Source organism: Eumetopias jubatus, unplaced genomic scaffold, assembly GCF_037043125.1.
Source record: "Eumetopias jubatus isolate StellerSeaLion01/CBP00866 unplaced genomic scaffold, mEumJub1_p1.0 scaffold_6, whole genome shotgun sequence".
Lineage (NCBI taxonomy): Eukaryota > Metazoa > Chordata > Mammalia > Carnivora > Otariidae > Eumetopias > Eumetopias jubatus.
The window spans coordinates 148,458,580-148,527,859 of NW_028274812.1; the positions used below are offsets into that span (position 1 = coordinate 148,458,580).

The 69,280-nt window shown below is 51.9% G+C and overlaps 3 protein-coding genes across 7 annotated transcripts in view; 2 read left to right on the plus strand and 1 right to left on the minus strand.

Moving 5' to 3' along the window:
- The first annotated feature begins 5,101 nt into the window (after nucleotides 1-5,101).
- On the plus strand, nucleotides 5,102-39,634 carry LOC114199725 (tripartite motif-containing protein 26). Of its 4 annotated transcripts, none has more exons than XM_028091725.2 (8): nucleotides 5,102-5,322; nucleotides 30,603-31,070; nucleotides 31,182-31,277; nucleotides 33,084-33,314; nucleotides 36,548-36,570; nucleotides 37,035-37,150; nucleotides 37,387-37,419; nucleotides 37,819-39,634. In XM_028091725.2, exons 2-8 carry the CDS (start codon nucleotides 30,633-30,635, stop codon nucleotides 38,499-38,501), a joined length of 1,620 nt encoding a protein of 539 aa, XP_027947526.1. In that variant the 5' UTR covers nucleotides 5,102-5,322; nucleotides 30,603-30,632; the 3' UTR covers nucleotides 38,502-39,634. The 4 variants fall into 4 exon arrangements, with proteins under 4 accessions (XP_027947526.1, XP_027947523.1, XP_027947525.1 ...); XM_028091722.2 differs by lacking the exon at nucleotides 5,102-5,322 and adding an exon at nucleotides 5,414-5,633; XM_028091724.2 differs by lacking the exon at nucleotides 5,102-5,322 and adding an exon at nucleotides 6,436-6,526.
- Nucleotides 39,635-55,227: 15,593 nt separating this feature from the next.
- On the minus strand, nucleotides 55,228-63,440 carry TRIM15 (tripartite motif containing 15). Its single transcript, XM_028091741.2, is given in 9 exon segments — nucleotides 55,228-55,601; nucleotides 56,374-56,406; nucleotides 56,771-56,886; nucleotides 58,062-58,084; nucleotides 58,794-59,024; nucleotides 60,183-60,278; nucleotides 61,460-61,723; nucleotides 61,725-61,847; nucleotides 63,258-63,440. Coding segments are annotated over 9 exon segments (1,443 nt in total).
- A 184-nt stretch (nucleotides 63,441-63,624) lies between these two features.
- TRIM10 (tripartite motif containing 10) overlaps nucleotides 63,625-69,280 on the plus strand; it is a 7,157-nt gene continuing 1,501 nt past the window's right edge. Inside the window, exons 1-8 of one of the 2 annotated variants that reach the window (XM_028091721.2) lie at nucleotides 63,625-63,793; nucleotides 63,939-64,429; nucleotides 65,437-65,532; nucleotides 65,909-66,139; nucleotides 66,780-66,802; nucleotides 67,048-67,163; nucleotides 67,952-67,984; nucleotides 68,956-69,280. The exon at nucleotides 68,956-69,280 is cut by the window's right edge and continues 1,501 nt beyond it. In XM_028091721.2, coding sequence (XP_027947522.2) covers nucleotides 64,001-64,429; nucleotides 65,437-65,532; nucleotides 65,909-66,139; nucleotides 66,780-66,802; nucleotides 67,048-67,163; nucleotides 67,952-67,984; nucleotides 68,956-69,280 — 1,253 coding nt within the window. In that variant the 5' untranslated portion in view covers nucleotides 63,625-63,793; nucleotides 63,939-64,000. Of the gene's footprint in view, nucleotides 64,430-65,436; nucleotides 65,533-65,908; nucleotides 66,140-66,779; nucleotides 66,803-67,047; nucleotides 67,164-67,951; nucleotides 67,985-68,955 lie in introns of both variants that reach the window. The other variant, XM_028091720.2, reaches the window with a different exon arrangement.

Here is a 69,280-nt window from a genome sequence, read left to right on the forward strand (position 1 = left end):
AAAGGCATCCGAATCAGCAAAGAAGAAGTCAAAGTTTCACTATTTGCAGATGACATGATCCTTTATGTGGAAAACCTGAAAGAGCCCATCAAAAAATTGCTGGAACTGATACACAAATTCAATAAAGTCACAGGATACAAAATCAATATACAGAAATCTGTTGCATTTCTATACACCAATAACAAAGCAGCAGAAAGAGAAATCAAGGAATTGATCCCATTTACAATTGCACTGAAAACCATAAGATACCTAGGAATAAACCTCACCAAAGAGGTAAAGAGTCTGTACTCTGAAAACTACGGAACTCTTCTGAAAAAAATTGAAGATGACAAAAAGAAATGGAAAAACATTCCATGCTCATGGACTGGAAGAACAAACACTGTTAAAATGTCTATACCACCCAACGCAATCTACACATTCAATGCAATCAAAATACCATCAACATTTTTCACTGAGTTAGAACAATCCTAAAATTTGTATGGAACCACAGAAGACCCCAAATTGCCAAAGCAATCCTGAAAAAGAGAGCAAAGCAGAAGACATCATAATTCCAGACATCAAGCTCTATTACAAAGCTGTGATCACCAAGACAGCATGGTACTGGCACAAAAACAGACACATAGAGAGCCCAGAAATGGACCCTCAACTCTATGGTCTACTAATCTTTGACAAAGCAGGAAAGAATATCCACTGGAAAAAGGACAGTCTCTTCAATAAACGGTGCTGGGAAAATTGGGCAGCCACATGCAGAAGAATGAAACTGGACCACTTTTTTACACCACACACAAAAATAAGCTTTAAAATGGATGAAAGACCTCAATGTGATACAGGAATCCATCAAAATCCTTGAGGAGAACACAGGCAGCAACCTCTCTGACCTTGACCTTAGCAACTTCTTTCAAGACACATCTCCAAAGGAAAGGGAAACAAAAGCAAAAATGAACTACTGGGACTTCATCAAGATAAAAAGCTTCTGCACAGCAAAGGAAACAGTCAACAAAACCAAAAGACAACCAACAGAATGGGAGAAGCTATTCACAAATGACATATCAGGTAAAGGGCTAGTATCCAAAATCTATAAAGAACTCATCAAACTCAACACCTCAAAAATACAAAGAATCCAATCAAGAAATGAGCAAAGACATGAACAGACATTCCTCCGAAGAAGACATACAAATGGTCAACAGACACATGAAAAAATGCTCCACATCGCTCGGCATCAGGGAAATACAAATCAAAACCACAATGAGATACCACCTCACACCAGTCAGAATGGCTAAAATTAATAGGTCAGGAAACGTCAGGTGTTGGCGAGGATGCGGAGAAAGGGGAACCCTCCTACATTGTTGATGGGAATGCAAGCTGGTGCAGCCACTCCGGAAAACAGTATGGAGGTTCCTCAAGATGTTAAAAATAGAGCTACCTTATGACCCAGCAATTGCACCTGCACCCCAATGTTCATAGCAGCAATGTCCACAATAGCCAAACCGTGGAAGGAGCCGAGATGCCCTTCAACAGATGAATGGATAAAGAAGTTAAAGAAAATTTGCCCAGAGCCTTGCACATACAGCCTTGGTACAGGACTCTGGGCAAATTTTTTTAAATATATAAAATGGAATTACTCAACCATAAAAAGGAATGAAATCTTGCCATTTGCATCAACATGGATGGAGCTAGAGGGTATTATGCTGAGTTAAATAAGTCAGTCAGAGAAAGACAATTATCATATGGTTTCACTAATATGTGGAACTTAAAAAAACAGATGAACATATGGGGGGGGGGAAAGAAAAATGGAAAGAGGGAAGCGAGCCATAAGTGACTCTTAACAATGGAGAACAAACTGAGGGTTGCTGGAGGGGAGATGGGTGGGGGGATGGGGTAACAGGGTGACGGGCATTAAGGAGGGCAGGTGATGTGATGAGCACTGGGTGTTATATGCACTAAATTCTACTCCTGAAACCAATATTACACTATATGTTAACTAACTAGAACTTAAATAAAAACTTGAAACAAAGAAACCAATTGGCAAACCTGAAGGTGAAAAGGGAATTATCCTTTCCACTCTATTAGAATCAAAGAGATACCTCAAAACCCAGCCCTCGCCTGTGGAGCTCACACAAGCTGAGGACAACGTTATTCCTGCAGATCATACTATCATTGCTGTGTGTAGAAAACCTACTTCCTTGGGCGCCTGGGTGGCTCAGTTGGTTAAGCGACTGCCTTCGGCTCAGGTCATGATCCTGGAGTCCCGGGATCGAGTCCCGCATCAGGCTCCCTGCTCAACAGGGAGTCTGCTTCTCCCTCTGACCCTCCCTTCTCTCATGTTCTCTCTCTCTCTCTCATTCTCTCTCTCAAATAAATAAATAAAATCTTTAAAAAAAAAAAAAAAGAAAACCTACTGCCTTACTGGTACTTGGGATGCAGCCTGGGACATTGCTAACACCTGCTTTTCTACAGACTACCAAACAGGGTTAATGCTTCTTTAGTTACCAGTCATGCAAAGTACTCTTGCTATACTTCCACAGAGGTTTCAAAGCAATCTGTAACATGCCGAGCATGGATTAAATAAACTTCAGCACAGTGTAAGTTCCTGGTAGGGCACTGATAGTAGCCCCCAGTGCAGAAACTGCTTAGATCATGTCGCATCCCTGTTTAAGGCTGTGTGGTCCTTGAGGGAAGATAAAATCCAGAGCCCTATGTCTTTCTCAGGAAGGACTAGATGTTGCACAAGCTAGAATGGATGGACAGGTAATCTTATATCCTCCAATTACAAAGAAAAAGTGCCGCCACCCTCCTGCCAGTATCTGATTAACCTCTTTGGGTACTGGAGCTAAGACATCCCATGACTTTGTACCAGATTCCCAGACAAGCAATGAAGTTTGAACAGGACCCTGGTAACAAGAAGCTTGGAAGGCACCTAAGCAGCGGTAACACGAGCCGTGCCGCTGGGTGGCTGCCTCCTTCAGCACTAGAGCTGTGATCACTCTCACTGCGGTCTCTGGCGAGGAGATTTTGCCAGCTCCGCCAGCCCCGGTCTTGTGAGCCCAAGTCGGCCTCCCTACAGACAAGTACAGCCTCTGCCAGTGGGTCCTGAGCCAGAGGGTCATCTTGCCAGTGGGAAGACGACCAGTCTCCAACCAGGCATCCTCATCTGCCCTGGGTTCTGTTGTGGGGCAAGTATAGGTAACTTTTCTTTTCTTTTTTTTTTTTTTTTAAGATTTTATTTATTTGTTTGACAGAGAGAGAGCCCAAGCACAGGGAGTGGCAGGCAGAGGGAGACGCAGGCTCCCCGCCGAGCAAGGAGCCCGATGCAGGACTCGATCCCAGCACCCTGAGATCGCGACCTGAGCCAAAGGCAGACGCCTAACTGACTGAGCCACCCAGACGTCCCTATAGGTAACTTTTCTATTTTCTTTTTTTCTTTTTTTTATTATGTTATGTTACTCAACATTCATTACATCATTAGTTTTTTGTTGTTGTTGTTGTTGTTTTAAGATTTTATTTATTTGACAGAGAGAGACACAGTGAGAGAGGGAACACAAGCAGGGGGAGCGGGAGAGGGAGAAGCAGCCTTCCCGCGGAGCAGGGAGCCCGATGCGGGGCTTGATCCCAGGACCCCAGGATCATGACCTGAGTCAAAGGCAGATGCATAACGACTGAGCCACCCAGGCGCCCCTACGTCATTAGTTTTTGATGTAGTGATCCATGATTCATTGTTTGCATATAACACCCAGTGGTCCATGCAGAAGGTGCCCTCCTTAATACCCATCACCGGGCTAGCCAATCCCCCCTCCCCTCTAGAACCCTGTTTGTTTTTCAGAGTCCATAGTCTCTCATGGTTCGTCTCCCCCTCTGATTTCCCCCTTTAATCTCCATATGCTTTGCTAATTTTCTCTGTTTAAAAAATTTTTAATAGCAAGGCATTCACATGATTCTACAATCAAACAGTGAGATGTTTTACAGATATTTCTGCCCTAACATTATGTGTGCATTCCTGAAAAAAAAAATTCACAAACTGCAAAATGTCCACAAAAATAATAGGGCTTATAGGGGAAATAGTGTTTTGGCAGCCAACTCAAAATCTACACATCTCTGTGATCATAATACCAACACAATGGTAACAACTGCAGTAAAAATACCAGCATAGTTTGGAAAAGACACATTAAACACCTAATAGATAAAGATTATACAAGAAATAAAGGACTTTGCTGATATAAAAGGAAAACATAAAGACACCTTGACACTGTGAGGAAAGATGGAAGCTGGTGGTTCATGCAGACAACGCAGAGTGACATCCCCATCAGAAGTTCCAGGATGAGCAGTTGAGGTTTTGCACAAAATGAAGGTGCCAATGAGACTCTGGCTCACCATTTTGTGTTTGTGATCTGAAGGGGCACCTGCACCCCAATGTTTATAGCAGCAATGTCTACAATAGCCAAACTGTGGAAAGAGCCCAGATGTCCATCAACAGATGAATGGATAAAGAAGATGTAGTGTATATATATAATGGAATATTACTCAGCCATCAGAGAGGATGAATACCTACCATTTATATCAACATGGATGGAACTAGAGGGTATTATGCTAAGTGAAATGTCAATCAGAGAAAGACATTTATCATATGAGCTCACTGATATGTGGAATTTAAGAAACAAGGCAGAGGATCATAGGGGAAGAGAGGGGAAAATAAGAGAAACCAGAGAGGGAGACAAACAATAAGAGACTCTCAATCATAGGAAACAAAATGAGGGTCGCTGGAGGGGAGGGTGTGGGGGATGGGGTAACTGGGTGATGGACATTGAGGAGGGCACGTGATGTAATGAGCACTGAGTGTTATATAAGACTGATGAATCACTGACTTCTACCTCTGAAACGAATAATACACTATATGTTAATTAATCGAATTTAAATAAAATAAAATAAAAATTTTTAAAAACTGATGACACATGCATGCAGAAAGTGAAACAGAATGCTGCCTGATGGGGAACTGATCTAGATGGTGGAGGAAGGCCGTCGGAGATGGTAGTAGAACCGACTGACAAGAAGGGGGCAGCCGTGCAAGGAGCTGGGACAGAGAGATGAGCAGGGCCTTCCTGTGTCTAACTGCGCTGGGACGATAGCAGACTGTTTGGAGCCGGGGCAAGGGACCTCTCCGGCTGGACGATGCACAGAATGGCCTCTGAGTGGGGCTAGTACGTCCCAGGCACGCGAGAGAAGAGATCCGTGGCCCGAAACCACACGCTTTCTTCCACAACACCATCTAGAAGAGCAGGTGCTGAGACCACACCCAGAGCCCAGGCCTGCCCGAGTCCTGTCCAATAGGTGAGGTCCACACCCCCTCCCTCTCGCCCCAGAGGAGACCGAAACCGGGAGAAGACGGCCCTGCGTGGGGGGGGTGGGGGTGGAGACTGAGGTGTACGAATGAAGGCGTGTAGGTCTAACTCCCCACCCTCGACACCGCCACACTTTAAACCCAGCGCTTTCACTTCAAATTCCTGCCCCACCCCGCGAGAGGGGCGGAGGCCGGCCAGGTTCTAGGGTTCAGGACCCCGAAACCCACCCTCTTACCCCGCCGAGGCGGCCGACCCGCGCCCACTCCGGGACCTCCCGACCACCCTTCCGGGCAGGAGCAGGTAGGTGGCTGGCGCGGAGGCCCCTTCCCGCCCCTTCCGGACCCCGCGCAGCCTGGGGAGCCGTGACTGGGGGTGGCGGCTGGGATGCGCCGGAGCCCCAGGAGACCTCCCCAGCGAGGGCTCAGGGACCCGAGTGCCCCACATCCAGCCGGCAGGAGGGAGACAGCTGCACGGAGCGGGGCCTGGGCCCCCACGCTCCTGGAACCTCGCTTTTCCCTTCTGTGGAATGGGGACAATTATGCTGCCCTGTTTAAGGGTATTTTAGGTAAAGCTCCGCTCTCATCGCAGACGCTTCGAAAAGGGTAGTTAATTTTTGTAAATAACCGCCTTGAAGTACGTGCTTGCTAAAGGCCTTCCGGGTTCAGGAAGCAAAATTAGGCCAGGTTGGGGGCAGGGAGTCCTATTTAATGCTGAGCATCTGGCGAGCCCCAATCCGCCGCAGAGCCGCCCTCCGACGCGGATCCAGCGCAGGGGGAGGGCAGGGGGTCGGCAGGGGGTCCTGGCCTCCGAGTCCCGCGAAGAGGCCCAGCTAGGCCTCGGACTGCGCTCCCCTCCACCTCCCCGGGAGCGCGCCATGCCCGCCCCACCCGGGCTGCAGCTCCCGCGCACCCTGGCTCCGCCCGGTCTCAGGTCCGTGCGCTCTGGCCCTGGTCGCCCCGCCCCCTGCAGAGGCCCACGGATTTGCCCAGTGATCGGTGACGTCGGGGAGGCTCGCGCTCCCATTGGGAGGCGGCGATTGGCAGGGGCCAATCTGGGCGCTGATCCGGGGAGAAATCTCGGAGCCGCGCTTGGCTGAGCCGGGAGGCCGCGGGGCGGGGACGCGACCCGGAACCGGCCGCTGCGGGAGAGAGGGTCCCCCGTCCGGCGCTCGCGGCCCGGAGCTCGGCAGCGCGGTGAGTCGAGGGCGTCGGACGCGGGAGGGGTGAGGCGGAGGGCAAGGGGCGACTCGCCGCGGCGCGCGCGCTGGGCCCCGGCCGGCCTCCCGCCCGGAGCGCCAGCAGGTGCCCGGGGCCGCGAGGGGAGCTGCAGGGGGCTGTGCAGCAAAGCAGGTCGGCCACCTGTCCTCGGAGCCGTGCACTGACTCCCTCCGCCAGCCCGGGAGCGCTCTCCCTGATTATCTGCCCCCACTTGGCCTTCGAGAAAGGACCGGATTCCCGCTGCACTCCGGATCCTGACCCCACCATGAGGATGGGGGAATGACATCCGGTCATGCATGCCACAGATAGTGCGGGGACCCTGCCCGAGCCGCCCCCAAGTTTAGAAGAAGCAGGTCTTTTAAAAAATAGGCTTTATAGGTTTTCTTCCCCAGATTGCAATTTTTTTTTTCTGAATAGATTTGTTTTAGAACAACTTTAGGTTTATAGAGAAATTGCAAAGATAGTAGAGTTCCACGTCTCCCAAACCTTTTGCCCCTTTATTAACATCTTACGTTCCTATGGTGCATTTGTTACAATTAATGAACCTATATTGATGTGTTATTATTGGCCCAAGTCCGTCCTTACTCCTGTTGACTGAGTTTTCACCTAAGAACCTGTTCTGTGTGGTGATCCCGTCCAGGTTACCAGGCTCCATTTGGTCGGCATATCTCGTGAGGCTCCTCTTGGCTGTGGCCGCTCAGACTTGTTTGGGGTGCTCCTGACAGTTTTGAGGAATGCTGGTCGAGTGTATTGTGGGGTGCCCCTCTGCTGGAATTTGATGTCTTTTTCCTAAGAGCAGACTTCAGCTTATTGGGAGGAAGACTACTGCGGTAGGTTGCCCTGTTGATGGCATGGCATCAAGGGTACATACTGTGAACATGATTTAGGACTTGGTGTTGATCGTGATCACCTGAGAAAGTGTTTGCCAGGGTTCTCAGCTGTACATTTACTGTATTTACCCCTGTTTCATATCATCTCTTTGGAAAGAAGTGACTGTGCAGTCCATACTGAAGGCGGGGGCAGTATGCTCCCTCTCCTTGAGGACAAGCTGCTACACCTAGTGTTTGGAATTCTTTGCATAGGAGATTAGTCTCTCTTGTCCTTTTTTAAAATTTTTTTATTGTTATGTGAATCACCATACATTACATTATTAGTTCTTGACGTAGTGTTCCATGATTCATTGTTTGTGCATAACACCCACTGCTCCACGCAGAACGTGCCCTCTTTAATACCCATCACCAGGCTAACCCATCCTCCCACCCCCCCTCCCCTCTGGAACCCTCAGTTTGTTTTTCAGAGTCCATCATCTCTCATGGTTCGTCTCCCCCTCCGACTTACTCCCCTTCATTCTTCCCCTCCTGCTATCTTCTTTTTCTTTTTTCTTAACATATATTGCATTATTTGTTTCAGAAGTACAGATCTGTGATTCAACAGTCTTGCACAATTCACAGTGCTCACCATAGCACATACCCTCCCCAATGTCTATCACCCAGCCACCCCGTCCCTCCCACCCCCCACCACTCCAGCAACCCTCAGTTTGTTTCCTGAGATTAAGAATTCCTCATATCAGTGAGGTCATATGATACATGATTTTCTCTGATTGACTTACTTCACTCAGCATAACACCCTCCAGTTCCATCCACGTCGTTGCAAATGGCAAGATCTCATTGCTTTTGATGGCTGCATAATATTCCATTGTGTATATATACCACCTCTTCTTTATCCATTCATCTGTCGATGGACATCTTGGCTCTTTCCACAGTTTGGTTATTGTGGACATTGCTGCTATAAACATTGGGGTGCACGTACCCATTCGGATCCCTACATTTGTATATTTGTGGTAAATACCCAGTAGTACAATTGCTGGATCGAACGGTAGCTCTACTTTCAACTGTGTGAGGAACCTCCATACTGTTTTCCACAGTGGCTGCACCAGCTTGCATTCCCACCAACAGTGTAGGAGGGTTCCCCTTTCTCCGCATCCCCGCCAACATCTGTCATTCCCTGACTTGTTAATTTTAGCCATTCTGGCGGGTGTGAGGTGGTATCTCATTGAGGTTTTGATTTGGATTTCCCTGAGCCAAGCAACATTGAGCACTTTTTCATGTGTCTGTTGGCCATTTGGATGTCTTCTTTGGAAAAATGTCTGTTCATGTCTTCTGCCCATTTCTTGATTGGATTATTTGTTCTTTGGGTGTTGGGTTTGATAAGTTCTTTATAGATTTTGGATACTAACCCTTTATCTGATATGTCATTTGCAAGTATTTTCTCCCATTCTGTCGGTTGTCTTTTGGTTTTGTGGACTGTTTCTTTTGCTGTGCAAAAGCTTTTTATCTTGATGAAATCCCAATAGTTCATTTTTGCCCTGGCTTCCCTTGCCTTTGGCGATGTTTCTAGGAAGAAGTTGCTGCGGCTGAGGTCAAAGAGGTTGCTGCCTGTGTTCTCCTTTAGGATTTGGATGGACTCCTGTCTCACGTTTAGGTCTTTCAACCATTCGGAGTCTATTTTTGTGTGTGGTGTAAGGAAATGGTCCAGTTTCATTCTTCTGCATGTGGCTGTCCAATTTTCCCAACACCATTGGTTGAAGAGACTGTCTTTTTTCCATTGGACATTCTTTCCTGCTTTGTCAAAGATGAGTTGACCATAGAGTTGAGGGTCCATGTCTGGGCTCTCGATTCTGTTCCATTGATCTATGGGTCTGTTTTTGTGCCAGTACCATAGTGTCTTGATGATGACAGCTTTGTAATAGAGCTGGAAGTCCGGAATTGTGATGCTGCCAGCTTTGCTTTACTTTTTCAATATTCCTCTGGCTATTCGGGGTCTCTTCTGGTTCCATACAAATTTTAGGATTATTTGTTCCATTTCTTTGAAAAAAGTGGATGGTATTTTGATGGGGATTGCATTGAATGTGTAGATTGCTCTAGGTAGCATTGACATCTTCACCATGTTGGTTCTCCCAATCCATGAGCATGGAACGTTTTTCCATTTCTTTCTGTCTTCTTCAGTTTCTTTCCTGAGTATTTTATAGTTTTCTGAGTACAGATCCTTTGCCTCTTTGGTGAAATTTATTCCTAGGTATCTTATGGTTTTGGGTGCAATTGTGAATGGGATCGACTCCTTGATTTGTCTCTCTTCTGTCTTGTTGGTGGTGTATAGGAATGCCACTGATTTCTGTGCACTGATTTTATATCCTGCTACTTGACTGAATTCCTGTATGAGTTCTAGCAGTTTTGGGGTGGAGTCTTTTGGGTTTTCCACATACAGTATCATATCATCTGCAAAGAGTGAGAGTTTGACTTCCTCTTTGCCGATTTGGATGCCTTTGATTTCTTTTTGTTGTCTGATTGCTGTGGCTAGGACTTCTAATACTATGTTGAATAGCAGTGGTGAGAGTGGACATCCCTGCCGCGTTCCTGACCTTAGGGGAAAAGCTGTCCCCATTGAGAATGATATTTGCTGTAGGTTTTTCGTAGATGGCTTTTATGATATTGAGGTATGTACCCTCTATCCCTATACTCTGAAGAGTTTTGATCAAGAAAGGATGCTGTACTTTGTCAAATACTTTTTCTGCATCTATTGAGAGGATCATATGATTCTTGTTCTTTCTTTTGTTAATGTATTGTATCACGTTGATTGATTTGCGGATGTTGAACCAGCCTTGCAGCCCAGGGATAAATCCCACTTGGTCGTGGTGAATAATCCTTTTAATGTACTGTTGGATCCTATTGGCTAGTATTTTGGTGAGAATTTTTGCATCCCCCCCATGTTCATCAAGGATATTGGTCTGTAATTCTCCTTTTTGATGGGGTCTTTGTCTGGTTTGGGGATCAAGGTAATGGTGGCCTCATAAAATGAGTTTGGAAGTTTTCCTTCCATTTCTATTTTTTGGAAAAGTTTCAGGAGAATAGGTATTAATTCTTCTTGAAATGTTTGGTAGAATTCCCCTGGGAAGCCATCTGGGGTTTTGTTTGTGGGGAGATTTTTGATGACTGCTTCAATTTCCTTAGTGGTTATAGGTCTGTTCAGGTTTTCTATTTCTTCCTGGTTCAATTTTGGTAGTTGATACATCTCTAGGAATGCACCCATTTCTTCCAGGTTATCTAATTGGCTGGCAGAGAGTTGCTCATAATATGTTCTTATAATTGTATTTCTTTGGTGTTGGTTGTGATCTCTCCTCTTTCATTCATGATTTTGTTGATTTGGGTCATTTCTCTTTTCCTTTTTGATGAGTCTGGCCAGGAGTTTATCAATCTTTTTAATTCTTTCAAAGAACCAGCTCCTAGTTTCCTTGGTCTGTTCTACTGTTCTTTTGGTTTCTATTTCATTGATTTCTGCTCTGGTCTTTATTATTTCTCTTCTCCTGCTGGGTATAGGCTTTATTTGCTGTTCTTTCTCCAGCTCCTTTAGGTGTAGGGTTAGGTTGTGTATTTGAGACCTTTCTTGTTTCTTGAGAAAGATTTGTATTGGTATATACTTTCCTCTCAGGACTACCTTTGTTGTATCCCAAAGATTTTGAACAGTTGTGTTTTCATTTTCATTGGTTTCCATGAATTTTTTTAATTCTTCTTTAATTTCCTGGTTGACCCATTCATTCTTTAGTAGGATGCTCTTTAGCCTCCATGTATTTGAGTTCCTTCCGACTTTCCTCTTGTGATTGAGTTCTAGTTTCAAAGCATTGTGATCTGAAAACATGCAGGGAATAATCCCAATCTTTTGGTACCGGTTGAGACCTGATTTGTGACCTAGGATGTGATCAATTCTGGAGAATGTTCCATGGGCACTAGAGAAGAATGTGTATTCCGTTACTTTGGGATGGAATGTTCTGAATATGTCTGTGAAGTCCATTTGGTCCAGTGTTTCATTTAAAGTCTTTATTTCCTTGTTGATCTTTTGCTTAGATGATCTGTCCATTTCAGTGAAGGGGGTGTTAAAGTCCCCCACTATTGTTGTATTGTTGTCAATGTGTTTCTTTGCTTTTGTTATTAATTGCCTTATATAATTGGCTGCTCCCATGTTTGGGGCATAGATATTTACAATTGTTAGATCTTCTTGTTGGATAGACCCTTTAAGTAGGATATAGTGTCCTTCCTCATCTCTTATTACAGTCTTTGGTTTAAAATCTAATTTGTCTGATATAAGGATTGCCACCCCAGCTTTCTTTTGGTGTCCATTAGCATGGTAAATGGTTTTCCACCCCCTCACTTTCAATCTGGGGATGTCTTTGGGTCTAAAATGAGTCTCTTGCAGACATCATATTGTTGGGTCTTGTTTTTTAATCCAGTCTGATAGCCTGTGTCTTTTGATTGGGGCATTTAGCCCATTTACATTCAGGGTAACTATTGAAAGGTATGAATTTAGTGCCATTGTATTGCCTGTAAGGTGACTGTTACTGTATATTGTCTCTGTTCCTTTCTGATCTATGCTGCTTTTAGGCTCTCTCTTTGCTTAGAGGACTCCTTTCAATATTTCTTGTAGGGCTGGTTTCATTTTTGCAAATTCCTTTAGTTTTTGTTTGTTCTGGAAGCTTTTTATCTCTCCTTCAATTTTCAATGAGAGCCTGGCTGGATATAGTATTCTTGGCTGCATATTTTTCTCGTTTAGTGCTCTGAAGATCTCATGCCAGTCCTTTCTGGCCTGCCAGGTCTCTGTGGATAGGTCTGTTGCCAATCTAATGTTTCTACCATTGTAGGTTACATATCTCTTCTCCCGAGCTGCTTTCAGGATTTTCTCTTTGTGTCTGAGACTCATAAGTTTTACTATTAGATGTCGGGGTGTTGACCTATTTTTATTGATTTTGAGAGGGGTTCTCTGTGCCTCCTGGATTTTGATGCCTGTTTCCTTCCTCACATTAGGGAAGTTCTCTGCTATTATTTGCTCCAATATACCTTCTGCCCCTCTCTCTCTTTCTTCTTCTTCTTCTGGGATCCCAATTATTCTAATGCTGTTTCATCTTATCGTATCGCTTATCTCTCGAATTCTGCCCTCGTGATCCTGTAGTTGTTTCTCCCTCTTTTTCTCAGCCTCTTTATTTTCCATCATTTGGTCTTCTATATCGCTGATTCTCTCTTCTGCCTCATTTATCCTAGCAGTTAGTGCCCCCATTTTTGATTGCACCTCATCAATAGCCTTTTTGATTTCGACTTGGTTAGATTTTAGTTCTTTTATTTCTCCAGAAAGGGTTTCTCTAATAACTTCCACGCTTTTTTCAAGCCCAGCTAGTGTCTTTAAAGTCATGATTCTGAACTCTAGGTCCGACATCGTACTAATGTCCATATTGAGTAGGTCCCTGGCTGACGGTACTACCTCTTGTTCTTTTTGCTGAGGTGATTTTTTTCGTCTTGTCATTTTGTCCAGAGGAGAATAGATGAATGAGAGAACAGAATGCTACCAGGTTAACAACGTCTCCAGCAAATATACTGTATACAAATCAGAAAAGACCTGAAACCAGGGGAAAAGAAAGGGAAAGAAAGAAAAAAGAAAGAGAAAAGGAAGAAAAAAAAAGAGAAAAAGATAAAAACAAAAACAGAACAATACAAAAAAGGCAGAATATGATCAAATATGATCAGGCTAGTGCATAGATCAGTGCCACACACTAGATTTTGGGCGTATTTTGGTCTGTTAGAAGAAAATGCCTGCTAAAATTTTAAAGGAAGAAAGACATATATGTACAAAATAAGGGTTGATACAATGAAGGGATGGAAGATGACTGTAAAGATGAAAATTATAAAAGATTTTATAAAAGGAATTGATAAGATAAGAAGTTGTTTGAAAAAAGAAAGAAGAAGAAGATTTAAAAAAAAGATAAAAAAAGGGAGAGAATGTGATCAGGCAGGAGACTAGAACAGAGCCATACACTAGTGATTTAGGGTATATTTTGATCTGTTAGAAGAAACTATCTCAAAATTTTAAAGAGAGAACAACATATATATATGCCAAAAATAAGGGTAACTTCTATGAAGGGATAAAATATGATTCTAAAAATGAAAAATAAAAAAATGTTTTTTTTTAAAAAGGTATTGATAAGATGTTGGTTGAAAAAGGGAAAAAGAAAATTAAAAAAAAGTTAAAAAATTAACTTTGAAAAACTAATGAATCATGGTAAAAAAGCCATGAATTCTATGTGCAGTATTCCCCTAGCGCTGGAGTTCTCCCGTTCTCCTTGATCGGTAAACTTGGTCTTGGCTTGCTGGCTGTTTGTGCTGATCTTCTGGGGGAGGGGCCTGTTGCCTTGGTTCCCAAATGTCTTTGCCGGAGTCGGAATTGCCCCGCCCTTGTCCGTCCAGTCTAAGTGAGCTGATCGGGTTTGCTCTCAGGAGCTTTTGTTCCCTGCAAGCTCTCGGTACAGCCTTGGAGGACCAGGGCGAAAATGGTGGCCTCCCAATCTCTGCCCGGAGGAGCTGAGAACTCGGGGCCCCGCTCGTCAGTGCGCCCCCAGAGAAAAGCAGTCACTCCCGTGTCCCCAGTCTCCGGCCGCACTCCGCGCTCACCCGGCCTGTGACCGAGCGTTTCTATCTCTGGCTCCCGACCCCGTGTGGAGTCTCCAAACCCAGCAGATCCCTGCGGTGCGCTCCCGCGCCGCTCCTCCCGGGGGAGGAAGGGGAGTCTCCCCGGCTCTGCTGCTTGTTGGGTCCCTGCTGGAGGAGCAGTGGCCCGACTGGGCCGCGGATCACAGTTTATGGCCACCCCGAGCTGAGAGCCCACGCCTCAGCTCCGTCTCTGCAGCCGGCTTCCCCGCTCCGATCCCTGGGAGCTCGGCCGCACTCAGGCACCCCCGGTCTTTCTGTGACCCCGAGGGTCCTGAGACCACACTGTCCCGCGAGGCTTCCACCCCCCGCTTAGCCACTGCAGCGACGTCCCTCCGTGGAGCCGACTTCTGAAAGGTCCGATTTTGTGCTCCGCGGCTCTAGCACTTGCCAGAAGCGGCCCACGGAGACCCCCTCCCCCGCCGTCTATCTTCCCGAATATGGCCTCGGATTCACTTCTCTGCACGTCCTACCTTCCAGTAAGTGGTCGCTTCTCTGTTCAGAGAGTTGTTGCTACTCTCCTCTTCGATCTCCTGTTGAGTTCGTAGGTGTTCAGAATGGTTTGATCCCTCTTCAGCTGAATTCCTGAGACCAGACGAAACCCAGGTCTCCTACTCCTCCGCCATCTTGCTCCGCCCTAATCTCTCTTGTCCTTATTTATTAACTTATTCAATCCTTTATCATCAGCACAGACTCATGGATATTTATTTTATACTTTGGGTTATAATCTAATCCTACTTTATTGTGTTGCTCAAATTGTTGTAGCTTTGGTCTGGGGGCTCTTTCAAGTTGGGTCCTGTGGCCTCCCAGTGAGTATTTTTATAGAGCTTTTTGCTGTTGAAAGCACTTTGACTGGGGGACTTCCCCTGAACATCAAACAGTGTGATGAACTTGATAAGACATGATTATTTCCCTCCTTGAGAGCTAAGGAAACGGAGGCCCAGGAGAAAGTGACGTTAGCCGTCCCTTTCCTACCAGGGGGTGACAGGCAGGTGTCAGACTCCCCCCAGAAAGCATTGCAAGCCACAGAAGGAAGTCCATGGTCCGAACTGAAGTTTCTTGGGGTGACTTCAGACTTACGCCCTGGGATCAGAATGGGAAGACAGTGGTTTTGGAAAACAAAGGCTTAATTTGACTTATCCAGGAGAAGGTACAGCCAGATAAGTAGACATGAAATGTTGACCTTCTCCCCAAAACGGTTTGTGTGGAGGGAGGCAGGGGAAGATCTGGGAAATGTTTGTGGTCAAGAACGTCAAATCGGAGGGGGCCTTCTGCAGAAGCAAGATTGTGAAGTGGGCAAAGGAAGCCTGTGGGGGTGGGGGGGATGAAGAAGAGGGTGGAGGCATGGAGTAACTCTGTGCCAGGTCCCGGAGATGGAGGACCCCTGAGGAATGCGCCTGGGTTCGCCTTCTGGTGGGGGGTGGGTGGGTAACCGTGTCAGCTGTTGGTAGTACTGTAACGACCCGCATCGAGTGCAGAGTGTGGGCGCCTCCCCAGGGGAGAGCAACTCAGCTGGAAGGTGGGGTGGACACGGGGCGGGGGGGCACCTCACGCAGCGTGTCTGATCAAGCTGTCCAGGATGCGCTGGAACAAAGACCGTGTGCAAGCACAGGGGTGGGGCTGGGGGCCCCGGAGAAGGAGCTGGTGTTAGGCTGAGGCGGCAGTGCTGGCCAGATCGTGGGGACTGTGGGCCCTGCGGAGTCCTGACCACAGCTAAGGCTGAAGCAGGAGAGGGGCAGGACGAGAGCTGTGTGTTCGAAAGACCACCGCAGTGGTGCCTTGTAGGAGGTGAGGCTACATCCCACCAAATCTAAGATGCGGCAGTTTATATATGTTCGTATAGAAAGCATGTCTTTCTAGGTCAGTATGCTACGGATCACATTTCAGAGAGGCTGAAATGCAGTGACATGGTATCTTACATTTAAGGAAAAGTTGTACCCCCCTTTGCCAGTTCTTAGATCCCTCCTTGCTCTGGGAAATGAATGGTCAGAATAGCTCCGTCTCACTAACCCGTAGGTGGTAAGGTCCAGGCTCCATCTATGATCTTGAAAGAGCTGGCTCTGATAAGCAGGCTTTGTCCTGCCTGGTAGCCAAATTGTCGAAAACCAGCACGGAGGATGCCTGACCTAAAGATTTCATCTGTGTTTATTGGTTGCCCTCGATAACAGCCATGACTTTAGGTTGCACACTGAATACGCTCGTGTGTTCGCCCCACATTTATTTCAGTTTGCCTGCGAAGGGTCTAGATGCCCCCCTCCACCCCCATCTCTTCGTGGTGATCCTGAGCTGGTCAAAGGTCAAGAATGTATCCCCCAAGCTGCACAGCTGAGTCACTGCAGCGGGGTGAAAATCTGGGTTTCGGTGCTAACCCAGGAGTCTTCGTTGTCAGCTTTGGTTGGGGTAGCAGCCAGGGGTGGGGGATGGTTCTGATTGTGTCTCTCGAGCTGTGGGAAGGGGCCGTGATGGCTGAGAGCGGCTTGGAGGTCTGGCAGGTCCTGGCAGGCTGCATTCCACCTCTGGGGCCAGAGAGGGAGCCGCCACTGGGTGTCTACCTTTGTCTAGATAAATAGGTGGATTTTTTTTTTTTGCACAAATTCTTTGTATATTTCAGCCTTCAATAATGTCCTGTGCTGTTATCGGTCAGGATTCCTTTTTTTCTGGGTGACACACAGGTGCAAGCCAGCTGAACATAAAGGGCATTTATTGCCTTGTACGAAGGCACAGTTCAGGGGTCAGTCTAGCTTCCGGCACAGGGTTTTACAAGGTGCCATGAGGATCCAGTTTCTTCTGCTTCATCTTTGGGTTGGCTTCATTCTCAAACAGGCTAGCCCTCTGCTTAGTAATATCGCTCTTGTATCTCCAAACCATATTGACGTCACCTCTTGCAAATTCTTGAGAAACCACAGAATCTTTCCCCCCTGTCTCAACCAGGTCTCCTTGTGACTAGCAGACTTGAGTCATATCCTAACCTCTGAAGCAAGCACAGAGGTCAGGGAGCCATCCGACTCATTCTCTTGCTCCATCCTTGAGCTGAGGGAGAGCTATGGCCTAAGTACCTGATCAAAGTTAGCAAAGTTAGTAAGGGAAGGAAGAATGGAAGCTGGGCGGACCCCTACCCAAAGATAAAGCCTTTACAGCACTCCTGCTTGAAGCAGGGAGCCCAGTGCCGTCCTGCTGTCATCTCCTGTAGGGCTCTGTCCCCCCGCTCCCCTTCCTTTCCCGCTTCCTCCCCCTCCCTTCCATTCAGCATTAAACACATATATGCACACATCGTGGGATTCTTTTTCCCTCCCCCAGACTGGCACACATGTCTACGCTGACATTGCAGGTTGGCAGCCCATGGCCAGCTGCCTGGAACGTGCACTGCTACAGTCAGTGTGGGAACAGGGTGGCCTGATCTGGTCAAGGACACATCTGCTTGCTTGTATGAACCAGGACACGTGCACAAACCTTCACAGAACAGTGTTTGTCATTGTCCCAAACAGGAAATAGTCAGGGGGCTGTGAGATGTAGCCTGCAGGCACACCTTGTCTTCCTGTGCTCTGGAGAAACCGTGTGTGTTATGAAGGGGGGGTTCGTGGCGACCCTGCCACAGCAAGTCTGTTGGACCCACTTTACAGGAGCTGTTTCTGGCTTCATGTCTCTGTGTGTCTCACGATATTTCAAACCTGTGTGTTGTTATTATAGTTGTTACGGTGATGTGTGATCAGGGATTCCAGTGCACTGAATGCCCAGATTACAGTTAGCAGTTTTTAGCAATAAGGTATTTCTTTTTTTTTTAATTTTTTATTGTTATGTTAATCACCATATATTACATCATTTGTTTTGGTGTAGTGTTCCATGATTCATTGTTTGTTCATAACACCCAGTGCTCCATGCAGAATGTGCCCTCTTTAATACCCATCACCAGGCTAACCCATCCCCCCACCCTCTTCCCCTCCAGAAACCTCAGTTTGTTTTTCAGAGTCCATCATCTCTCCTGGTTCGTCTCCCCCTCTGACTTACTCCCCTTCATTCTTCCTCTCCTGCTATCTTCTTCTTTTTCTTTTTTCTTAAAATATGTTGCGTTATTTGTTTCAGAGGTACATATCTGTGATTCAACAGTCTTACACAATTCACAGCGCTCACCGTAGCACATATCTTCCCCAATGTCTATCACCCAGCCACCCCCTCCCTCCCACCCCCGACCACTCCAGCAACCCTCAGTTTGTTCCTGAGATTAAGAATTCCTCATATCAGTGAGGTCATGTGATACATGTCTTTCTCTGATTGACTTATTTCACTCAGCATAACACCCTCCACTTCCATCCACGTCGTTGCAAATGGCAAGAGGTCATTCCTTTTGATGGCTGCATAATATTCCATTGTGTACATATACCACATCTTCTTTATCCATTCATCTGTCGATGGACACCTTGGCTCTTTCCACAGTTTGGCTATTGTGGACATTGCTGCTATAAACATTGGGGTGCACGTACCCCTTCGGGTCCCTACATTTGTATCTTTGTGGTAAATACCCAGTAGTGCAATTGCTGGATCGAACGGTAGCTCTAATTTCAACTGTTTGAAGAACCTCCATACTGTTTTCCAGAGTGGTTGCACCAGCTTGCATTCCCACCAACAGTGTAGGAGGGTTCCCCTTTCTCCACATCCCCGCCAACATCTGTCGTTCCCTGACTTGTTAATTTTAGCCATTCTTACTGGTGTGAGGTGGTATCTCATTGAGGTTTTGATTTGGATTTCCCTGATGCCGAGCGATGTTGAGCACTTTTTCATGTGCCTGTTGGCCATTTGGATGTCTTCTTTGGAAAAATGTCTATTCATGTCTTCTGCCCATTTCTTGATTGGATTATTTGTTCTTTGGGTGTTGAGTTTGATAAGTTCTTTATAGATTTTGGATACTAGCCCTTTATCTGATATGTCATTTGTAAATATTTTCTCCCATTCTGTCGGTTGTCTTTTGGTTTTGTGGACTGTTTCTTTTGCTGTGCAGAAGCTTTTTATCTTGATGAAATCCCAATAGTTCATTTTTGCCCTGGCTTCCTGTGCCTTTGGTGATGTTTCTAGGAAGAAGTTGCTGCAGCTGAGGTCGAAGAGGTTGCTACCTGTGTTCTCCTTTAGGATTTGGATGGACTCCTGTCTCACGTTTAGGTCTTTCAACCGTTTGGAGTCTATTTTTGTGTGTGGTGTAAGGAAATGGTCCAGTTTCATTCTTCTGCATGTGGCTGTCCAATTTTCCCAACACCATTTGTTGAAGAGACTGTCTTTTTGCCATTGGACATTCTTTCCTGCTTTGTCAAAGATAAGTTGACCATAGAGTTGAGGGTCCATGTCTGGGCTCTCGATTCTGTTCCATTGATCTATGTGTCTGTTTTTGTGCCAGTACCATACTGTCTTGATGATGACAGCTTTGTAATAGAGCTGGAAGTCTGGAATTGTGATGCCGCCAGCTTTGCTTTTCTTTTTCAAGATTCCTCTGGCTATTCTGGGTCTCTTCTGGTTCCATACAAATTTTAGGATTATTTGTTCCATTTCTTTGAAAAAAGTGGATGGTATTTTGATGGGGATTGCTTTGAATGTGTAGATTGCTCTAGGTAGCATTGACATCTTCACAATGTTGGTTCTCCCAATCCATGAGCATGGAACGTTTTTCCATTTCTTTGTGTCTTCTTCAATTTCTTTCATGAGTATTTTATAGTTTTCTGAGTACAGATCCTTTGCCTCTTTGGTTAGATTTATTCCTAGGTATCTAATGGTTTTGGGTGCAATTGTAAATGGGATCGACTCCTTGATTTGTCTCTCTTCTGTCTTGTTGTTGGTGTATAGGAATGCCACTGATTTCTGTGCATTGATTTTATATCCTGCTACTTGACTGAATTCCTGTGTGAGTTCTAGCAGTTTTGAGGTGGAGTCTTTTGGGTTTTCCACATAAAGTATCATATCATCTGCAAAGAGTGAGAGTTTGACTTCCTCTTTCCCGATTTGGATGCCTTTGATTTCTTTTTGTTGTCTGATTGCTGTGGCTAGGACTTCTAATACTATGTTGAATAGCAGTGGTGAGAGTGGACATCCCTGCCGCGTTCCTGACCTTAGGGGAAAAGCTCTCAGCTTTTCCCCATTGAGAATGATATTCGCTGTAGGTTTTTCGTAGATGGCTTTTATGATATTGAGGTATGTACCCTCTATCCCTATACTCTGAAGAGTTTTGATCAAGAAAGGATGCTGTACTTTGTCAAATGCTTTTTCTGCATCTATTGAGAGGATCATATGATTCTTGTTCTTTCTTTTGTTAATGTATTGTATCACGTTGATTGATTTGCGGATGTTGAACCAGCCTTGCAGCCCAGGGATAAATCCCACTTGGTCGTGGTGAATAATCCTTTTAATGTACTGTTGGATCCTATTGGCTAGTATTTTGGTGAGAATTTTTGCATCCATGTTCATCAGGAATATTGGTCTGTAATTCTCCTTTTTGATGGGGTCTTTGTCTGGTTTTGGGATCAAGGTAATGGTGGCCTCATAAAATGAATTTGGAAGTTTTCCTTCCATTTCTATTTTTTGGAACAGTTTCAGGAGAATAGGTATTAATTCTTCCTTAAATGTCTGATAGAATTCCCCTGGGAAGCCATCTGGCCCTGGGCTTTTGTTTGTGGGGAGATTTTTGATGACTGCTTCAATTTCCTTAGTGGTTATAGGTCTGTTCAGGTTTTCTATTTCTTCCTGGTTCAGTTTTGGTAGTTGATACATCTCTAGGAATGCACCCATTTCTTCCAGGTTATCCAATTAGCTGGCATAGAGTTGCTCATAATATGTTCTTAGAATTGTTTGTTTTTCTTTGGTGTTGGTTGTGATCTCTCCTCTTTCATTCATGATTTTGTTGATTTGGGTCATTTCTCTTTTCTTTTTGATCAGTCTGGCCAGGGGTTTATCAATCTTGTTAATTCTTTCAAAGAACCAGCTCCTAGTTTCGTTGATCTGTTCTACTGTTCTTTTGGTTTCTATTTCATTGATTTCTGCTCTGATCTTTATTATTTCTCTTCTCCTGCTGGGTTTAGGCTTTATTTGCTGTTCTTTCTCCAGCTCCTTTAGGTGTAGGGTTAGGTTGTGTATTTGAGACCTTTCTTGTTTCTTGAGAAAGGCTTGTATTGCTATATACTTTCCTCTCAGGACTGCCTTTGCTGTATCCCAGAGATTTTGAACAGTTGTGTTTTCATTTTCATTGGTTTCCATGAATTTTTTTAATTCTTCTTTAATTTCCTGGTTGACCCATTCATTCTTTAGTAGGATGCTCTTTAGCCTCCATGTATTTGAGTTCTTTCCGACTTTCCTCTTGTGATTGAGTTCTAGTTTCAAAGCATTGTGGTCTGAAAATATGCAGGGAATGATCCCAGTCTTTTGGTACCAGTTGAGACCTGATTTGTGACCTAGGATGTGATCAATTCTGGAGATTGTTCCATGGGCACTAGAGAAGAATGTGTATTCCATTGCTTTGGGATGGAATGTTCTGAATATGTCTGTGAAGTCCATTTGGTCCAGTGTGTCATTTAAAGTCTTTATTTCCTTGTTGATCTTTTGCTTAGATAATCTGTCCATTTCAGTCAGGGGGGTGTTAAAGTCCCCCACTGTTATTGTATTGTTGTCAATGTGTTTCTTTGCTTTTGTTATTAATTGCCTTATATAATTGGCTGCTCCCATGTTCGGGGCATAGATATTTACAATTGTTAGATCTTCTTGTTGGATAGACCCTTTAAGTAGGATATAGTGTCCTTCCTCATCTCTTATTACAGTCTTTGTTTTAAAATCTAGTTTGTCTGATATAAGGATTGCCACCCCAGCTTTCTTTTGGTGTCCATTAGCATGGTAAATGGTTTTCCACCCCCTCACTTTCAATCTGGGGGTGTCTTTGGGTCTAAAATGAGTCTCTTGCAGACAGCATAAGGATGGGTCTTGTTTTTTAATCCAATCTGATAGCCTGTGTCTTTTGATTGGGGCATTGAGCCCATTTATAATTCAGGGTAACTATTGAAAGGTATGAATTTAGTGCCATTGTATTGCCTGTAAGGTGACTGTTACTGTATGTTGTCTGTATTCCTTTCTGATCTTTGCTGCTTTTAGGCTCTCTCCTTGCTTAGAGGACCCCTTTCAATATTTCTTGTAGGGCTGGTTTCATTTTTGCAAATTCCTTTAGTTTTTGTTTGTTCTGGAAGCTTTTTATCTCTCCTTCTATTTTCTATGACAGCCTAGCTGGATATAGTATTCTTGGCTGCATATTTTTCTCGTTTAGTGCTCTGAAGATATCTTGCCAGTCCTTTCTGGCCTGCCAGGTCTCTGTGGATAGGTCTGTTGCCAATCTAATGTTTTTACCATTGTAGGTTACATATCTCTTCTCCCGAGCTGCTTTCAGGATTTTCTCTTTGTCTCTGAGACTCGTAAGTTTTACTATTAGATGTCGGGATGTTGACCTATTTTTATTGATTTTGAGAGGGGTTCTCTGTGCCTCCTGGATTTTGATGCCTGTTTCCTTCCTCACATTAGGGAAGTTCTCTGCTATTATTTGCTCCAATATACCTTCTGCCCCTCTCTCTTTCTTCTTCTTCTGGGATCCCAATTATTCTAATGTTGTTTCGTCTTATCAGATCACTTATCTCTCGAATTCTGCCCTCGTGATCCTGTAGTTGTTTCTCCCTCTTTTTCTCAGCCTCTTTACTTTCCATCATTTGGTCTTCTATATCACTGATTCTCTCTTCTGCCTCATTTATCCTGGCAGTTAGTGCCCCCATTTTTGATTGCACTTCATCAATAGCCTTTTTGATTTCGACTTGGTTAGATTTTAGTTCTTTTATTTCTCCAGAAAGGGTTTCTCTAATAACTTCCACGCTTTTTTCAAGCCCAGCTAGTGTCTTTAAAGTCATGATTCTGAACTCTAGGTCCGACATCGTACTAATGTCCATATTGAGTAGGTCCCTGGCTGACGGTACTACCTCTTGTTCTTTTTGCTGAGGTGATTTTTTTCGTCTTGTCATTTTGTCCAGAGGAGAATAGATGAATGAGAGAACAGAATGCTACCAGGTTAACAACGTCCCCAGCAAATATACTGTATACAAATCAGAAAAGACCTGAAACCAGGGGAAAAGAAAGGGAAAGAAAGAAAAAAGAAAGAGAGAAAAAAAAAAAAAGAGAAAAAGATAAAAACAAAAACAGAACAATACAAAAAAAGCAGAATGTGATCCAATATGGTCAGGCTAGTGCATAGATCAGTGTGCCACACACTAGATTTTGGGCGTATTTTGGTCTGTTAGAAAAAAGTGCCTCCTAAAATTTTAAAGGAAGAAAGACATATATGTACAAAAGAAGGGTTGATACAATGAAGGGATAGAAGATGACTGTAAAGATGAAAATTATAAAAGATTTTATAAAAGGACTTGATAAGATAAGAAGTTGTTTGAAAAAAGAAAGAAGATTTAAAAAAAAGAAAAAAAAGGGAGAGAATGTGATCAGGCAGGAGACTAGAACAGAGCCATACACTAGTGATTTAGGGTATATTTTTATCTGTTAGAAGAAACTGTATCTCAAAATTTTAAAGCGAGAACAACTTATATATATATGCCAAAAATAAGGGTAACTACTATGAAGGGATAAAATATGACTCTAAAAATGAAAAATAAAAAATGTTTTTTTTTAAAGAGATTGATAAGATGTTGGTTGAAAAAGGGAAAAAGAAAAAAAAACAGTTAACAAAAATTAACTTTGATGAATTAATGAATCATGGTAAAAAAAAGCCATGAATTCTATGTGCAGTATTCCCCTAGCGCTGGAGTTCTCCCGTTCTCCTTGATCGCTAAACTTGGTCTTGGCTTGCTGGCTCTTCGTGCTGATCTTCTGGGGGAGGGGCCTGTTGCCGTGGTTCCCAAAGGTCTTTGCCGGAGGCGGAATTGCCCCGCCCTTGTCGGTCCGGGCTAAGCAAGCTGCTCGGGTTTGATCTCAGGAGCTTTTGTTCCCTGCAAGCTCTCGGTACAGCTTTGGAGAACCAGGGCGAAAATGGTGGCCTCCCAATCTCCACCCGGAGGAGCTGAGAACTCGGGGCCCCGCTCCTCAGTGCGCCCCCAGAGAAAAGCAGTCACTCCCTTGTCCCCGGTCTCCGGCCGCTCTCCGTGCTCACCCGGCCTGTGACCGAGCGTTTCTATCTCTGGCACCCGACCCCGTGTGGAGTCTCCAAACCCAGCAGATCCCTGCGGTGCGCTCCCGCGCCGCTCCTCCCGGGGGAGGAAGGGGAGTCTCCCCGGCTCTGCCGCTTGTTGGGTCCCTGCTGGAGGAGCAGTGGCCCGACTGTCACCGATCACAGTTTATGGCCACCCCGAGCTGAGAGCCCACACCTCAGCTCCGTCTCTGCAGCCGGCTTCCCCGCTCCCATACCTGGGAGCTCTGCCGCACTCAGGCACCCTGGTCTTTTTGTGACCCCGAGGGTCCTGAGACCACACTGTCCCGGGAGGATTCTAGCCCCGCTTAGCCACTGGAGCGACGTCCTTCAGCGGAGCCGACTTCTCAAAGTTCCGATTTTGTGCTCCGCGGCTCTATCACTTGCCAGAAGCGGCCCACGGAGGCCCCCTCCCCCGCCGTCTATCCTCCCGAATATCGCCTCGGATTCACTTCTCCGCACGTCCTACCTTCCAGTAAGTGGTCACTTCTCTGCTCAGAGAGTTGTTGCTACTCTCCTCTTCGATCTCCTGTTGAGTTCGTAGGTGTTCAGAGTGGTTTGATCCCTATTCAGCTGAATTCCTGAGACTAGACGAAATCTAGGTCTTCTACTCCTCCGCCATCTTGCTCCGCCCCCCCAGCAATAAGGTATTTCTTAATCAAGATTCGTATATCATTTTTTAGGCCTAACGTGACCGCACACTTCATAGACTACCACATAGTGTAAACACAACTTTCCTGTGCACTGGAAAACAAAAATCCCCTGGCCTTGCTCTATTTGCAATATTCACTCCATTGTGCTGGTCTGGGACTGAGCCTCTGGTATCTCCAAGGTAGAATTATAACGTCAAAAAACAATAAAAATGAACAGAACCAGCTCACGGTCACATGAATGAGCCGCACAAACATGATGTTCACACGCACCCCTGCAAACAAATGCAACACGATCGCATCTATCTGCAGCCGAAAACCAGGGAAGATAAACTGTTTTTGATGAATGCACAGCTCGGTGTAGCAGGAGGGAGGGGTGACAAGCATCCCCATGTACGCCACCACCACGTCTCCCAGACCTGGGGCACCCTGGCTGGTGCAGCCTGCTCCTCGGGGCACAGGGAGAAAGCGCCTCTCTCCCTAGCCGCGAGTGTCTTGTCAGAGAGAAAGGTCAGGTGGGGAGGATCGCTCGCCCTTGCTCAGCACACCCGTAGGAAGCGTGTTGTGTGCATCCAGTGCTCTGGGCCAGGCACCGTGCTGGCTTCTGCAGATAAGGCAGACGTCTGTGTCCACACACGATAGAGCTGTGGAAAACAGGTGACTATACTGATTAGCAGCCTCAGCCCTGCGGAGAGGTGCGCAGGGCAGTGTGGGGGGAGAGCGCGTGGCCTCAGCCTGTCAGGAAGGACCGGCCAGAGGAGCTGGCTGTCAGCTGGTACTTCGGGCTGGGGCAGGACTGGTGTTCACTGCAGACGGAATAGCATTTTCAGAGGGCTCGGGCGGGAGGGAGCGTGGCACCTTTTGAGGCGTGGAGAGGGTTCTGGTTTGGCCTGGGGTCAGGTCTGGGTGTGGAGTGGCAGGAAATGAGCCTGCAGACAAGATCCCTGGAAGGAGATCTGGCTTTATCCCCGAGCGGCAGAAAGCCTTGGAGGGGTTCTGACTGGGGTGGCCACGTGAGCACACGGGTGTTTGAGCACGTGGCAGGGTGTGTGTGTTTGGGGGTGAAGGCTGGCCTCAGCAGTGGAGGGGGGAGCTGCACGTATGTTGGGAAACCCTTGAGGGTCGTGTCGCCCCCACAATCAGCTGTGGTCCCAGCTCCCGAAGGCTCTAGACGCCCTGGGAGGGCAGGGAGTTTGCCTTGTTCCTTCCCTGCTGCATCCCCAGTGCCTGGCACATAGTAGGCGCCCAGCAGGAATCTGTGAACTCTTGGATGAGCTGTGCTACTTAGAGCCCCTCCGTGGCCCCGTGGAGCCCGTCCCATGCCCCGCTGAGCCCTGTGGGCATTTCTGCGGTTCGGAGCGTGTCTCATGCTGGCCCCAGGGCCGTGTGCGGCCTCCCTATGCTCCAGAGCCCCGCTGAGCCCCGGCCCTGCAGGGGAACTGTCACCCACCCATGACCTCAGGAATGCACCGTCCACGGGCCTGTGTCCCCCAGACCTCCTGGCCCACGGCCACCACTGGACACTCTGAGGGCCATGCCTATGGCTGCTCGTCCGTAACGAGAATTCTGTCCTCTCCAGGCTTGGAAGAGGCGTCACAGACACTGACTTCGAGGAGAATTTGCTTATTTCCGGCTAAGAGATGGGGCTTCACCTGGGCCCCAGGAGCCCTAAATGGGCTTCCCACAGGGACTGGAGCCCTCAGCTGGGTGCTCTGATGGTGAGAAAGAAGGGCCTACAGTTCAGAGCCCCGAGTGTGAGCACGAGAAGCAGCCTGGAGGCCAGAGTGCAAACCGTGGCCTCCACTCACTTCTCTGGGCCATGAAGTCCACGGCTGGCATTCGGTGGCTCCTGGGTCCCTTCCGTGGCATCTAGGGGAGGGTGTGGGGCAGCAGAAGCCACAAAACGCTGAAGGATAGTTTAGTACCTGCTAGGGCAGAAGTTGGCAGCTACTAAGAAAAAAGGGGCCAGGTTCTGACCCGTCCCGTCTGCCGTCAGGCTGCAGCAGCGGTGGGGTGAGGAGTGTGTCTGCCCACAGGCGTGGATGGCGACCGCAGTGCCTCCTCCAGCTAGTTCCTGCAACGCCAGCCATCCTTTTGGGCAAGAATTGTGCCCGGCTCCCACATCTTGGAACGTGCTGCCTGCATCCTGCCGCCTGACCAGATGCTGGCGTGTACGGAGGGGCTTTTCCGAGATCCAGGGAACAGTGAGGAGAGGTGCGGGAGGGGAGACCTGGACGGGTAGGGGTGTCTCCAGTGCTGCCTGGCTCTGCAGAATCGAAACCAGCCTCTGGCTTCTTGAAGGACAGAAGAGCTGCCCATGCCGGAGCAGGGATGCATGGCCTCTGCCACGAGGTCCCCCATGGGATGATCCCCAGTTTCCGAATTCTCACCTGGGGACAGGGCAGTGGGTGGGCCGTGTCGTCTTGTTGGCTTTTTCCAGCTCTGGTTCTCTGTGGTTCCTGTGTGCCCCAGAGCCAGGCGTGGAGAGCGGAATGACGGTCACCCTACTGTGGAAGCCTGTGAGATAATCAGAATGTTCCAGAAGCATGAAGTGATAGCGGGCAGAGCGGAGGGGAGTTTCCAGGGGGTCGGTGTTTCGCAGGCTCTGGATGTGTGGGTGGTGAGCAGACTTTCTGGCCTGCCCTGGCTCCCACACCAGAACCCCCGTCCTCGGCATCTACACTGGCGTGCCCGCACTGTCCAGCTCGAGAAGTGCGTCCATGCGCACGGCCCCATCTGTGCTTCCTGGTGTCCCACGGACCGGAGCATCCAAGCCGTGCCCCCGTGCCTCGCTGAGCCTCAGTTTTCTCAGAAGAGCATCCTGAGCGATAAATAACGTGGACGTGGACATGGCAGATGAGGCGGGTCCTGAGTGAGTGCTGGTCACGCAGCCCTGGGCCATTGGAGCCCAGGCCTTGTGTGCTTGCGGCCGCAGGGCCTGCCGCGGGCTGCACACGGAGCCCACGGATCTGAGCAGTGGGACTGCACGCAGGGGTGCTCGCACACCAGCAGCTCCGTGCATGAGCGTTGCGCCCAGTTCCTTGGAAGCCGTTCACTTGTGCCTCACGGAGCACCGAGCTTCTGCCAACGTGGCAGCACGCTGATGGCCATCAGTGGCCATTAATGTCTTTCCAACGTACACACCCTCGTCCGCATTCTTTTCAGGACGACAGAAAACTAGAGCCCCATCCTGAGGAAGTTTCTCCAACGCTGTGTGTTGTTTTGTTGAGCTATTTAGAAGTAACTGCCCCCAGCTCAAAGTACTGCTGTGTGCTTCACCTGAAGACGGGCGTTCCCATTCATGACCTCGGTAAACACCATTAGAAATTAACAGTTTCCTATTATGATCCAGTACCCAGTCTTTGGTCAGACTTACCGTCCCAAAACTGTTTCTATACTTTTTTTTTTAAGATTTTATTTATTTATTTGACAGAGACAGCAAGAGAGGAAACACAAGCAGGGGGAGTGGGAGAGGGAGAAGCAGGCTTCCCGCGGAGCAGGGAGCCCGATGCGGGGCTCGATCCCAGGACCCCGGGATCATGACCTGAGCCGAAGGCAGACGCTTAACGACTGAGCCACCCAGGTGCCCCTTATAGCTTTTTAAAACAAAACAAAACAGAATCCAGTCAAGGTATTTGCTTTTGGCTGTTTTTTCTTTTGGTCTTATTAAGTCAAAAACAATTTTTTTTCATGACATTGACTTTTTTTTAAGATTTATTTATTTATTTATTTGAGAGAGACAACATGCCAGGTGGGGAGGGGCAGAGGGAGACTTAGCAGACTCGATGCTCAGAGTGGAGCCCGACACGGGGCTCCATCTCAGCATCCTGAAGTCACCACCTGAGGCAAAACCGAGAGTCGGAGGGTTGCTGACTGCGCCCCCAGGCGCCCCCATGACACAGGCCAGCCAGTTGTCCCGTGGAATGTTAAGTGCAAAGCCTCGGTTCGGTCCATTCAGGTCAGTTTTGGCAGGATGACTTCGAAGGGGATGTCGTGTCTCCCATGGTGCCATTTTGGGAAGCAGATACCAGCTGGTGCCTCTGAGTGCTGTGGGTTTGGTCACTGCTCGGGGTGATCGCGGATCTCTGCATTATCAAGGTTCATCCGGAGGCCATCCACCGGGCGGTGCTTGGCAGCGGGGATGTGTCCCCTCTTCCCTTCATGGTCGGACCAGCCACTGATGATAAAGAAGATTGCAGGGCAGTGTGTGGCAAATCCCGTTAACGCCTCCTGCACCGATGGGCCGGCGTTGTTCTGTAACCCTAGACTGTGTCATGCATCCTGTACGCATGGGATCATTGTCATGCGGTGAGGAGCCCCTGCTGCACGGGACGGGGTCGGGTCTTGTGTGGACGGGCTGTGGCTGAGCCCTGCCCACAGCAGTCACACCGCCGGCCCCAAAGACAGCACGTGCCATCCCCCCAATAGGGACAGAGACACATGGCCTCTGCTTTTCAGCTTGCCAGCTGCTCGGCAGAGTCACAGCCCACAGGGCTCCCCAGCACCAGCCACTGCCCTCCTTGGGTCAGGACTGAGGGCTTGGGGTCCCGTGATTCCCTCAGCAGAGAGTTGCACGAGGCCGTTCCTGGGATCGGTTACCACCCGCTGACACCCTAGACACTGTACTGTCTTCACGTCCCAGTTAAATCCTGTAATTCCTTCACGTGACCCCTCTTCGGGTCCCATGCCTCCAAATCCGCGCTGGTACGTCCGGTCAGCAGTGCGGTAACCCCCACGTCTGTAGGGTTCTGCAGTTATAAAGCACGTTTGTCTGACTGCATCCACTGTCCGGGAGTAGACCCTGCTTCCTGTCGTCTCTGTCCGGGGTTCCTCTGCAGCTCCTTCCTGTCACCGCCAGGAAAGGGCCGCAAGGCCACCGGGCTCTCGGTGGCGGACCTCCCACATCCACAGTCAGCAGCAGCACTGACTTACCCGTGGTCCCTGTGCTCCCTTCCTGCCCCGGCCGCTGGCTGCCCTCCATGGGTCCCAGTTCCGCCCCCCGCGAGCACTGCCACCCCAGAGCCCGAGTCACTGCGGCTGCTTCAGCCTCACGTCCTCTCTCGCTGCCACTGTGCATTTCCACTGTGCTCTGTCTGGGCTTGCAACTCTCGCCGGGTCTGCGGGGAAAGGGAACGAGACCAAAACCACGGCACAGCCTGGGGACACGTCTGTTTGGGGGCACCAGGACTCAGACTGTCTGTGCTTCTGCAGTCTTGGCTAAGGACCCCGTGCCCTCAGTCCTGGCAACCCACGGCCTGGAGAAGCCTCTTGACTCTGGTGCCCTGCCCCCATGACCACTTGTGCGGCTTGTGCCCCTGCACCCCTGAGGGAGTGCAGTGTAGACACGGGAGGTGTGTTTGTGGTGACACATTTCCGGGTGTCTTACTGTGTCGTAACAGGTGCCTCTGAGCAGTCTCCCAGCGGGTGGAAGGACGGGGCAGCACTGCTTCCCAGCAGCTTGGTACCGGCTAGTGGTGCTGTGCTCCCCACTCGCCCCGAGCACCCTCTCTGGGCCTCGGTTCCTGTCTGCACTCGTGCGGCCTTTCACTCGGACACCGAGCCTCGTAGGAGCAGAGGAGTGTCTGTTGCTTGACTGACTGGTTTCTGGAGCTGGTGGCCCTGTGTGTGCGGCTGCCTCTGCCCCTCCACTGGGCCTGCTCTTGACTCCGTGTCTGGTCTCCCAGGACGCGAAGCCCCCCTGAGCCAAGGACGCCATGGCCACGTCAGCCCCCCTGCGCAGCCTGGAGGAGGAGGTCACCTGTTCCATCTGCCTCGATTACCTGCGGGACCCTGTGACCATCGACTGTGGCCACGTCTTCTGCCGCAACTGCACCACCGACGTCCGCCCTGTGTCGGGGGGCCGCCCCGTCTGTCCCCTCTGCAAGAAGCCATTCAAGAAGGAGAACATCCGGCCCGTGTGGCAGCTGGCCAGCCTGGTGGAGAACATCGAGCGACTGAAGGTGGACAAGGGCAGGCAGCCAGGAGACGTGGCCCGGGAGCAGCCAGACACCAGGCTGTGTGAGCGGCACCGGGAGAAGCTGCATTACTACTGTGAGGATGACGGGAAGCTGCTGTGCGTCATGTGCCGCGAGTCCCGGGAGCACAGACCCCACACGGCCGTCCTTGTGGAGAAGGCCGCCCAGCCCCACAGGGTAAGCACGCCCCTCCCGGAGGCGAGGCCTGGCACGGACCCCTTGGAAGGCTTCTGGCCGGCCCAGGGCTCAGCCTGAGTCCACCTGTCCCCATGGCTCATCTCTCCGCAGGAAAAAATCCTGAACCACCTGAGTACCCTAAGGAGAGACAGAGACAAAATTCAGGGCTTTCAGGCCAAGGGAGAAGCTGATATCCTGACTGCACTGGTAAGTGGGGCTGTTAAGAGAGAGCCTGAGGCAGTTGGCCACGTGGAGCAGAAGCTAGGAGGCTGAGCAGTGAAGGCTGAGTGGTGGAGCCACTGCCAGAAGGCTGAGCACTGGAGGCTGAGCGCTGGAGGTTCTGTTGGGAGGCTGAGTGGTGGAGGCTGAGTAGTGGAGGCACTGCCGGGAGGCTGAGCAGTGGAGGCTGAGTAGGGGAGGCCCTGCTGGGAGGCTGAGCAATAGAGACTAAGTGGTGGAGGCTGAGTAGTGGAGGCCCTGCCGGGAGGCTGACTACACTAGAGGCTAAGCAGTGGAGGCTGAGTGGTGGAGCCACTGCCAGAAGGCTGAGCAGTGGAGGCTGAGCTCTGGAGGCCCTGTTGGGAGGCTGAGTGGTGGAGACTGAGTAGTGGAGGCACTGCCGGGAGGCTGCGCAGTGGAGGCCCTACTGGGAGGCTGAATGGTGGAGGCCTGTTAGGAGGCTGAGCAGTGGAGGCCCTGCCGGGAGGCTGAGCAGTGGAGGCTGAGTAGTGTAGGCCCTGCCGGGAGGCTGAGCAATAGAGACTAAGTGGTGGAGGCTGAGTAGTGGAGGCCCTGCCGGGAGGCTGAGCAGTAGAAACTAAGTGGTGGAGGCTGAGTAGTGGAGGCCCTGCTGGGAGGCTGAGCAGTAAAGGCTGAGCAGTGGAGGCTGAGTGGTGGAGCCACTGCCAGAAGGCTGAGCAGTGGAGGCTGAGCTCTGGAGGCCCTGTTGGGAGGCTGAGTGGTGGAGGCTGAGTAGTGGAGGCACTGCCAGGAGGCTGCGCAGTGGAGGCCCTACTGGGAGGCTGAGCGGTGGAGGCCCTGTTGGGAGGCTGAGCAGTGGAGGCTGAGTGGTGGAGGCCTGTTGGGAGGCTGAACGGTGGAGGCCCTGCTGGGAGGCTGAGCAGTGGAGGCCCTATTGGGAGGCTGAGCAGTGGAGGCCCTATTGGGAGGCTGAGCAGTGGAGGCCCTGCTGGGAGGCTGAGCAGTGGAGGCCCTGCTGGGAGGCTGAGCAGTGGAGGCCCTGCTGGGAGGCTGAGCAGTGGAGGCTGAGTGGTGGAGGCCTGTTGGGAGGCTGAGCAGTGGAGGCCCTACTGGGAGGCTGAATGGTGGAGGCCCTGTTGGGAGGCTGAACAGTGGAGGCCCTATTGGGAGGCTGAGCAGTGGAGGCCCTGCTGGGAGGCTGAGCAGTGGAGGCCCTGCTGGGAGGCTGAGCAGTGGAGGCCCTGCTGGGAGGCTGAGCCCTGACGGTCTGAGCTGGGTGGCTTTGGGCTGGCTTCTTCATCTGGTGTGTGAGTGGGTGTTCCTTCTCGTGTGTGAGCCACTGTGGTTGTGGGCCATGTCTAGCAGCAGCCGCTGTTGTGCTGGGGACCGCCAGAGTGCAGGGGACTGAGGAGGTCCTGGCGAAGTCCTTCCTGTCAGCAAGGGGAGGGAGCCCAGACTCCTGTTGGGCGGGGGGCGCTGGCTGCAGGATGAGCACTGAGGGGGAGGCCTAGGAGGGCGTGAGGCGTCCTGGGGACACTGCCTGCTGAGTCCTGCAGCCAGGGCTGCCCACGGTCGGGAAGCAGAGACCGCGCACTGCGTGCTTGATTCAAGATGGGGTGGGAGGGGCTGTGCCCGTTTCCTGCGGGAGAGTCTGTGTCGGGGAGAGGTTGGCCCAGGCAGGCGTGCTCTGAGGCCCCTTAGCACACGGATGGGGGTGGGAGCCGGCCTCCGCAGCTCTAACAGCAGACGCTGCAGGGGTTCTCCAGCGCGGGGCAGAGGCGTCACCCCCGTCTCCCCTCCACACCCCTGCAGAAAAAGCTCCAGGACCAGAGGCAGTACATCGTGGCTGAGTTTGAGCAGGCCCGCCAGTTCCTGCAGGAGCGTGAGCAGCACCTGCTGGACCAGCTGGCCAAGCTGGAGCAGGAACTGGCAGAGGGCCGCGAGAAGTACAAGAGCAGGGGCATCGGGGAGCTGGCCCGGCTGGCGCTGCTCATCTCTGAGTTGGAGGCCAAGGCGCAGCAGCCGGCTGCAGAGCTCATGCAGGTGAGACGCCTCCCCAGGGCGGCGAGGTCTCCGTCCCACCACCCGTGTGCATGCAGGACCCTGAGAGAACCACCGCCTCTCAGGCCTCGATTTTCCCTCCTGAAATGTCAGGAGGTCACCCCCACCCGCCCCACCTCCTCCGAGGTCACATGAGCACAGGAGGACCTGAACAGCATGGTGTCCCTTCAGAAGGCAAACTTTCTACCAAAAGACAGTTTAAGGAATTTAGAAAGTGCTGTGAAGAGGCAAGGAAGGTTGTGCGTATTTTCCTCACTACTGTCCATCCTCATCTGGACCATCACGGGTCCCTGGCAGACAGCCTCCAGGGGAAGCTGCAAGCAGCCCACGCTGCTGGGGTGGCTGAGGGAGGGCCGCATGGTGGCTTCTCCCAAGGAGGGACTAGAGGAGATGATGGGTGAGGTTTTCTGGGGGCCGGAGAGCAGGCAGGGTGCCCCTGGAGTACTTCCCGGAGGAGGCGGCTTTGATGCTGAGAAGGGGAGAGCCTTGAACTAGGGAGCAGGTTGCCAAGTGGAAACAGCACCGCGCCTCCTTCCTCCTGGAGCCTCCAGGAACAGGGCTTGCCAGCGTCTGGAGCGGTGTGCTGGACCCTCCCCCTTGCGGGTCAGGAGGATGCTCTGGTGGCTGGGGCTGTCAGCAGTGGAGCCCCCTAGGATCTCCTCCAGGAAGATGCTGTCCCGGCCAGCAGCGTGGCCTCAGGAGACACAGCAAGGCAGGCTCTCCAGGTACATGAACAGGTGGCCTGGTCTGCCTCCCTGCCGCGGTCCATTCTGGCTCCCAAATCGGGACCGGCAAGGGGTGAGGGCCCTAAATCAGAAGTTGCTGAGGGCCCAGCCACAGGGCAGGGCAGGAGTCCTGGCCCAGCTCTGCTCCTGGGCCCCTTGTTCTTGTCCTTCATTTTGTTCAAAACGTGTCTCTGGCATTTCCTCCAGATGCCACTGTGTTCCCTTGAATTCCTCCATCAGACTGGGACTGGGTCACATACTGCCCCCTCCCCTGCCCCCCCAGGCGGGACAGCCCTTCTTTCCCTGTGGCCACTGCCACGTGATGTGCAGTTGTGTGGGGGGCAGAGAGAGACAAGCTGGGGTGCCGGTGGGGGCTGAGACCCGACGGGACCCCCTCCCGCTCCACCCAAGGGAGTGCAGCGCCACTCAGACGGAAGACAGACCTGGAGCGTGGGGCAGGGGCAGGGTGCGGGTATGAGGACGGCGCGAGGGCGCGAGGGCGCGGGGCCGGGGCACAGGTGCAGGGATGGGGCGAGGGCACAGGGGACGGGGCGTGGGCCTGGAGACAGTCAGTGGGTGTCTGCGGCAGCCAGTCCATGAACCCGGTGTTGGTTCTGATAGGTTTTGTCTGCTCGTTTGGGTTTGATTTTGCGGCAAGGGAACTGCAGAGCTACCTCCTTCAGGTCATTATGTTTCCCCGGGGGCTATCTGACTGTGGGCGGCCAGCAGGAGGGAAACCGCAGTAACAGAGGCGTGGATGTCAAGTGTGGTGCAGGGGGCAGGGGAGGGGGGTTAGGAAAGGAGAGAACTCTGGGCCAGGAACATCAGAAGACGTTAGAGGAACGTCCTCCGCGGTCCATCCTGGGACAGGCCTTGCCCGGGGCAGCCGCAGCCGGCGCCTCTGTCCCTCCCACCGTTGGGCCAAGCTCAGCCGTGGGCACCTGCGCGAGTGCCTCCGCCCTGCCCTGCTCCCCAGCCGTGGCCCCTCTGCTCTGATGACCTGTTTCGGGACACCCCCAGGAGTCTTGGGGGGTGTCCTCGGGAGCCCTGGGCCGGCCCCTTCCCAGGGCAGGCTCATTCCCTGGACCCCCGGCCTCCCGCACTGTGCTCTGGGAGAAGGGTCCCCACCCTGCTCTCCCACGGTCTCTGGGCCACTCCCAGCCTTTCATCCTTAGCCAGCCTGTACCTTCCTGCGGTCCTGGCAGCCCCTCCCTCCAAACTGCCCACGTGCCTGCCTTTCGAGCCCCGTGTCCCAGCACACCAGCGGGGGAATGCGGCTCCTGTTTGTTGCCCCGTCCACCGAAGCTGGCTGGATTGGAAGGGTTTGCTGGAAACTCACGACTGGTGTCGGGCTGGTGCTTGGTGAGACGGGGGTGAGCGGGGAGCTCTGAAGGCGCATCTGGCCTCCCCTGCGGCAGAGCCTGCCGGTCCTCCTGAGACCGTCAGACCTGCATCAGCAGCCACCGCCCGGTGGCTCTGTGTCCCAGAGTTCCCTCTCCGAGAGGCTAGCTCATCCCCTCCCTGGGCTCCACTCCTACAAGAGCAGAACGCCTAGTGTCCCCTGCAAGGCTGTCCCCCGGCTCCATGGCCCCACCCCAAGCTCCGGAGCCAGGCCGGGTACAGGAACGTGTGCGAGGAGCGACAGGAGGGCCACCGTTACGGGAGGGTCTCGTGGAGGCTGCAGACCCCCACAGGCGGCGTCCCGGCCCACCTGCCCCTCTGCCCCGCCCTGTGCAGGGCGGCCCAGTGGCTGATTACCAGGACCCTGGCTAGCTGCTGGGTCAAACCCAAGGACAGAGACACAAAGACAATTGTGTTTCTTTCGGGAACAGAGCTGAGGGTTCTGGAGCCGTCAGGGCAGGGGCTGACCACGAGGTTCCGGAAAGCTGGGCTACCCCCACCTGCTTGTTTCCCCAGCTGCAAGGCCTGCTAGGGTGCACAGCAGTTTCCCCTTTTTAAAGGACATGACCTACAAATTGTAGTCACTGCTTCCTCTCACATCCCATTGGCTGGGGCTCAGTCACATGATGAGACGTGGCCGCAAAGGTCTCAGGAAAATGTAGTCTTTTGCCTGGTGGCCCTCTGCCCACTGTAACTCCAGGAATCTGCTGTTCAGAGGTCGAAGGGGGGAGGACTTAGCCGTGTCAGCTGCCTGGCAAGCAGCTCGCACATATCACTGCCCGCTGCGGATCCCCTGAGGGCGTTTGCGTCCACCGGGAACACGTACACCTCCCGCGGTGCCCGTCCAGCCCCACATGGCCCGGGCCCCCATTCCGTTCTTCACCTGGCCAGTCTCAGCAGAAGCCCGGTGGCCGCGGAGAATGAGCCCTGTCCTCATGGTTACCCACCACTGCCGCAGCAGTGTGGGCCCTGTAAGGAGGGGGCCACATCGTTCTGTTCACTGTTGGCCCGGCTGCCAGCATTGTGGGCACCTCCTGTTATTGGGGTCTGATTCCACTCAGCTGATGCTTGTGCTTTCTTCCCCTCCAGGACACCAGGGACTTCGTGAACAGGTAACAGAGCTTCCTTTCCATGGTGCACCCCAGCCCCACCCCTCTTTTCCTACACAAGACCCATTTGAAGGAATGGTGCCACCTCGGTTTATGGTGGCCGGCCGCGCTCCTGGGAAGCAAGCACACAGCCTCGGGAACTGGAGACTTGCTCTCCCAGGCAGCCAGTGCCCCGTCCTGGTCCGAGACGGGGCAGGAGCTGAGGGTGGAGACCGAGGCAGCCAGCGCCCCGTCCTGGTCCAAGACGGGGCAAGAGCTGAGGGTGGAGACGTGCTCAGCAGACAGGAGTGTTCTGCATGCTCTGAGTCCTGGCCCAACCGTGGGCTGCTCACTCAGCGTTTTTGAGCCCTGGTTTCTGTGTGTTGATGGGGAATTGTCATATCTTTCTCTCCTGCTTCATAATTGTCGTGAGAATTGAGAGAGATGCAGGAAGAGCTAAGTAACAGGTCCATCTGTCATCTTCCCAGGTATCCACGGAAGAAGTTCTGGATTGGAAAACCCATTGCTCGGGTGGTTAAGAAAAAGACGGGAGAATTCTCAGATAAACTTACGTCCCTGCAGCGAGGCCTGAGAGAGTTCCAAGGTGAGGGCTGGGGGTGCAGTGGGGTGGGAGTCGGAGCTGGGGCTCTGCACTGAAGGAGGGTATGAGCTGCTTACTGTCGCCTTTGGCCTCACTCCTGGGTCTCCTGGTTGTTTTCTGTTTTCTTCTTGAGAGCTCAGGGAGGGAGGCCTGTCAGGAAATTAATCCTGTCCAAGTAGAAAACGGGCCTGTAAGTTTGCTGGGCTCGAGGGTCATTCTTGTCCTTTTCTTGCCCCCAGGGAAGCTGCTAAGAGACTTGGAATATAAGACAGGTGAGTGTCCAAAGGGCTGTTCCCAGTTCACCTCCCGTGAGGAAGACTGTCCCCACAGAGGCTCCCCTGCTGCCCCTGGGGAGCCCGTTCTCTAACACGGCTGAGATTTCCCAGCTGCGAGTCTGCAGCTCCCTCTGTGGGTCTCTGGTCTGCAGCAGAGCCTCCGCTTGATCGCCTGACCCTCTCTGCACCATGTTCCCCTCTGCCCGGCCGCGTGGCCCCCGCATTCGGAGGCCGTCTGTGCGGCCGGCCCCGGCACTCTGCTCCCCCTTGCCCTGCTGTCTGGTCGTGCACTGCATGGCCCTGAGGGGCCCCGTGACCAGCAGCCCTTCAATCGTGGGGAGTGGCAGCCCCGCGGGGCCCCCCGTGACGCCGTTGCTCGTTCTGTCGTCCCCACAGTCAGTGTCACGCTGGACCCGCAGTCGGCCAGTGGGTACCTGCAGCTGTCGCAGGACTGGAAGTGTGTGACCTACAGCGGCCTCTACCAGGGCACTTACCTGCACCCGCAGCAGTTTGACTGCGAGCCGGGTGTGCTGGGCAGTAAGGGCTTCACCTGGGGCAAGGTGTACTGGGAGGTGGAGGTGGACCGGGAGGGCTGGTCCGAGGAGGAGGGGGAGGGGGAGGAGGAGGAGGAGGGGGAGGAGGAGGAGGAGGAGGAGGAGGACGGGGAGGGGGACGGGGACGCGGGCTGGGAGACCGACGAGGACGAGGAGTCCCTGGGCGGGGAGGAGGAGGAGGGGGCGGGGGAGGGGGAGGAGCTTCTGGAAAGCTGCATGGTGGGGGTGGCCAGAGACTCTGTGCAGAGGAAGGGGGACCTGTCCCTGCGGCCGGAGGACGGGGTGTGGGCGCTGCGCCTCTCCTCGGCGGGCGTCTGGGCCAACACGGAGCCCGAGGCCGAGCTCTTCCCGGCGCTGCGGCCCCGGAGGGTGGGCATCGCCCTAGACTATGACGGAGGCACCGTGACGTTCACCAACGCGGAGTCACAGGAACTCATCTACACCTTCACCGCCACTTTCACGCGGCGCCTGGTGCCCTTCCTGTGGCTCAAGTGGCCTGGGACACGCCTCCTGCTGCGGCCCTGAGCCCACCGCTCGCTGCCTCCCTCCTCGGGGATTCCAGGACCGTGACAGGGAGGGGTGTCTGGCCACAGCACCTGGAGCAGGTGCACCACCATCCCACACCCCCCCCGCCCCCGTGGCTGCGGCCCCTTGAGTCTTGCTCGGTGCCGCGCTCCGTCACACAGCTCCTCCCCCAGCCCCGGGGCTTCCCAAGCAGATTTCTGACCCCGGAGTCCACGAGGGCCCCTCTGCTGCCCACGGCCTTTGGCCCAGCGCTGCACACTCTTTGTTGAAAGGAGATGAGACAGCGTTTTGTCGCCCAGTCTGGCGTCCCATGCTGGCCTGCCCCTGAGACCCCTCGCCGCCCTCCCTCCCCCCGCATCCCCCTCGCTGACATCCGCTCTGCTGCCGGCCTTCCCTGCCACCCCAACTCAGAGTGACACGCGTGAACGTGAGCAGAGCGAAAACCCACCACGGTTTCCGGGCCATTTGAATAAGCCTCCTGGAGCGCCGTGGAGTCGCCAGGCCCCGAGTGGGCGCCTCGCTTCTGAGACCAGGGTCCAACGTCTGACGTTTCCACATCGAAGAAGCCAGGACCCTCGGAGCCTCTTGGGGGAGGGATCTGGAGACCCGTGGCTTTGCGGCCACACATGTGGTCAATGATGAATAAGTGACCTGAGGGTGGGGCCTTGGGAGGGGAAATGTAGAGGGAAGTCAGAATATCCTGCTCTTGATCGGTCATCTAAAATCACCAGGGCAGACATCCAGTCCAGGAGAACCTCCCCCTCAGAAGCCCTGGCCAGTGCCTCCAGCAGGGTGGAAGCTTGGGCTCCGTTGTCCTGGGACAAGGGCGGTGGGAGAGGAGAGGATGCCAGCGGGGCTCCTGGAGCTCACCTGGTCTTCGTGCTGGTCTTCCTGTTGGGAGAGGGCTAGAGGGTGGCCTCATTGCACCCACACGCCCCCTCCTCCAGCGGGACACCCACAGCCTTTGTCCGCACCTGTCCCAGGCCCAGCACCAGCGTCCTGCACCCCAGCACCTCGGCCCCCACATCATCTGTAAATGTCCCTCTGACTTCTGCCTCTACTTTTTACCCTCCACAGCACCTCCTGCAGTGCTGGGCACACAGCAGGTGGTCAATAAAGACTTGTGGAATGAACAGCCTGGGTTCATATATTCTATTATAACCTTCATGTGGCTCCATAGCGGTTGCGTGGACAGCAGTGGCCTGGGGTCTCTCCTGGGACACCCCGCTGCCCCCGTGCCTGCTGTCTGCCCCCAGACAGGAGCCCCCACATCTCCCTCTCCCGCTGTGCTGGCCCCATGTCGACACCGAGCATCCATGCAGCCCATGACGGCCTGTGACACGGCGACATTCCGTGGCACACCCAGAATCTTCCCTTGGAAAATGCGCGGTGCCTGCCCAGAAGGAAACGCAACCAGCCGAGCCTCCGTCCTGCCCTTGGACACACTCAGCCACCTAACCATTTCCGGTCTCTTCTTTCGGCTGGTTTTTTAATTGCCATGTTAAAGATAGAAAAGGAAGAATTACATAAAGCCCTTTCAAGATCTCATTTATGACTCTTCCCCCTTTTTATTTTTCATTTGTTCTTTTTACTTTTCTTTCTAAATACAGATATGCAAAGTGTGTCAATTATTAGAAATAAGACATTAATATAATGAGGTCAGTTAATCTACAGTTGAATCTTGAGAGCCAATAATCAGTAACATATTCTTGAAAATGTACATTTATTTTGTTGATCGATGTGAATTGTTCCCTAAAATTATACTCTCCTAATCTTTTATTTATGGGAAAAATTTTAGAATTCTCAAAATGCCTTTTATCCTTTCTTGGAAAGAATTTTTATATAATGAGATTTCTGAAACTTTTTAAGGTGATCATTGTATAATTAAAATTTACTAGTTATTAAATAGGGAACATTTGCATTTGAACAAAATATAAATGCTTTCGGGTAATGGTTTAATGAGGTTCCTGAGTGTGAAACTTCCAGAGTGAACTGTAGACGATGAAGTTTCTGCATGAAACAGCCTTTGAAAATCATAAACACGTGCATGTTATGCCACCACCTGAGGACAGAAAGTTGCCGTGTGGTACTTATTTGGCTAATTCTTTTGAACCTTTTTATTTTTTATAATCATATTTTTAAGTATTTTTTTATGTGAACGTCACCTACACGTATGGTCAGATCTACGTAGTGTTTATCACGGAGGGAGAAAAGAGCAGCCCCCTCCCTCCCCCAGGGCGCTTCTTGGCGGACCGTTTCCTCGACAGCGCTGGTGTGGGACCCTGTGGGACCCTGTCGTCCGAGCCCCCAGCAGCCGAGGCTCTGGGCCCGGCCCCGGCCCCGAGCGCACGCGCCCCACCCGTCGGTCCCGGCGGCCGAGCCGGAGCTCGGCGCCCACGGCTGTGTCTGCAGAAGCTGTCTGTGGGGACAGCCCGCGCTTCCTGGACTGGGGAATTGCCTTCTTCTGCCCTTTGGCTTCATTGCCTACGTCTGTCTTAGAAATCAAAGCCCGGCGTCCTTACCCGTTGTCAGCACCCGTCGGGATGGCGGGTCGTCAGGGGCTCTGTCGTGTTGTCCCGCAGCCTGCGGCCTATGCACAGCTCTTCGGGGGTCGTGGCTTGGCTTTGCTGCTTCCTGACCCTGTGTTTCCTGTGTCCCTGACCCTCTTCTTAGCTGACTTCCTCGTCCTGGCCCAGTAGCTTCCTGAGGGCGCCTGTAGGTTGCTATTCTGAAATGCTGAGTATCGGCAGGTTTAGGCCCCTCGGTTCTGGGAACGTTACCGAGTTATTTCTTGATGGTTGCTGTCTCCTCCGTGGTCTCCAGCCTTCGCAGAGCTCCTGCCTGGGTTACTGAGAGGCCGGGGCAGGCCAGGATGTTTCCCGGCTAGGGCAGCGGTGAGGCACGCGTGCAGGTTATATTCCAGTGCAGGGCGACAGGCAGGGAACTGGCATAGGACGGTGACGGGCGGAGAGCCGCTGTCCGCTTTCCAGGTCAGCCAGGGCTGCTCCGAGGAGGACAGTCTGGGATCGCACCGGCCAGGGTCACGGGCAGGGACAGGCTGGGCCGGAACGCCCTCGTGTCTGCAGTGCAGTGGGCAGAGGGGCGGGAGAGCAGGGCAGGGCTGGGCACAGGCGAACCCTGTGGGCCTCGTGGACCACGCGGCAGGGTCCGGGGTTTCTCCCGAGTGCAGTGCGGTGGGGGAAGGGGCGGGAGAGCAGCCGAGGGGTCGGCGGCCTTGTGGACCGCGCTGCAGGGTCCCGGGTTTCCCCCGAGGGCGTTGGGAAGCTGCTCAAGCCTTACAGGCAGAGGAGTAGTGGTTCAACTCACACACCAGTATGCTGCACCTCGTATTGACCAGGTACTGTTCTTCACTGGGATGCTTCCAGTCTTCAAGGAGCTCATTCTACAACAGACGCAAAGTTACGCATGACCGGCGCCTGGGAGCCTCTGGGGGTTGAGCATCGAACTCTTGATTTCGGCTCAGGTCGTGATCTCAGGATCGTGGGATCCATCAGTGCCTTGGGCTCCACCCTCAGTGGGGGAGGGGGGTGCTGCGTCTCTCTCTCCCTCTGCCCCTCCCCCGTTCATGCTCTCTCTCAAATAAATTAACAAATCTTAAAAAATAAATAAGCAAATAATAAAAATAAGCATGGCAAATACAAAACATAGCGTATGTTTGAAAATAAGCACAATGGACCAAAAACACTACGGTTGCTTTTTGAAACATCTTTGTGCAGAGAAGTGAGGAAGCAGGGAGTCCTGGAGAGGAGACGTTTGTGGTGAATCCGCCGAGTGATGATAGTGTAGACTGTGGTGGTAGAAGGAGCGGGTTCCAGGCGGTGAACACGACTTGCTGCAGGCTGGCGGCCCCTGGGTTTGGGGTCCAGGCGCGGGCAGCTACGCGTGGTTGGGGAGAGGCTTTGGAGGCCGCGGTGGCAGGATCGGGCTCTCGTCTTGCTCGTGTTCCGTCCGAGACGTCTGTCGGGCATCCGAATGGAGAAGTCAACGCAGGGAAAGGGCTCTCAGAGGACCGAAGCCACAGACTTGGGAGTCAGAAACACACAGGTGCCAGCCAGTCAGGCCCTGGGCAGGTGTGCAACTCGACACTAGGATGGGGCCGTGCTGACCCCTGGGCGCACGGGCATCCGTCCACGGGCCCGAAGTGAGCAGCAGCGGGTTAGGAAGAGGTGCAGCGGAGGAGGACATGAACTCAAGAGCTGGGGGGGGGGCGCCCCCGAGCGGTCTCGGAGCTTGCATCGGAGCTGGGGCTCCCCGCCTCGCCCCTGCAGCGCAGTGATGTTTCGCCGCCCCGCGGGGTTTGCTGAGCCCCGCACGCATCTTTGTAAATAGTCCCTCCACTGAGCTCCCCTCAGTCACCCCTGTTGATAGAAGACCAGCCCTGGGCTGGGGTGATGGAGGAACGGAGAGGGGGCGAGGTTGCGGCTGCTGCAACCGGGAGCTGGCCTGTGACACGCGCATTTCCAGGACAGGAACGGAGAAGGCCCTCGGCACCTGGCTTGTGCTGTTCGCATTAAATTCCAGGCCCTTGGCCCTCCTGCGGAGGGGTAAGATGCTGATGATTCAGGTAGTCTTCCAAGGGCTGTGATAAGAGAAAAAGAGGAGCGGGCGCCTGGGTGGCTCAGTCGTTGAGCGTCTGCCTTCGGCTCAGATCGTGATCCCAGGGTCCTGGGATCGAGCCTCGCATCTGGCTCCCTGCTCGGCGGGGAGTCCGCTTCTCCCTCTCCCACTCCCCCTGCTTGTGTTCCCTCTCTCGCTGTGTCTCTGTCAAATAAATAAATAAAATCTTTAAAAAGAGAGAGAGAGAGAGAGAGGGGCGCCTGGGCGGCTCAGCTGGTGACGCGTCTGCCTTCGGCCCAGGTCATGATCCCGGGGTCCTGGGGTCGAGCCCCGCTGAGCATGGAACCTGATTCTCCCTCTCCCTCTGCCCCTTCCCCGAGTCATTCTCTCTCTCTCAAATAAATAAAATCTTTTTAAAAAGAGAGAGAGGGAAAGCAGCTTGCAGCAGGTGCTTGGCTTGGAGGACTGATGGGTTGGTGCCCTGCCCAGATCACAGACCAGGACAGAGAGGAAAGATCAGAGGTTCCCAGAGAATCTGCCTGCACATGGGGAGCAGTTTTGAATAAAAACAGATTGCACAATGAACATGATGGTAGAAACCATGAGAGATTTCCTTCTTTCATCTCAATACTCACACTCCTTGTGTAAGTATTGCTCTTTTATTTAATTGGCTAGCAGGAGGATGACAGCATCTTTGTCTTGTTCCTCATTTTAAAAGGATGCTTCCGTGTTTTAGTTAGGATTATTAAGTGTGTTGAATTCAATGTTTGATGTATCATTTTTTAAGGTGTGCTTTATAGGGTAAGAAAATTCAGTCCTTAGTGTATGAAGCATTTTCAATGGAAGGAGTATTCAGTTATATCAGGTGCATTTCTATTTCTCTTGAAGTGATATTTCTTCCCTCCGTTAATCTATTAATGAATGAGATTGATGATTTTTTTAATGTTAAACCGATGTTTATATTCCAAGGGTAAACTGTATGATTTAATACCGTTTTTGCCAAGTTCTGTTTATTAACTTTATTTAGGACTTTTGAATCTGTGTTCATAAGTAAAACTGGCCGGCTGATTCCCCCTATCTACATCTAGTTTTAGTTTCTCATTTACACGGGCCTGATAAAGTGGTTTGGGGAGCATCTCTCTGTTTTCTGTAATACTTTGGTGTGGGCATTATCTCTTTCTTAGAAGGTTTGATAAAGTTTGCCTGTAAGATGCCAGTGGATCTGATATTTAATTTTGTTGGAGGGGAGGAGGAGGGAGGGCTTAAAATTTTAATTTCTAACTTGATTTAATAAATGGTAATAGATCTATTCAGGTCTTCTGTGTCAGCATGCGTCAGTATTGGTAAGTGATATTTTCTACAAAATTGTCCGGTACATCTCTGTTTTCAAAGTTATTGATGTAAATTTCTCCCCAATTCTGCAGTGGCCCTGTTTCCCATTGTTTTTTAAGATTTTATTTATTCATTTGAGAGAGAGAGACAGAGAGAGCACAAGCAGGGGGAGAGGCAGAGGGAGAAGGAGAAGCCCAGTCTCCACTGAGCTGGGAGCCTGACATGGGGCTCGATCCCAGGACCCGAAGATCATGACCTGAGCCAAAGGCAGATGCTCAAGGACTGAGCCACCCAGGCACCCCTCTGTTGCCCATTTTTAATATTGTTGTTTGTACTTTTGCTTGTCTTGACCAGTCTTGCTGAAGAGTTGCTACCTGAGTGGTCTTTTCAAAGAATGAGCTTTCAGTGTTGTTGAACATTCTAGCATTTCCTTCACTTATGTTTGCTCACTCACTTCCTCTTTCTTTAAGCTTACTACATTCTTTTTAATTTGTTGACTGAGATAGTTTAATTTTACGATTTCATTTATCTCTAGCAAATGCACCTAAGGCTGTAAATTTTCATCCCAGCAACACTGTCGTGGATTTAAAGTTGTGTGCACAGAGTTCTTTGCTATCTCCGTTCAGGAGATAAAGCTTAGTTCCTCTCCCCTGGGTGTGGGGGGCTCACTCCTCACAGACAGGACTCTGAGCGGTGCTTGTGAGTGATGAACTGGACGGTCCAGCTTCTGGCGGCCACGGCTGCAGCCGGCACCTCAAATGCCCAGGAGAGACCGTGAGCCAGAGCTGCCCAGCGCAGCTGCCCCCATGGCTGACCCACAGAAACCAGGGTCGTGAATGTTTGTCACCTCAAGCTGCTAAATTTGGGGGCCAGGTGCTGTTAGGCCCCAACAGCTGACGAACACAAGTGTTAGCTGCATCATGCCCTTTTGGTGTTTGCCTTACCTTTAGTTTTAATACTTCAAAATTTTCATTATGATTTCAAATTTGGCCCATAACTAATTTAGAAGTGTGTTTTTAAACATAAAATCTTCTATAAATGTAGAGAAATTGACTTTATTTTCTGATTTTTCATTCTGTTACACTGTGGTCAGAGATCTTCCTCAGACACACTTTTAGGAAAACAGCTCTGTTACTTGTGACTTTGTGATGTTTGCGGGTGGGAGGGGGTTCAGGTGGTTTTGAAAGCTCTTTGGATTAATAAATCTTTCAAACATTTATACTTTTAGAAAGCATGATTATTCAGATATTATTCCCTGAGCAATTATGATCATGCAAGAAATCATTTAATAAAGCAAACACTGGAGACTAGAAGTTTTACCGGATTCTACAGAGCAGTCATAATATGTGGAGTTGAGGAACCCTGAAATACTCTCTTGTTATAAATAACATTTGCAAGAACACTTTTCTGACAGCAGAACACAGACTGGGCAGTCGTGGTCCTGAGCTGCCATCCAGCCCCACGACCTGTGATGCCCTCGGAGACGCCCCCGGCTAGACCCCTCCGCAGAACTAGCAGGAGGGGGCTCTGCTCCGTGTGCCTTCCTGATACTCTTTCCACGGCAGCTGGGGTGCAGGAGAGTGAAACACGAGGGCTGTGTTGGTCATGAGCAAGAAAACAGAGCTGAAGGACAGGGGTTAAAACTCACACATGGAAGAAAGCTTGAAACAGACAATGATAGTGATGTTTGACTTTGGTACCTAGGACTTGTTCGCTTTTTTCCTAATGTTCCATGAGTGTTCAAAAAGACACTATGTTCGGGGCACCCGGGTAGCTCAGTCGGTTGAGCATCTGCCTTCGGCTCAGGTCATGATCCCGGGTCCTGGGATCGAGTCCCGCATCGGGATCCCTGCTCAGCAGACAGTCTGCTTCTCCCTCTGCCTCTGATCCTTCTCCCTGCTTGTGCTCTCTCTGTCTCAAATAAATAAAATCTTTTTTAAAAAAAGACTGTTTACTGTTAAGTTCAAGGTTCTTTGTATAATCATAAGATGAATTTTATTTTGTTATTCAAATACAGTGTATCTTTATTAGAAGAATCTTATTTTGTGGTTCAAATATTCTAGATCCTTATTATTTTCTTCGTATTTGAGGATCAGTGACTGAAAGAAATATCTTTTAAAATCTGCTAAGTTCTTTCTGTAACTGATCATGAATTGTTAGACGTATGAGAGCTTAGAATTGTCACAGTTTCCAGATAAATTGTTCCTTTTACCAGAATTTGGTGTCCCTGTTTCTCCACCTAATAATACTTCTTGCATTGAAATATATCTTCTCTGATATTGATATAGTCACATCAACTTTCCGTTCACTATCGCTGCCCAGTATGTTATTTTTAATCTTTCAGGGTCATTGTTTTATTACTTATTTTGTGAACAGCATAGCTGGATTTTTTTCCATTTTAGAAGCTGATCTTTTGGCAAACATGAGTTATCCTGTTTACATTTATTGTGTTTATTGATAAATCAATAAATTTCTATGATGTTATTTTATGATTTCTATTTATCGTTCTTTTCTGTGCTTTTTTTTTTTCCTTATCTTTGTTGGGTTAAGTTTTCTTTATTCCCTTGTTTCTCCTCTGCTGGTTTGGAAGTTACATATTTTCTTTCTCTCTTCCCATAAAATCTTACATGCATGCTTGAATTAACAGAAGATGGAGTGTCTCAGTGTCCCTCTGTCCTTCCAGACAGTACAAGACCTTGGAAAGCTTGAACTTGGAACACATCTTCATGTGCATGATATTATTATTCATAGCTCGGTTCCACATTTGTGTCGTTTCCAGTCTCTCACCACCCTAACAATGCTGCTAAGTGTATTTGTGCATCCCTCCCAGTGAGCGTGTGAAGGAGTCTCTCCAGGACAGACACATAAGTGAAATTCGGGTCATACCGTAGTACGTCTTCAGTTTTACCAGGCGATGCCAACCTGCTTCTGAAAGTGGTCGTATTGATTCACACTCCAGCTGTGGCAGCTGAACTTTCTCACCACTCTTGCGTTTTGGTTCCGGCAGCCCTGTGAGCTCCTCCTCGTGGATCTCACTGTGGTTGTAGTTTGCATTTCCCAGCTAGCTGAGGAGGGTGGCTCTGGGATTCCTCTCTGGGTAGTGCCTGCTCAAGCCTTCAGTATTTTTCTCTGAGGTTTTCTTGCATCTGCCAGTTTGTGATTTATCTCTTCACTCTCTTTTGCTGTCTTAATAATGAGAAGTTCTCAACTTTAATGCTGGGAGATTTATGGGTCTATACCTTTGTGGCTAGTGCTGTATTTATCCATTTATTAATTGGTCTTACTTAAGAAATCTTCCCTTACCCCATGGTCATGGGGATTTCCCCCCATATTACCTTCTAAAAGTTTTACAGTGTCTCCCTTACATTTTGATGTCTAACTTACCTGAAAACAGTCATGTGCCCCTTGGTTTTCATATGCCTGCCATTAGGTCCTGTTATTGTTGGTCTGTAGAATTAGGGTTTCCTGATGTTCACTCACGTGTTTGCCGGTTATGAGTCACCGCACACTGTTAGCAGCAGCAGCGACGGCCGGGAGCCTTGCCCCACGCCAGGCAACATGCCCGTATTTCCACCCGTTGTGAGATAGTAGAACGTACGTACATCGGTCTCGGCCCCGGTTCCTGGCAGAGTTCCTAAAACCCTTGTAATGTCCTACGTGATAACAGCACCAGGAGCATCTCCTGCTCAGTGTGGTGACTCTGGGCGGGTTCCCGGATGGGGGCTCCTCACCGGAGACCAAGCCACTACTAGCAGTTTGGAATTCCCCACGCCATCCCCCACTCTCCAGAAAGGTTAGAGGCTGGGAATGGAGGTAATGATTCATCATGCCTACATGAGGGAGCCTCCATAAAATCCCAATCGTACAGAGTTGAGGGAGCTTCCAGGCGGCTGAGGACACCCACGCCCGGAGTGTGACACCCCAACTCCGTGGGGACAAAACTCCTGCGCCTGGGACCCTCTCCCTGTGTGTCTCTTCATCTGACTGTTCACCTGCATCCTTTATCATGTCCTTAAATAAACTAGTAAATGAAAATCAGTGTTTCTCTGCGTGCTGTGAGCGTTCCTAACAAGTTAATCAACCCAAGGAGCCCCCATTGGAACTCTGATCTACAGCTGATCAGCAGAAGCACAGGTGATAATGTGGGCTGCTGAAGGGCTTCTGACATGGCAGGGGGGCAGTCCTGTGGGACTGAGCCCTTAACCTGTGGGGTCTGACACTGTGTGCAGTGGAGAGTGTCAGCATAGAGAATCACAGGGCATCCCCCTGCTGTCTCCGAGGACGGCTTGATGCAGGGAAAATTCTGCACTTGCTGACCAGAAGTGACGTGTTGCCTGCAAACAGGACGGGAGACTCAGTAGAAACACACAGTAGGAAGAGCTGTGTGTTTCCCCACAGTAGGAAGAGCTATGTGTTTCCCCACCGAGAAGGGAAATCTGTGCTTCTCCTTACACAGGTATTGTCTCGTTCACGCCTTATAACAGTCCCAAAGTAGGCACTTGTTCTCAGTTTTCAGACCAGCAGACCAGACGTTTAGGAAGATTAAGTAAACCTCCTGAAGCTCACACAAGTAAAACGTGGGAATCCCTGTTCCTAGAGCCCATGGTTTCCACTGAGCGCAAAGGTACGAGGTCATTGCTTTGCCGGGGGACCTGGGAGACAGTGCATGTGCTTGGTCCCCAGCCCTGTGGGAAACAAGGTGATGCTTCAGGGCATAGAAGCCCACTCGTCCGGCCTGTGAATGGACTGCTCTGTGAGCACAAGTGTGAAGACACAAGGTCCTGAAGGTGGGAGGGATCCTCTCTGCTCTCGGGCCCTGGGCAGAGGGGAGGATTCCCCAAGGTTGAGTCAGGTGCAGACAAGAGCCCTTGTTCCCCAGGGCACTGCGCCGACTTCTCGCACACTCACTGTTCCTTCTGCACGGCTCTCGGGCCCCACCTAGCCAGTCTCTGGGGCCCTCTACAAAGAGACATCTGTGAGCCGATCCTGGTGGCAATGGCCTTATCGTCACATGAAGATAATTAGCTTTTTGTCCTCTTTCGGAAGGGGGTAGGGCAGAAAGAATATACAAAGATAATATTCACTGCTGATAGCCACCTAGTCCCAAACTAAAGGTAGTCTACACAGCGCTTCTCAGTTTAATTTTCTTGCCTCTTCTGTTGGATTTGAATACACTACCCCCCCCACCCGCCCTATTCTGACCCTCCGGCAATGAAGCTACAGTGCTCTTTGAATTCGAGAGGTACCCAGCCCTGGAGATGCCGGAAAGCCGGCCACGATCAGAAGCCTCTCCTTCCTTCACCGGTGGTGCTGAGTGTGAGCTCTGGGCCTCGGGCATCTCTGTCCCTGAGTGTTGTACTGGACTTAGCCCAGATTTCTCACTTTGACCACAGACTTTTCAATTACATGTGAGGGAAGGAACAGATAGTGGAGATTACCCGGCTCCTAAATAGGTTTGTTTGTTTGTTTGTTTGTTTCTGGCAGATGAATGGATAATGAAGAAGTAGTTGCATAAACACACACACACAATGGAATATTACTCAGCCTTCAAAAGGAATGAACTCTTGCCATTTGCATCAATGTGGATGGAACTGGAGGGGATTATGTTAAGTGAAATAAGTCAGTTAGAGAAAGACAAATACCATACAATTTTACTCCATGTGGAATTTAAGAAACGAAACAGATGAACATAGGGGAAGGGAAGGAAAAATAAAATAAAGCCCTTAACCTGTGAAATCTGATGCTGTTCTTGGGTAGATGGTGTCAGAATTGAGTGGAATCTGGTGGACACCCAGCTGGTGTCCAGATCATTGGTGTCAATGTCAGGAAAACCCAACTACCCCACATTGGGGTTGGGTTCCAGAATCATATTACACATATTAATCCATTTAGCCACATTTAATCCTATAGAACAGGCATTTTGATCTCTTCTTCACATGAGGCTATGACTCAGAGAAATTAAGTAAATTGCCTCTGGCAGAACTATGGTTTGAACTCATAATAACCAAGCAAAGGGCTATGAACTGCAGCAGGTACTGTTGGCCACAATGATTGGCCCTGAGGTGCTTACCCAGGGTCACCAGACACACATGGGCTAGTGACTTGCAATCCGGCACAGAAGTCAGTACCCAACCAATCAAAAGCCTCTGTCAGGAATTTGGGATTGAAGGTCCACAGTAGGGTGTGTTGGGTGAAAGCAGTGATGTAGACCCCCACATAGACTGGGGTCTGATTGCAGTCTTAGCATCACCCTAGAGCTTTTAGAAAATCTAAGTCCCTCCCTACATTTTCTGAATCAGAACTGGCATTTGAACAAAACTCTCAGATGCTGTTTATATGCTAAGGTTTGTGAAGCACTGAGGTAGATGGTGGCTCAGCCAACAGAGTCCTGGGCGGGTTAAAGAATCTGTATGTGATTATGAAACACTTCAACAGTGAACTACATCGTTATTAGGTAAAGTTATCAGAAAAGTCGGGACGCCTGGGTGGCTCAGTTGGTGAAGCATCTGCCTTCGGCTCAGGTCATGATCTCAGGGTCCTGGGATCGAGCCCCACGCCAGGCTCCTTGCTCAGCGAGGAGCCTGCTTCTCCCTCTCCCACTCCCTGTGCTTGTGCTCTCTCTCTCACACACACAAATAAATAAAATCTTTAAAGTTATCAGAAAAACAATGATGATCTAACATCGGACACTCTGACAGTGGGATGACCACACCCATGGTCAAATAGAGAAAAATCACAATGATTATCTTGAAACATGAAAAAGGGTATTTGATAACGCTTAAAACTTAGGTATTATTTGAAAAACTCTAAGAATACTAGGAATAGAAAAGCTCTCTCTAACTTGATGAAGGCTTTCTACCAAGAAATCCACAATAATCATTATGCTTAACCGAGAAACCTTAGCGAGCTGCTTTTCCTGTTAGCGATGGACTAAGGATGCCCTCTCTCCGCACTGTTCAACAGCATGCTGGTGTGGGCCCACACAACAGGATGCAAAATGGCAGTGAGAGTTATATAGATTAGAAGGAAAGAGTCAAAACTGTTATTTTCAGATGAAGAAATAACAATTTTCTACATAGGTAACCCTATGAATTAACAAACTATTAGAACTAATAAGGATGTGACAAAATTGCTAAAAACAAGATTAGCAAAATCAATATCATTCCTCCATATCAGAATAATCAATACGAGTTATAATTTTTTACAAGGAATGTTTTATAATAACAATGCAATCCTTATAACAATTGTAGCCCCCCCAAATGTACACATTTTATGAAGAGCAAGTTTCGTTTTTTCTTATAAAGTATTTCAGATCCACAGAAGAGTGTTCTAAGTAAGCCACTGTTCAACTCCCTCAAACCATTGTCTTTTGAGGAACGTGACTTACTTTCCTCCCTGCCCTCCAGACCAGAAGGAGCCACTATGATTCATTTGTTTTCACTGTTGTATGGTGCTCTCTATGAATATACCAGTTGGTTATCTGTTCTATGACGTAAACTATGCCGTACCAAACTGTTGTACGCTTGTGTGAACATTTGTCTGGAGGGAAAATGACCAGGTCAACGGACAGACATGTCACTAGATGTTGCCAAAGTCTTATCTGCAGAAAACCTCAAAATTCCATTAAAGGCATAAAAGGAGATCTAAACTGCCAGAGAGATAACACGTTTATGGATAGGATGACGCCCATTTGCTCCAAACTAATTTCCTCCAATCCTCAAATCCAATAAAATTATGATCAATGCCAATGTAATTTCAGTTAAAAGAGCACCAGGATTGTTTAAAAAAGAACCTGACAAATTGATTCTAAATTTATAGGGGAGCATAAACGTCTACAGATAAGTAAGACACATTTGAAAAGGAAGCCAAGGCGGGGAGAGCAGTCCGATTAGACATGACGTTGCATTACAAGGTCCTGGCAATAAAAAGCAGCACCTCCCGGTTCCAGGGACAATGGAATCGAAAGCTCAGAAAACAGTGTCTGCATTCATGGGAAATGGGTGTTGTAGACGTGCTACCAGCCAGTATGACCAAGATGGATTACCTAAGCAGATAGGGTCAGAAGAATGGGCTTATTATGTGAGGAAAAATAAAGCTGGTTGTCTTCTTCATTCCACATAAACTAAAGGTATTAGTGTGAACAGTAATATCCTAGAACTAGTGGCAATATGTTTAAACACACACACACAATCTTGTGGTGGTGAAAAAGGATCTTAAAAATATAAACCACAAAGTGAAAACTTTATCAAATTTGTCATCAAAATTCAGGATTTTTTAAAGATTTTATTTATTTATTTGACAGAGAGAAAATACAAGCTGGGGGAGCAGCAGAGGGAGAGGGAGAAGCAGGCTCCCCGCTGAGCAGGGAGCCCGATGCAGGGATCCATCCCAGGACCCTGGGACCATGACCTGAGCCGAAGGCAGATGCTTAACCGACTGAGCCACCCAGGAGCCCCCAAAATTCTGGATTTCTATCTAATGAATAACACCACTATCAAAGTAAATAAGTGAGTGATATTTTCAAGCCCAAAATGAGCAAGAGATTAGTAGCTAGAGTAAGAAAGAAATTCCTGGAAATCAATGAAAGAAAGATGGGAACATGAAAGATGGGGAAAAGATGGAGAAAATTCGAGAAGAGATGCACCATCTGATGGGTGGGAAAGGACAAATTTTTAGAAAAATGAGGTGTCGCTTGGGCGCCTGCGTGGCTCAGTCGGGTGAGCAGCCAACTCTTGATTTCGGCTCAGGTCGTGAGATCGAGCCCAGTGTCGGGCTCCGTGCTCAGTGGGGACACTCCCTCCCTCGCCCTCTGCCTCTGCCCGCCGCACTCACTTGCTCTCTCTCCCTTTCTCAAATAAATAAATAAATCTTTAAAAAATGAGATAACACATTACAGTCATCAGATTTGCAGAAATGAGCAAGTCTGATAGCACCCAGTGTTGGTATGGGGGTCGGAAAGCAGGAATCTCTGTGCCCCTCTGGTGGAAGTATATGTGAATACAGCCATCTTGGGGAGAAACCTGGTGGCACTGAAGGAAAGTGAGTGTGCAAATGCCAGTCACCCCCTCCTGGGGGTGAACCTTACCTTCATAAGGGGAGAGTATGAGGCTGCTTGTCGTCAATCTTGCTCACTGTCATAGGCAGAAGGAGGTAACCCACATGTTCTGTGCCAAAAGAAAGTACAATGAAACGTGGCTGACGTGTTCTATAGAATAGTATTCAGCCATTAGAAGCCATAAACTAGATGCATGGACAGCAACACGACTAGATCTTAAAGCTGTGGTACTAGGTCAAAAAAAGGAAGCAACAGAGCTAGTCCTGTACTGGGTATATATTCAGAGATCCGTCTGTATCCAAGGTAATGTGAAAACACTAGAGTAGTGCCCGTGGGGTGAGGAGAATGGGAGAGAGTATAAAGAACACGAGAAGACCTGCCTGGACTCCTGATGACTGCGCACCGGGAACCATGCAGTATGACTGAGACAACTCTCTGCCCTGAAGTCACAGGAAAAGGGAGGAATGGAAAGGAGTGGGAAAATAAAGGGCACAAGGAAAGCCAGCAAACCTGCCCACAGACAGGAAAACTGCCCTGTGCGCAGAGCAGAGCGAGTAGACTGGAAACAGTGCTGGGGCTCACAGCTATAATCATGGTTCTTGGGCTTTGGACAGATTCCTCCTACAGACCCCAGCTGGGTCCTCACAACCACCCATCCGGTTCTCTGGGGCACCTCAAATGCATGACAGCCCCTTACAGAAGCCAGCAGCCTGGCAGTTATGGGGGAGGGGGGGCAATGTCTTTTGCCTCCTGCCCCGAAGCAGACAGAGCTCAGCGGTCTCACATTCCCGGAGACAGGCAATGGTTACAGAAACATTGAGCCCAAGGCGGATTGGGCTGAGGCTCCCCTGCAGGAGATAAGCGGTGGTTTACATCACAAACACTGTAACACAAATATTTTCAGACCACCCAGTGCGGCCACCAGAAGGATTCTTTCCCTCCAGGCAGCACCCAGTCCTCTTATTTGAGTCTTGGAGACTCCTAAACCTTCTCCTCAAGCTTTTAAATTCCATTTTCTTTCTTATGCAGTGCAGTTTAATTTTGTCCCAGAGCCTCCATCTGTGCCTATCCACACCCCTAAATTACCTGGGCCACTCACCCTAAATTTAATCACATTTGGAAATACAGTGTAAGTGGCTCATTTGTTTTTTCAATTTCATACTCGGCCAAAAAAAAAAAAAAAAAAAGCCCTGCTCGTCCAAAACAGTAGATCAGTGCATAGGAAGTGAAACAAAGCCCCATCATCCAAATAATAATAATGGTAATAGTAAATATCTGAGAGGTTAGTTAAACCTGAACAGTGGGGTCTGGTTCCACTGCCATCAGGAGAGGATTGTGTCGTGGTCCCCGAGACTCCATGGACTTTCCGCGCGAATGAGACACATGACATGCAGAAGTCTGGCTAGTTCCTACACTTTATTAGACATCCTCTACAAGAAAGAAACATGGCCTAAACGTCAGAAAGGCAGGGGGCCTGGGTCCACCCGGGTCTCAGGAAGAGGCCCTGCGCCTGAAGCGTCCCCAAGCACGTGTCACAACTGAAACGGTCAGCTGTTAGTGCAAGCCCGACAAAGTTCTGCTTTCCCCCACAATGATTATTTCTGAAGCTCTAGCAGTCTTTATTGGAATGGCGTTTTGTTCGTTTCTCAAAAGCGCGCGGGCTCCCCAGCATTGCCTGGGTGCCGTTGTAGCCCCTGGGTCTCCTGTGGCCAGCTCGGCCGCTCTCCGCTGCAGCGCCCCTTGGACGCCCCGCTCCGCCGCTCAGCCCGGCAGGAACCCGTTTCGCAGACCGCGAAGCAGGGGAGTCTGCGGGGACGCAGGCGGCGAAGGCGGGGTCCCGCTCCGCGGCAGGGCGGAGCCGGGCAGGTGCGCACCCGGAGCGGCAGGTGCAAAAGCGGCAGGTCCGAGCGCCGGGCCCGCCTCCTCGCTGCCCGCCTCCCCGCGGGCTCCCGGCTGCACCTGCCGGTGGTGGCGCCCGGAGGGACAGCCGGGGGAGCCCCGCGCCGCCGGGACACCCTTGGAACGCAGGGGGCTGTGCGGCGGGATCTGCTTGTCCCGGGGGAACGTCGCCAGCTTCCTGTCCTCGGAGAGGGCCAGGCTCCGGCTGGCGGTCTGAGCGTCCAGCGTGACGGCCCCTGCGGGAGGAGAGCGGGGCCTGGGGGGATGCGCCCTAGAGCGCACGCCATGCGTGGGGCACTGCGCGGCCTGCCAACGCCTGGCTTCCCCTCGGTTTCCGGACAGAGAACGGCGGACTTCCGCCGGCTCGCAAGTGCTCCTGCGCTGGGGGGGTTCGCTTCTCAGAGCGCGGCCGGAGACCAGCGGCATCCGCTTGGCCAGGGAGCCGGCGAGAACTGCAGAATCCTGGGCCCCGTCCCAGACCTACTGAATCACAGTCTGCCTTTTAACAAGACCCCCTGGTTGTTTCTTCTGCACGTTAAGTTTGAGACGCAAAATGAGGTGATATTTGTGGAAATAGTTTCTAAACTAAGCACCATCTTCGAAGTAAATGCTATTTTTTTTTAAATTATACAATATTTGTGTAAGTCGACAGAGTCTGGCACAATGCTGGGCAGAACACACACACACCCAACCAAGACCTTCGTAAGTATTTTTGAGGAAATAATATCCATACACGGAACAAACACTAACAGCACTAAGCTCTTGACATGTATGCATTCCTTTATCTCGTGGCTGCTCATGGGGTCAGGACTAGTGTGTGTTCCATTTTAAGGTGAACAAACCGGAACCAGGAGGTACACTGGCTTGCCCATGGCTCATAACCAGCAAGAGCGAGAACAGAGGACCCAGGGATCAAGCTCCAGACTTCATATATGTAATTGCTCTGTTTGCTGGCTTGGATTGAGTGGAGGGAGGAGAGAATGGATCCCCAAACCCCCAGCTGTTTACCTGAGTCTGTTTCCAGATGGTGTGCCAGGTTTTCTGAGGGAAACAGAAACAGAAAGAGATGTGACTTGTTATTTCCCACAGGCATTCCCAAGGGCAGTGCTGGGAACCATGTGAGCACAGGGGTGGGGGACGGCCTTCTGCTCTACGCCTTCTGCTGGGGTCTACTGAGACAGAAGCAGTCCTCACCTGCCTGGACGCTCAGCCCAGTGCAGGCCCCTGGGGAGAGAAGATGCTCTCGGGATGGTCCCGCTGGGCAGAATGGTACCACCAAGGGAAGGCTTAAGGGAAGGAAGACACCGTGAACCAGGCTTGGCGGGTAGGGGAAGACGGTGATGCGTGGAAGACACTGCTGTTCCGCCATCAGGGGATGAGGAAACCTGCTGCCCCTCCCCTTTACCTGAGAAGGTCCTCAGCATCACTGGGAGGGGGAGTATTTTCCTGTGGAGATCTCGGATCTTCTCGACAAGGTCTGGAGAAATGGTCTCTGGACTCACAAAAGTCTTTGTTTCATACCTACAGACAACCAGTCCCTTAAGAATTAGAGGTCGGTCCTTTAAGAGAATGTTTGGGGTCTGTGGAGGCTGCACGGGGCAGAGGTCATTACCCTGTTTGCCTCTAGAGGACAGTACAGTGTCACTTAAAAAAAAAAAAAAAAACGACCTTAAACTCCTTTCTAATTTGGGTGCTGTTCATTACTAGGGGAAAGGGGGTTGGGGCGGGGAGGGGATGAGAGAAAACACGAATCAGCTCCGTCCCTGCCTGTCCCCCAAGGCGTGACCGCGAGCAGGCTCAGGGTCCTCGTAGGCGTGACCGCGAGCAGGCTCAGGGTCCTCGTCACACAGAAGACCTGCACAGCCCTTTAGCTCCACACCTCTAACACTCTTGGCAAGTTTGGGAGACACCTCCTGAGTCCGGGACCCCGGGTCCAGGTCCTTATGGCTGCATGACAAGGGTTCCTTACGGGGCGAGCGCGGAGAAGGCGCAGGTGCTCCCAGCAGGGGACAGACGGGACCAGCGGCTGCCCTTTGTGGTGGGGTCTGTGACCCGGAAGGACACGCAGCAGCTGAGTGGGGGACATGAGTGAAAGGACAGGCTGGTCTTCCCCCACTCCGCTCCGTGCCTACCACAGTTTAGAGACGGTATCTCCCCTCGGAGTTACAGTTTACATGCTGTTCAATACGGACTCGAGCACCAATAACTTCGGGAATTAAACAGATGTTCCTGCATCAGCCTAAAAACATGATTATGGCTTATAACTTCACCTCCAGGGGAAAACTGTATCCCTGGTACCAAACAACCAGTTTAAAAATGGACTCGTAGGGGCGCCTGGGTGGCTCAGTCGTTGGGCGTCTGCCTCCGGCTCGGGTCATGATCCCGGGGTCCTGGGATCGAGCCCCGCATCGGGCTCCCTGCTCCGCGGGAAGCCTGCTTCTCCCTCTCCCACTCCCCCTGCTTGTGCTCTCTCTCGCGCTGTGTGTCAAATAAATTAATAAAATCTTTTTAAAAAATTTAAAAAATGGACTCTTAGAGCACAAACTTTTATGTGAAGGCTGTGTGTGTGTGTGTCAAAGTGAATTTGCATTTCTGTGGGGGGCAGGGTAGGGAGTGACCCCCCCTCAGTCTCTGTGTCCAGCGGAACAGAGGTGAGAAGAACAAAGTGTACACGCCAGGCAGAAAGGAGGCCCTACCTGCTCTGGTTGCCTCTGACATCCTACAAAAGAAAAAGAACATGCACTCAGTGTCCACAAGTCCTTCCCACCAAGACTCTGCACAGCCTGTCCCCTTAGCATCTGGCCTCAAAGCTCTCTCTTCCAGAGAGTTGTATCCGCTCTGTTACATCATGCCTCCTGACCCACGTGGGACTCTACTCAGGTCATTTGAGCTGGCTTCTTGGTCTTAGCCTTCTCTCAGAACTGTGTTCTACCTCCAGGGCTTGAGGGATGCTGGAGAACAGGGTCCAGGCTTGACTTACCCGCCGGACCTGATGTGAAACGGGAAGATATAATGGTAATCACACGGATCTGTGTGTGCCAGGGACCGTGCTACACGTTCTGTATGGATTGTTTCTCATACTCCTTGCACGAGCTCTGTGAGGGAGGTGCTGTTATTATCCCCCACGTTTAGGGGGCTCACAAGGCTCACCACGGTCACACGGCTGGAAGAGCCTGCCCTCAAACCCAAGGCCCTCTGACTCCAAAGTCCTTGACACGACCACGGTGGGTGGCAGTCATCCAGCCTTCCTGGGTCTGGCACGTCTGTAAGCTCTCCAGGCCAAAGGAACCCAAGGACTGGCAGTCCCTCCCAGCAGAAACAAGGTTCACTTGCCCTTCCTGCCTGTGTCCAGCAGCCCCGGCCCTCTGCTGGCATCCCCGCCTGTGCAGCCCCTCTCCTAGCCCACAGGGTGGTGGGGACGGCCTCACTTGTAGCAGGGCCCTGGCTGGCTGCTGACTCTGCTCCTTCAGCTCCTGGGCCTGGGCCCCAAGCCTGGCGACCTCCTCAGATGACCTGAAGGTGTATTCGTCTCTCTCCATGTGGATCTGCGTCTCCAGCTCCCTCAGCCTGGCCTGCAGCAGACGCTGCTGGTCCATCAGCTCCTGCTGCAACCTCTCAAACACTGTGTCCACCTGCTGTTTCTTGCTTTCAATGTGGGTCTGCAAGGGGTGGAAAGATAGACAGGGCCAGGAAAAAGATCAAGAGGCCGGCCTGCAGGAGGATCATCTGGGTCTTCCTGATTCAGAGACTAGCTCCCTCAGTACTACGTTAGAAGCGGGTGGGTCTCAGAATAGACTCAGCAGCAGTGAGGGCTATATGCTTTTGTCTTACCTGGGGATTCTAACAACATTGCCCCATACGCCCTCAGAGCCGTGTTGAACTTTTCAAGCATCCTTCCCCATTTACAACACCGTCCTAACCCCACCATGCCTTCCCTAGAGTCAGGAGGAGCAGGTGGTAGTCGTCCATCGGAGAGCCACTGAAGGAAACAGGCCGTGGTTCGAGTCAGTGCAGAGGGTGCGGCATCGCTCTCGGGCCCTGACGTCGCCTTCTGCGCAGCATGCTTGGGAGGGAGCAGAGGGGTGCTGCGGATCTCTTCCTGCCCCCAGCTCTGCCGCCTTGCTCAGGGCACCAGAAGTTCTCAGACTGCGGCTTTCCTCCGGGATGACTGAGGAGCTCACCAACACACCGCTCTCCCACAGTGGGCAGGCCAGCTTCAATCAGGACTGGAGGCAGACACGGGTACCAGCTTCTGCCCCACCCTTCCTGTCTGAGGGCAGTGCTTTCGGGCACACAGACTGGGATGGGAAGGGTGGCTCCGGGTCAAGACACCCAGCTTCTAGGGACGCCTGGTGGCTCACTCGCTGAAGCATCTGACTCGATTTCAGCTCAGGTCAGGATCTCAGGATCGTGAGCTCCAGCCCCGTGTCGGGCTCTGAGCTCAGCGGGGAGTCTGCTTGTCTCTCTCCCTCTGCTCTTCCTTGCTCGCTCTCTCTCTCTCTCAAATAAATAAATGTTAAGAGAGAGAAAGATCCAGGTTGTAGCCATGTCCTCATGAACATGGGCTTTGCTCTCTGTGGACCGTCGCGCTCCTGGACCAGTTCTCGGCTCTGTAGAATGGCCGGTAAGATGGGTCTTGGGCTAGATGTCAGAACCATCTCCAGCTGCGAAGCTCTGGGATTCCATAGCCTTGACCCCAAATGCCCTCACACAGATGCAGGGAAGTGAATGAGAACAGTACAAAAGTACCAGACAGCAAGCTTCCCCAGAATCTGCTCAGAAAACCCCCAAGAGAGCAGGTGGCAGAAGCACTTTACCAGAAGCGCTTGGAGCTTCCTGTCTTCCCGCCTCCGTGTGTCCTCCATCTCTTTCTTCTCCAAGCTCAGAGCTTCCGACTGGTTCCGGAGATGATCCTGTGCGGAGAAGAATGGGCAGGAAGAGGTGGCTGAGTCTACAGGTCTTGTCTGCTGAGTCCCAGGCGCACGGCTGATGGTGAGAGAGTCAAAGGTGAACAGCGCCCGTCTGTGTCCCTGCAGAGATTACCTCGAGGTCGCCTCCAGCCTGGTCACTCATGGCTGAAGTACAGACAGACAAAGGCGGGGTCAGTGTGCCAGTGTGCTGTCAGAGACAGCAGGCATTTACAGTGGGGTGGCGAGGACCACATGCCCCGACTGTACACTTAGAAATTGCTGAAGTGGTTTAAAAAGAAAGAGTTCGGGGAGAGGAAAGACGTCTGGGAGGAAGAGTCAGAAGCAGGAAAACGCAGAGACGTCCAGGAGACAGCAGGTGCACACGGGCCAGTCCGCCGGACACGCGGTGCCTGGGGGGGGCAGCTGGGGCTGAGGTGGACAGGCGGGGTCCACGTCCTCAACACAGGGCATTGGTGCCGTGCTGATGAGGATGGGCTTTCCCAGCGCTGGGGACCCCAGGAGGGTTTGGCACCGGGGTGCACCATGGTCTGCTGTGTGTTTTGGTGGATTGGAGGGTGCTTCAGAGGGTGAGAATGGAGACAGGGAGTGCATTCGAGGCTGTGCAAGGTCTGGCTGAGGACGGCGACAGCCTGCATTTGGAGGTGGTTGTGGGGACAAGGCCGAGTTCAAGATTCAAGAGGTACTTCTAAGGAAATCACTTCTAGAGCTGGACACTGGATGGCCAGAGCGATCTGAGGGCAGCCCGGGGTGGGGGGCGGGGGGGCGGCACAGGTGGGCCACGTCGGGCCTCCCCTTCTCACAAGGAAGAGTGGCACCTGCAGGCTGCCCTTGCTGGCCCCTCGCGTCCCTCTGAGCCCAGCAGTCTGGGCCTCGGTAGGTCCCACAACCAGTGTGCGTCCTGGGAGACCAAGTTCACCCTGCCCATGGTGGGAGAAGACCCTCCCATGCACTCATGCCTGCTGCTGTGTCTCCTCCTTGTGTCTCTACCCCACAGTTCTGTCCCGTAGGGCCCCCTGAGGCGGGAGTCCCGCTAAGCCTGGGAATGGCCTCAGGTCCCCAGGGAACCGCGGTCCTTCATCCAGATCCCTATCGGTTCCCTTCACTATGGATGACGGGACACTGTCCCAGCCCACACAGGCCCAAGGAAAAGCCATCCATCTTACCCGGTAGGGCTGAACCGCTGCGTCGAGGACACCCACGGGGTGGGTGCAGTGGGAGGGACCCTCCCGACAGACCATACAGAGGAACTCAGCATCGACCTTGCAGAAGAAGTAAATCTTCTCAGCGTGCTGCTCACAGCGTGTCTCCTCCAGAGGGTCCAGGAGCACAGGGGCCACGAGAGTCTCCGTGGGCTCCTTCTCCTGGCAGATTGCACAGAGCAGCCCCTGGCCGGAAGGCTGGGCCCCCATCTGGGAGAGCAGGAGGACGTGCAGCCCCACAGAAGGTGTGTCCACAGGCGCTGGTCACTGCATCCTTCTGGGGTCCCCTGTAGTCCAGACAGGTGGTCTCCTCATGGGAAGGCGTGGAGGACACCCCGGTGCCATCCCCAGCCTGTCCACGGAAGCCTCTGCCTCAGGCCACACAAATCCCCGATCCCTGAAATTAGTCACTTCTGCGTGAGTCATGGAGGGAAGACAATAGGAGGCTGAGAGCAGAAAGCAGGAGGGTTCAGCCTGGGAAGCCACCGGGCGCCACCTGGTCACCACCCATCAGCTGAGTGGGTTCAAACTCCAGGGCACCTCGAATGACCCAGCATTCCCAGCAGGGGCCTGGTCAGCCCGCTCTCCACTCCTTCTGTCTCCTTCCGTCCCTGGGGTGGGGAGCCCAGCGTGTATGAGCTCACAGGGATATGGGTTTCCTGGAACCGCACCCTTGGCCACTGTGGGGTGGAGACACAAAGAGGAGACACAGCTTCCTGCCATTGGAACAGGTGGGAGCCGTCAGCTTCTGGCTCTGAGGTGTGCTCTCAGCATCAAAGTCCAGACTGCGGTGGGAGGCGCGGTCGGGGCCCCTCCTCTGCTTCCTTAGCTCCTCACCTCATCCACCCAGGCTGGCCTCCTAAACTCTACTGCTGCTAGGCCTGAACCCAGTGCCCCCAAACACGGTGACACTGGGTCACAGAGTCCTTCGATTTTAGTTTTTAGAGAAAGCAAGAAACTAATACAAATGATTTATGTCCCTAAGATTTAGAAAACTCAGCGAAGCGATAACAGACTTAATAAGCACATTTATGCGGGCTCAGTATTTTCCTATTACTGCACCCAATCAGATAACAGCCCTCTGGGACAGGCATGATCACCTCCATTTTACAGAAAGACACGTGAAGTGACTTCCCCTCGGTCACGGAGCTGGAGAGCTGCGAGGCGGGGTCAGTCCGAGTCTCCTGGCTTCAGCCGTGGTCCCCCCGCGGCCCTCCCCCCACAAGACGGTCCACACCTTGGTTCTTCATCTGCGCCCTGCATCTGTGCGTAAAACCCAAGGAAACTCCCACTCTGACGCTAGCGATCCGCCCTGCACTGTTTCCCTTGCTCTGAACCTGAGCTGGTGTGTGTACCCCGTTTCCTTCCCGCCCGCCCTGGCCCTCCCGGGGGTGCAGCCCCTCCCCCACCCTGCACGGGAGCCCCCAGCCCCACGGCGCCGCCGAGCACAGGAATGCAGCCGGTCCCAGCGGAGATTGCGCGGCCGTCCAAACTACACATCAGTTAGAAGGAACGCAAAATATCTCATTACTAATTCTTAGACTGATTACACTGGAAATGATCATATTTGGGGCTAAATAAAATAAATAAATATTAAAATTAACTTCACTTTTTCAAATGTGGTACGCGGAAACTAGCTGCACAGGTGGCTCACGTGGTGTTTGTGTGAGGGCAGGGCTCTGGGACACTCAGATCTGAGTGCACATTGCGCCCCCACCTTCCCACGCACACGCGGGGCTGGCCGCCTGAACAGCGAACTCACCGCCGGGAGGCTCCGCTCCAGAGCGGCCAGGGGGGCTCGGGGCGCGCCGCGGACGGACGCAGGCCTGGGGTGTGAGTCATTAACAGGTGCGGGCTGCTGCGGGTTTCCTTCCTGCTCCCGCACAGGGCTTATTCCAACCTCGGTGGAAGCCGGTGCCCCGCCGGTGTAGTGCTCCGCGAGCATAGCCACCTTATCTGCGCCCTCGCGCTCCCTGCGCAGGCTGATACCCGTATCTCCCTGGAGACAGCTGGTCCTACTGCGGGGGGCTGGTGTGGCGTCTCTGCTCCCCGACCAGGTCCCCCTCCCACCCCAGAGCAAGGACTATTTCTGTCGGCTGTGGACGGCCAAGATACCACTTCACCTTTACCGTGAGCGTGTGTGGATGCACGGGAGCGACGCAGGGCCCCCAGCTGTGGGCAGCAGCCCCGACACTAACTGAGGCCCTGTCTGGAAGGCCGTGGCCCCTCCTCCCTCCCTCTCCTGGAGCGTGTGTGTCCGCTCCTTTTGGAGGAGGACGGGAGGACCTGGGCATGCAGGTGGGCGCCCTGCCCTTGGGCGAGCATGTCTGCGTGTGCGTGTGCGTTCGTGCGCTCGTCCACGACCGTGAGGCCGTTGGCGTGTATTTAAGGCGGGCCGCGTCTGGCTGTGCGGGGTGAGTGTGTGTCCTTGCTGTTCTCCCAGATCCTCCCCGCTCAGCCACGCACAGACGGTAACCTTGAGGAGCCAACAGGCACAGCCACGCCATGGCCTCAGCCGCCTCTGTGACCAGCCTGGCGGACGAGGTCAACTGCCCCATCTGCCAGGGCACCCTGAGGGAGCCGGTCACCATCGACTGTGGCCACAACTTCTGCCGGGGCTGTCTCACCCGCTACTGCGAAATCCCAGGCCCAGACCCCGAGGAAGCCCTCACCTGCCCCCTCTGCAAGGAGCCTTTCCGCCCTGGAAGCTTCCGGCCCAACTGGCAGCTGGCCAGCGTGGTGGAGAACATCGAGCGCCTCAAGCTGGTGTCCACCCCGGGCTCAGACGAGGAGGACATCTGCCAGGAGCACGGGGAAAAGATCTACTTCTTCTGTGAGGACGATGAGACGCAGCTGTGTGTGGTGTGCCGGGAGGCCTGGGGCCACCGGGCACACACCGTGCGCTTCCTGGAGGACGCAGCAGGGCCCTACAGGGTAGGACAGGGGACGCAGGGTCTCCCTCTCCCGTCACCCCTCAGACAGGGCCGGGTGTGCGTGCTGAAGCATGTTCTGTGTTGTTTACTTATGGCCGACACAGACCAGGGCTTCCACAAGGACACGCAGGATGGCTGAGTGACCACAGTGGGTCAGGCAGGCGCTTCTGAGGATGTCCGCGTTTGGGGGACAACTGTGCAAATAGTGTGTGATGTGCACGAACGTGTGCATGGTTCCCGTGCATGTGGCGTTTGGGGGGAGGTCTGCAGGCTTGTATTTTTAAATAAACTAGTGTTTATATGCAGGGCCAGTAAACATGTGGTGTGCAGTCTTATCCACCAATAACTGCCTGCTCGTTTTAGTCATTTACACCATATGCTCTAGTAAAAGTGGGCCTCTGTCTGTGCCGATTAGTTCCCTAGCGTTTGACGGTGAGAGCGTTAATTATATTTCTGAATGTCCCTATGTGGACATTTGTGTGTGAATACCTGTTCCTAACTCTATTCTAGAGCAAGCAGTTTTTAAAACAGTGTCGACTCTTTATATTATCCAAGTTTCTTCTCCCATCTGGAATCATACACAGAAAATGGATTCTGTTCACAAGAAAGGATTGTGTGTATATGTTCCCTTTGAGATATGCGAGCAAGTTGGAACACTTTCAAAGAAGGGCATATCAGGCTGGGGACAGATCCCAGATCTAACTTACCAAAGAAAAACAAACCAGGGTTTTTAAGCTGAAGGCTGCCAGGCTCAGATGGGGAAACCGAGTCGCGGACTGTGCCGGCACAGGGAGAGGGGACAGCTCTGGTCAGAGTTCCTGGAGAGCAAAGCTAGAAAGAAAAGGCCTGGAGAGGGCCAGCTGCCAAGGACAGTCCGGGTGCAGGTGTTGGCGGCAAGGGGAGGGCTCACTCCCTCCCTCGGGCGCGTCCGTCCTGGAGGCAGCGGGCCGACCCCTCTTCACGAGTCATTGCTTCCATGTAACATAACTTCATGCTCTTTCTCTCCAGGAGCAAATACAGAAGTGTCTTGAGTGTCTAAGAAAAGAGAGAGAGGAGATTCAAAGAATCCAGTCAAGAGAAAACGAGAGGATGCAAGTCCTCCTGGTAGGTCTCTGTGCCCTCCCGGGACCGGCCTGCCCGGGGATCCAGCGCCCCCTGAAGCCAAGGCAGGGTAGCCAGCGTAGGCGGTGGGAAGTCGCTCTGGTCCCAGCACTGACCAACTAGCACGTCTCTGTTTTTGTGTGAGGTGGGGAGTAGAAGTCGGCAGGCCCTCCCACACTTGCTGAAACGCTGTAAGGACTGAAGGCGATTGGGCCCACGAGGCAGCCTCGTGCTGTGCGGACAGTGCAGGGACCTGGGGCCGGGGCTCCGATTTTCCACCGAGCGTGGAGGACGTGGATGTGGGCCAGAGGGAGCCAGGGGTGGACAAGTAAGGAAACAGAGGGATCACCCCCCGGCCTCCCCCCTACCGCCCCTTCAGGGTCAGGTGGCCACCAAGAGACAGAAAGTGATCTTCGAGTTCGCACATCTGAGCCAGTTCCTGGAGGAACAGCAGAGCGTCCTCCTGGCCCAGCTAGAGAAGCTGGATGCGGACATCCTGAAGCAACAGGATGACTTTGACGTCCTGGTCAGCGAGGAGATCAGCCGGTTCAGCAGCCTGATCTCCGAACTGGAGGAGAAGAACGGGAGGCCGGCCCGGGGGCTCCTGACGGTGAGACCTGCCCCCCCACAGGCCAGCCTCTGACTCCTGGCATCTCACTGTCCGAGCCACCTGCCCTTCATCCCGTGTCCCTGCATCCCGTGTGCAAGACAGGTCCTGAACTCCTCTCCCTGCTCCCCGGACAGTTCCCCGGTCACTCTGCTCCCTGGCCTCTCACTGTCCGGCCCAATCCATCTAATCGGGGGGGCTCCTTCCCTTACCTACCTGTCAGGGGCTCTGTGAGGATCCAACTGGAAAATGCAGTGGAAACTAGCAGTCTGGAAAGCATCACGTGCTCTGCAAACATGTCACGTGCTGTTTCTGAGGCAGACTATGTTGTGTCGCCACCCTCAGGAAGTTCTTCCTGGTCTGTGGCACCTGAGGGAAGATATCGGGGTCCCAACAAGGCATCAGAAGGGCAGCATGATTGGGGGCCACACTCCTGGTTTATGGGACTGAGAGCAGGGGCCTTGGCCTCCAGCTGCAGGCAGGTCCCTCCACTGTGTGGATGCATGAGATAAAGGAGTGGCCTCTGTGACCCCAGACACCTCATCAATCCCAAAACTCTGTGCCTACAGGATCTTGGGCCCTTTTTCCTATGTGGGAATGTGGTATTTGTCTTTGCTGAATTCCTCTCCCCTCTCTCTCCTAGGACATCAGAAGTACTCTGATAAGGTAAGCTGCCATTCCGTCATCCTCCGAGGGCGCGCACACAAACTACTTCGCGCATCTGGCTATTGCACGCCGGCAGGGCACACCTTCAAGCATGCGCATGCATTTGCACGGGCAGTTGCCCAAGCCTGGGCAGTGGGGTGCGTCCCTGAGGAAGTGTGTCTGCCTGTGTCCGTCTCCGTGCCCAGTTCGCAGGCAGCCAGCTGGGTCTGGAGAATTCCCAAACCCCACTATTTCTGTGCCCCTAGATGTGAAACCAGAAAGTGCCGGAAACCAGAGGCTGTGTCCCCTGAGCTGGGCCAGAGGATTCGGGACTTCCCCCAGCAGGCCATCCCTCTGCAGAGGAAGATGAAGATGTTTCTGGGTAAGAGGACCCCAGGGCTCCCCGCGGGCGGGAGTCCATGAAGCCCAGGCCTAGGAACGCCCCCCATGCTCCACTGCCAGAGGCTTGAGTGGCCTTTGGCTGGTACCCTTCTGGTGCCTTCCTTGGCTATCCTTACTTGCACATCTTTATAAAATCTGCCTATCGGGATAACATGACACTGAACAGAGATAGTAAAGATGAAGATTTCTGAAAAAAAAAATTAACTGTCTTGAAAAGTATTTACACAAATAAATCTGATCCGCTGACCTTGAACAATATAAAAAGTAATGATTAACAAAACCTGCCATTCTCAATAATTTAAAAAATCTACAGAGGCCCTTGTAATACATAAGTTTCTGATGATGAACACCGTTAATTAATAACCAGAGATAGCCTTTCTCCGCACTGTGGGGCGGCTGACTCTCTCTCGCATCCCCCCATCCGGCGGGCGCTCCAGGCCCCTGGGGGGGACTCTTCCGGCTTTCCTGGAACCGGCGGTGCTGGTGGGAAAGGGCGTGATAATGGGGAATGAGTCAGGCGCGCCGCTCTCCGCCAGCACCCTTCGGACGCCCGCAATGATGCCGCCCCGTGGCCCGCCCCATAGCAGCGTCGCCCCGGGCGAGCCCACACTCAAACTCGGGGCTGGCCGTGACGGACATTGTCCTCTAATCAAACCTAACCTTCGACTATTCCCAAAATTGTTTCCAAGGACAGTAAGAAATAAATTAAGCCCCTTATCCATTCATGCGGTGGATGGGATCTCATCCTGGTTTGTATCCTCTTTACAGAGAAACTCTGCTTCGAGTTGGACTATGAGCCAGGTAGGCAGCCTGGGACGCGAGGGAGTGGGGGGGCCGCGTTGCGTAGGGTTCCCGCCCACGCACGCCCACGCGCGCGCGCACACACATCCCCCCGGCTCGGAGCGCATGTTCTCATCTGCTCGTCACAGGCCGGGAGAAAGGTCAGACCAGAGCAGGACGAGGGCTATCAGGAGGGGCTTCCTGGGCGAGGGGACTTTGGTCTGGGTTTAGGAGCCCATTGTTGGAGTCCCTGGAAACCGCCCCCGTCAGGTGGAGCTTCACAGTTAGGGTAGCTGGAGGGAAGGCGGCCGGTGGCAGGACGCCACCCAGGGCGTCTGTCAGCCAGAGACCCGGGGAGTCGCGTTGTTGGAAGGGACTCTCTGACCCGTCGCCACATCGGAATTTACGAGTGTCTCAGCTTAACGGATATGAAAAGCCACACTGGGCAGGGTGCCTGGGCGCTCTTCGTGCTAAGAAGTGGTCCTCTGACTCTGGTGGTCTTAAAATGACTGAGGCAGCAGGAATAACCCGCGGACGAGCCGGAGAGCTTGCGGGAGCCGGTGGTGAACGCGCCCTGGCGTTCGGGTGGAGCCGAGGCGTCTCCGCCCTCTTGAGATCTCAGACGCGGGAGGGGGGCGGGTGTCGGCGGCAGCGGGCGCGGCCTTGGGAGACCACCCATTTGCCGGGACAGAGCTGCTTTCCGAGGACCGCGCTGAGCCGATGATGGCGGGCGTGCGGGAGCCCGCGTCCTGTGGGCAGGCGGTAACACGCGCCAGTCACCAGCTCAAAGCCCAGACTCTGCTCGGGGTGGTCTGGGGTGAAGTCGGAGCGTGGGGATTTCTACCACCGTCCCGGGTGACGCCCACGCAGCCGGTCCACCAGACTCTCGCGCACACACACGCGACGTGGAGAAGGACACTAGCGGGTGGAGGCAGGGCTTTTAGGGCCTCCTGCAGGTGATAGATGTCTGCTGACGCCTCTGTCCCCCGCAGCTGACATCTGTCTGGACCCCCAGACCTCCCACCCCAAGCTCCTCTTGTCTGAGGACCAGCGGCGCGCCCAGTTCTCCTACAAGTGGCAGAACTCGCCAGACAACCCCCAGCGTTTTGACCGGGCCACCTGTGTCCTGGCCCACGGCGGCTTCACAGAGGGGAGACACACGTGGCTGGTGAAGGTGGACCTGGCCCACGGCGGCAGCTGCACGGTGGGCGTGGTGAGCGAGGACGTGGCGCGGAAGGGGGAGCTGCGCCTGCGGCCGGAGGAGGGCGTGTGGGCCCTGAGGCTGGCCTGGGGCTTCGTGTCGGCGCTGGGCTCCTT

Coding starts and splice junctions, on each gene's coding strand:
- LOC114199725 (XM_028091725.2), top strand. CDS start 30,633: ATGGCCACGTCAGCCCCCCTGCGCAGCCTGGAGGAGGAGGTCACCTGT. Junction 37,151..37,386: donor AGGCCTGAGAGAGTTCCAAG/GTGAGGGCTGGG, acceptor TCTTGCCCCCAG/GGAAGCTGCTAAGAGACTTG. Junction 37,420..37,818: donor AGACTTGGAATATAAGACAG/GTGAGTGTCCAA, acceptor TCGTCCCCACAG/TCAGTGTCACGCTGGACCCG.